Source organism: Convolutriloba macropyga, chromosome 3, assembly GCF_964194025.1.
Source record: "Convolutriloba macropyga chromosome 3, txConMacr16.3, whole genome shotgun sequence".
Classification (NCBI taxonomy): domain Eukaryota; kingdom Metazoa; phylum Xenacoelomorpha; order Acoela; family Convolutidae; genus Convolutriloba; species Convolutriloba macropyga.
The window spans coordinates 73,965,931-74,038,019 of NC_134470.1; the positions used below are offsets into that span (position 1 = coordinate 73,965,931).

At 36.9% G+C, this 72,089-nt stretch overlaps 1 protein-coding gene across 1 annotated transcript; it reads left to right on the plus strand.

Annotated features, from left to right (window-relative positions):
• Window positions 1–8,719: 8,719 nt before the first annotated feature.
• Window positions 8,720–44,170, plus strand: LOC142336457 (polyadenylate-binding protein 1-like). The gene is made up of 7 exons (XM_075385304.1): window positions 8,720–8,896; window positions 8,960–9,181; window positions 24,592–24,788; window positions 27,957–28,072; window positions 33,860–34,746; window positions 41,403–41,614; window positions 43,040–44,170. The coding sequence occupies exons 2-7, from the start codon at window positions 8,965–8,967 to the stop codon at window positions 43,487–43,489; spliced, it is 2,079 nt and encodes a 692-aa protein (XP_075241419.1). The 5' UTR covers window positions 8,720–8,896; window positions 8,960–8,964; the 3' UTR covers window positions 43,490–44,170.
• Window positions 44,171–72,089: the final 27,919 nt, after the last annotated feature.

A 72,089-nucleotide genomic window follows, 5' to 3' on the forward strand; every position in this document is an offset into this window, starting at 1 on the left:
CTTATACTTTAATTTACCTGACACAAGGTACGTCAGAAATACTTAAAAAACTATAATGTTTAAATCTTAGTAAACAACAAGACCGCAAATACAACTCACAACAGAAAAAATTCGTCATACCTTTTGATGTATCAGAATTCACTTAAGCAGTTAAAGAATTTCTCACCATGTTTAACTTTGAACACACAAAGTTAACACAAACACAGTTTGAAAAATTAGCACAACTCCTCACACAATTTCAAAAATGTTCAGCAACTTCCAAATTCGATGTTTGAAAAATTAAGGTAGAACTAAATCTCCCTCTTAAAGCAGCAGCTTTCTTTAAAAAGCAAAGAGCTGCTCGTATTTCATTCCAATTACAAGATAGAGCACAACATTTACTCGACATTTTAACACACTTTGTTATCATAGCACCCGCAACTACAGACTCTCTAACCACTGGAAATACATTCAGTAACCCAGTAATCATTCTTAAAAAAGGAGAATACTTAAAAACTGTCCTAGACGCCCGTCAAATAAACACAATGATTGACGAAACAAAATGTAGTTGGCCCACAGAACCAACCCAGATTATTTTAACACGGTTTAAGGGACAAATTTTCTCTATAGCTGATATGAACAGTGCATACAACCAAATTCCACTTGATAAACCATCACAAAGACTCACAAATTGTGTGATTGCTGGACAACAATACTGTTTTAAACGCTTGTTCTATGGTATTTCTATTGATCCAGCAGCCTTCTCATCGTTCATGAGCAGTATATTCAAACCACTAAATAGAAAAAAAACAAAATAATCACTTATCTGGATGACGAACTCATCCAAGATACAACAACAGACACAATGTTGCAAACACTTACAAAATATCACACTATTTTAGAAAAGGAAAACCTCAAAGCTGCTCCAGATAAATCTTTATTTTTCTTAGACTCAGTTAAATTATTAGGACACCAAATACGAAATAATCACATATACCCACTCAAATCAAAAATAAACGGATTTTTAATTTTTAAAACTACAACCACCCAAAATTAAAAACAAACTAAATTTATGTCGGATTTCTTACCTTTACTCCAATATATATATATATATATATATATATATATATATATATATATATATAACCTACAAGTCATTTTTTGACCTTTTTATCTCCAACTCAGAGATACAACAGAATTTAAATGGACTCCTCAATTACAAATTACAACAAACAATTGATAGAATCAAAAAAGGGAGCTAGTGTCGGCAAACTCTCGTCTATTTTCAACCACAGAACCTGGATTATCCATCATTCTCCGCGAATATTCAGCCATTTTATATGCACTTTCAGAATATGAATTCCTTATTCAAGGATCCAAACACACACTAATATTATACACTGACCATAAACCAATTTTATTCTTATTCACACAAAAAATTAAACCAAATCATAGAGTATACAAATTTCAATTAAAATTATTGAAATTCCAAACTTACACATAGTTTGGTCGGAAGGAAAAAATATTTCACTAGCAGATCTACTAAGTCTCTCAATCACGACAACAACACAAGACGAACACCGTCTTCGCACAGTAGAAATACCAGATTCGATTACATTCTTTATGACGCACAATCAAAATACACAACGTACGACAATGTCACTACGCTGCATCAAAAGAATATATTAACTTAGTGTCTACAGACACGCATGTAGAATCACCACACTCTCCAATCTACTTACAGATTAAAGATAATAATTTCAAGTTACAACTAGAAAAAGATCTTTATCTCCCAGTCTTATCTTACGAATTTAAAACCAAAGCACAGCCCTTAGAGAATATCCACCAGCAAAAACTAAAACAGTTCAAAAATAACTCTTCACTCCCAGAAAACTATCCTATTATACAAAACACAGATGTCACACTAAACACAAATAAAACAAAACATTTCATACGACACAACCACGACGCAAATTACGTCGAATTAATAAATAGTACTAAATTTTCACTCCCAGCAATGGACGACTTTATACCAGAATCCCCAAAGCTCTATAATTACTTTTACGAAGATCAAACTGATATAAAAGATACGCTTCTCTATGAAACACAACAACAAGTCCCAGTTCTCAGACAACTTTTACATTGGAAACAGTATAAAAATTTCCCCCCAATCCCTTCACTAACTATACGAGCGAATAATGGATTGTTACAGTATTATCGACGTTTTCAAAATTTATGCATTAACGAAGACAATAATCTCCTGTATTACTTTCAAGAAAAAACATCACCAAAAAATTGTCTACAACTTTCTCTTCTCCTAGTCATCTTTTATAAAACACACTCATGATCTTTCAGGACACCCTTTTCGTAAAAAAACGCACGCAACGATCACGGAAAATTACTATTCTTCCGACATTGATATATAGATAGCAATACTTACACAAGATTGCTTGAATTGCCAAACTAGCAAATCCATGCCAAAACTCTTAATGGCACCACAACATCAACTCCTCGAGATTTCACCATACTTCAATCACCGTATTTCAGTGGATACAAAAAGCCCAATCTCATCGTCTTCTGATGGGAACTCTTATGTCTTTGTTATTGTAGACGCATTTACACATTATGTTGCACTCCATCCTTCACCCAAAAATGATGCCAGTAATGCACTCATAATTTTATTTTACCACTGGATTGTTGAATTCGGATTTCCAGATCTTTTGGTAACAGATAACGGAAATGAGTACATTAACGGGGAATTCACATATTTCTGCCGTACATATAATGTACAATTCAAATCACTTACGCCATATGCAACGTGATCAAATGGACTCGTTGAAAACAGTAATCGCTAACTAAACACATTTCTTCGTACAGTATTAGACTCACAATATGACACGTGCTCACACAAAGTAAAAGTCTATCCATTTGCATTCAATTCACAAGTAAGGAACAATATGAACCTTTCACCATATGAACTTGTATTTGGTCAAAAACCAAAGAAACCCATAATGTTCAACCTATCTTCCACTACAGATAGCTTAGGAGACTGTAAACCTACGGCAAATGCAACTTGCAATTTATTTCCGAATCATAAACATACTGACCACTTAGGTCATCAGCAACAAATTATAGATACAGAAAGGAATCTTTGCGCATTGGTTTCTTAATCGTGAAAAGATACACTCGGAAGTTTATAACGAAGTTCACAATTATTTAATTCAAAATAAACTTTAACGCAGTTTTATAAATCGCCACTTTGGAACGCGGCAAGCACTTAAAATAACTTGGGTCTTCGTTGTAAATAAAATCACACAAATCGGAGTATCAAAAAAGATCCAACCGCAAAAAATTGGACCTTATAAATTAATGGATACTCCTACATTGGTAACATATAAACTAGAAGACTTCTCTGGTAAACAAATTACCCGTCATAGAAGTAATAGAGTACCATATTATCCCAAGGAACTCTTCGTTCAAGAGCAAATGGAGAAATTTTTCTCGGATAATTCACTCTTAAAACTCCATCCAAAAAAGTTATCATTTACCAAGTCGAAATCTGTCTCCTTAAGTCTAGACAATCTAAGGATACCATCCACAGATGACCTCCCCTCCCCCCAACTACCTTTTAACCCGTCTGAAATACCCGAAAACACTTCGGACAACTACACTACTAGAAACAGTCGTCATCGACGACAACCAATAAATGACTATAGGGTCTTTATACCACAGTCAAAAATTTCGGCTTCACGAACAACGCACACTTAAAACCATTTACACTTCACTTATAGAACACACGTTAGATCACTCTCCTCGCTTTAAATAGCTGAACACAATTTAGCATAACACGCTAAAAAGCTACTAAATATAATTCAGTTAAAAATAGAGTTCCTTCGTTCTCTTATACGAGAGGGATAATTCAGATAGTTCTTTCACCGCTCTCCCCCTTAATACAATTACTTTCACTGGGAAAGTTAATAAAACCCCTTAGCCCAGTAAACAAAACACACGGAATATATCTTCACCTGCTACCCTAGCAGAACCCCAAAAACCCCTTCCATCAGGAAATGAAAAAAAAGGGAATTACCGGCAATTCCCCACGATAATAACAAAAAGGAAATTAACTGAAAATTAAGTCAATAACCGACCCACAGCTCTGTCTGGGAACAATTCTCTAATCTCATTTATTTGCCAAGATATGACTCGATAATTTTTTTGTACCCGACTAAAAAGTCGTGTTCAGGCAAAATCGTTTTTTTATATCAATTTTCAGTCCACCGCACTTGAAATTTAGTTGCTTCTCTCTTCTCTCTTCTTTTTCAACAATATTCAAATACTCTTCTTCTAAACTTCTCTTTTCCACTCTTCCAATTCTTAATTTAGAAAAATCTCTCACTTTCTAAGTTCTAATTTTCAACTTTCATTTCTTCGCTCTCTAACAAAAAAGAACTGTCTCACAGTGCAGTTCTTTATCCTCTCTAACCTCTAGCTTCTTTGACCTTGCTGACAGCTCACAGAAAGCTCCCAAAAATCTGCTCACGGAAGCAACAAGGGCAGCAACACTCAAATGACAACTTTCAGTCTCACAGTACTGAAAGAATCCTCTTCGACAAAACTTTACTAGGTGTGCACATAACTTATCATTACAGACTAGAAGTATTGTTTGAAAGAACACCCTACGCTGATACATTTAGATATATTCAAAATTTTAAACCTAGACAGGTCCGTTTTCAAGATATTTATTACAAAATTGATCACATCCTATATTCACACACTTGTAGTGAATAGGTTTTTTACATTAGAGACATTATTAACGAAGATATCGCTCTTTTCTATGTTCCAATTTTTCAACCACAATCAACGCCTAAACTCTCTGAAATTCTCTACACAGATATTGTCTCAACCGGTAATCTTGACGCTATCCCAGCCTCATATGATATCAAATACATTAAAGAACTCCAAAATTGGATGAACAATACCAACAAATTGTCAAACAGCAACAACCCAACTAATGAAATTACGTATCCACACGTTATCTTTTCATTTGAACGAAACGAGTATACAATTGCTGAACTTTTAAGTTTTCTCTGCTGATTTTTTAGATCTCATCTATCTCCATAATGTCATCCCACCAGAATTACCCTGCGGAGCAATCCGAGTAAGTGTAAAATCTTTTAGTATTTCAATAATTGTTCAAATCTTTTAATAATTGTTATCCCCACCTCCACTGACTATAAAATTTATTATTGCAATAATTGCCGCACTCTGGGCCAGAAATTATTGTCACAATTGCGTCCTCTAGTCAACAATCGAACAATAACTCAAGTGCTTCCCCCTGTCTCAGAATCACCTGGTTGCTCATACAGCGGAGCAACTAAACAATCAACACCCAAAAAGTTATCATTTAAACTCTTTAAAAAAACCACAAACAAAGAAACCGAGGAACACCCATACTCAGTCATTACTACTGCCAAATCTGCAGATAGACCTCGCCCTACTTGACACCCCCCCATTTATCCCCAAAATCGGTAATCCCATATCTCCCCAACAAAATCAAACGCAAATACACCAAATACGCCAGCACAACAACAACAACACCATAAATAACTGCACAAACTTTATTGTCATAATCTGGTTTTCTTCCAAATGCGACACTCCACCACCCACACTTACACCAGCTCCTCCACAAGCACCACAATCTGAATTTCCTAATTATTCAAACACTCCACTGTTCTCCACCCAGCCAATAAATTTTGCAAACATCGATAAAACTAGAAGCTCATAATTGCCACAGCCAATTGTCTCAAATATTCACGATACCACACATGATATTAGCTTACTTTCTGACACTTCTAATTATGATCCAATTAGTTCTAAATTTTCTTCACCAACTGCAACACAAATTGCGAATAATCTTTTTAAACCGCCACAAGGACGAATAACTAATCTTGAACGCTTGTTATCACAAGCCTACTGGAACAACTCAATTAATAAAGTCAATTCATCACCCAACTCTACCGTTAAAATTAGGACCTAAATTAATTGTCCCCCCAACCGCCTTCCATGGAGACCATAACAATGGAGAACAATTACATAATTGGGCTAAACAAAAAATTCCTAAGTCTTACAAAAAAAAAACACCCGTTCAAAAGCAAAGACCTCACGAATTGTTAAAACAATCAAAAATCACATTCTCTGTTGAAATAGTTGTTGAACAAGAAAAACTTATCTTTCACCCCCAAACTGCAGCACCAAGAGTTAAAACTAATCCATCACCTTTCATTTGTCATGAAATACACTACAAATTTGATAGATACACAAAAACCCCGCAGGATATTTTGTCTTCTATAATCCACACTATGGACTTTCCTACACATGTCCCCTACAAATTTAATTCTCATATTACTTGATTTATTCTTTGATGTCCACTTCTAATAAAACAACCAATAAAAGTTTATCAACATAACAATTCCACACCTAAAACAGGCATACAAGATCTTGCGGTTACACACTACGATTGTTCCCCAAAGCATATCACAAATATGCAGTATTATAAACTCAATAAAATTGGAGAATGTAAAATTAAGCCGGCCGATTTCAAAATCCTCCCCAGTCAAGTACAAATTTTCTCACAAACACGAACAGTACAAGCACGCGCTTACGCCATACCTGCTAAACTCAGCGACAAGAAAAGTTTTTGTCACCAAATTGCACTCAAAACAGTTTTTCAGTTTGATCACGATAATTGGTATGTTATTAATATGGAACGACCTTTTTTTCCAAAGAAATTGAAACTCGTCGAGAACTTGCACGCGTTGGTCTAATAAGTAAAAACCACTATCGCCCTCAAATCATACAGTTCGTCGCACTAGACGACCCCCGCTGGCAAGCTAATATAGGAGAAAAACAAGGCCGTTTTCGTTTAGACCGTTGTAGACCTTTTTTTCCAACACGGAATTATGGTTTATAACCCACGTGATCATAATCGAATGCCTATTACCTCAGATAATCCCTGCGCTAACTGTACCGGTAAAGACCCAGAACACGAATATCTTGCCATCCACACACTAGGATGGTCACTTCAATTAACTAACATCACTCTCACTTTTGATGTTGCCTCAGAACACATGTACTATGGCAAAATTCGCATTAAGTGTGATCTAGAAAGAGATCACTGTCCTCCAAATCACGCTATTAAAGTCACAGTGATTTGGGAACCCGAAAACCCGTGCCGTATTTTTGATGTTGGACGATCACATGCACGTATGGTTAAATTTCAACAAAGATACTTCATTGAAACACTTGATTCTGAAATTTGATTTCGCTCGACCCATATTCGCAAACGCTGGTAAATGGTACCCCTAAACAACTTGTACATACAAGATAACAGACTAATGCCTCTGTAGGAACTTGGTTCTCTTTTGCTCTCTTTGCCTTTGTACAGTGGTTTTTTAAATGATAGCTACCGAATTCGGGGTACATTATGCTCCGCAAAACAGAGGTTAAGTAAATGGAATACGTATCTTTGCATTGTCTGAAAACCTAATTTAATACTAGTGTTGGTTATTCCATCTGGTCCCGCTGCTTTACCAGCTTTTAACTTCGAAGCTTCCTCGGTAATTTCTTCCAGTGCTATTGGATCTTTCAAATTTCCGGTACATTTCCAGTTTGAAAAACAATAATCGTGGTTTCCTAAGGTTTGCTCGTCTAAAAGCTCATCTGATATTTCGCCCTCAGCTTTAAATAGACCTCCGAAATATGATTCCCGATTTGGAATTTTAATTGCGGATAGTTTTGCTAAAACTTTCCTTGACTTCAGAATTTTCCAAAAGTCTCGCCTTTCTGATTGCGCTTTTCTGATTATGAAACTTTCGCGATCTATTTCATGCATCATTTTGTGTTTTCTGCAAAGTTTCTTGAAGGCTCTTTTCTTTTTAAAATAATCAGAATCCGCTTCATGTCTGTCTATATCCAGCTTTCAACTGCTCATGCAGTAGGTACAGTTCTTTTTCGAACCATTTCGGTGATTTTCTTTCAGTCCGAACGGTTGCTGCTGATTCATGAATGGCCTTGGCAAATTCGTCATACGATGTGTCCATTGCGTTGCTATCGTGCGGATTTTGAACGCTTTTCATTCGTTCGTTCAATTTTTCAACATCGAGTTTACGCATTTGCTTCTCTCTGCTTTCCGCTATATCATGTCTGCGTTTTAGATCAAAGCAGCAAGAAACCGGCTTGTGCTTTGTTAGGAATGAATTGTTGATCTTTATCTCGTTAAAGTGTTCTAAGAGTTCCTTGCTCACGAAAAATAAATCGATAACACTTTCACCGCACTGAAATTCATATGTTACTGCTTCATTGTCGTTAACACAATGAAGATCTCAATTAATTAAAAATTCGCAGAGTAAGTTGGCTCTTTCCGTTGAGTCGAGGCTGCAATTGGTTGACAAATGTCGAGGTTTTCAGGTTGACAAATGTGAGATCTTCACATGACTTTTTTATAGTTTAATTTCAATTTTTCGAATGAGCAAAAAGATTTGAAAATGGTTATCCAATTAATCGATTGAATTTTAGAGATCGATAACAATTCTTATGAAGTTTGAGAGCGGATTGACAGGTCATTCAAAATCTCATAAGAATTTATAAATTTAAGGCATTCATTTTTGCGCCTATAAAGTTATTGCTTTCAATTGTTCTGTGTAATTTATTTGAAAAATTGACTGTTCAAATGTGTGAAAACTTTTCACTGCATGTGCTTTTGCATCCCTTATAAATTGTAAGGGATACGTATCACAACTTTTGTTATAAAAGTCAAAAAATTTTAAGGATATCCTTTTAAAAACTCCAAAAAAACTAGAAAATCTATTAAAAATCCAAAAAAATAGTGTTCATAAGTGGTGACGCAAACAAAGAGCTGGTAAGTATCATATTATAATGTTAGCAAATGTTTGAGTTATTTAATGTGAATTATTTACTGTAGAAGAAATGTCAAACCCTACCGGTGGAAATCCTCCTTTGTCCTCCGCAAGCCTGCCAATTGCGTCGCTGTATGTTGGCGATCTAGTTCATGATGTCACTGAGGCCATGCTATTCGAGAAGTTCTCTCATGTTGGACCTGTTCTTTCCATTCGAGTATGCCGAGACGTCGTGACACGACGATCACTTGGTTATGCGTATGTCAATTTCCAAAACCCAACAGATGGTGAGCTAAATTAAGTTAAATCTCTATAGATACCTGGGCGCAACGCCTTAGTGGTTACAAAACTTAGCGGTTACAAAACTAACACCAAACAATCTGGAGCCGAAGGAAAATTTAACCATCGAATTGGTGAAAGATAGAACAAGCGAAGAGTGACAACTCTTAGAACTAGGGCATATCGTTTCACATCGTTTTGTCGTACGCTAATTATTCTGTGCGAAAACTGGGATCTTTTCAGTTTGTGCCCCCCAGCTAAGTGGGTGCATATTATTTGCACCCCCCCCCCTCATAGGCACGTGCCATAGTTTTACAAGAATTACATTGTAATTACACGTGCTCTAAACCTGGGGGTACAAACGGAAAAGATCGATAACTGAATGGAGATCTTCAGTTTGATATAGGGTTAACTGGTGATCCACCGTTGTTTCTCTAATTTAAATGTAAAAAAATTGGCGTAGTGGAAGACTGTTTCTGATGATATTTTCTTTTAAACCCAATAGAGTTATGGGAATCAACGGCGGCTATTTTCCGGCAATCTGTCGGGTATGTTTTAAGTTTCAGCTCTACGGTTAATGTAAGGAAAAGCGGTTTTAATCAACCTCGCTAGTTGACAAAAGTTAACGCACGAAATGAAGTTATACATGGTAAACTGCCTGTTTTAAATCTATTATTGTAAACAGAACAAAGTCTTTTCTTAAGCGATGCGTAATCACCAGAAGCTTAACATGTCTAAATTTGGATAAACTGACAATCGTACGTACAGAAATATAAGTTGGCTAGTTAACTGTAAGTAGCAGTATGTTACGTCCCATTTCAAATCTGTAACTTGCTCATGGCTTATAATTTTAAGTAAGATTTTGCATTGTGAACTCAAACTTTATTTTCAAATTGAATAGATTTCACGTGGGACTCAACATTTTAATAGTCGCACTAATTTTAATAGTCGCACAGCGATAGCCGGGGCTATTATTGGCCTTCTCTTGGTTTTTTACAATTCAAAGAATTTGAATTATTGGGGCGCTGTCATTTTTGAAGTCAAATTGGAGTAGTGATTTTGGTCACGCCGAAACAGGAAGTGGGGCGAAATAGCGATTGGTTTTGCGGCATGAAAGTTTTTCGCTCTAATTGTAAAGTAGAGTGAGAATACGGTGTTTGAACAAAAATTCGCTTTCTCGGTAGTGGTTTGTTGTTCACTTGCGACAATTTCACTTTGATTTTTTTTACTGTTTTTTCGATTTTTTGGATCGGATTTTTTAAATGGTTTTCCCAGGTCACTCATGCAATTTCAACTGAATTGCGTGCGTGACGTCATTTTTCACTCTTGATGTAGCGAGTTTTTTGTTCATTCGTTTGATTAAATTTGTCACACGTGACCTACATCACTCACAAAAATGACTTCCTGACTTTAAAATAGACTGTTTACTTCATTTGAACGAGATAAGGTCAAGTGAGTGTGTGGCACTCTAATTGAAGGTTATTTGAGAGCAGCTAATAGAAGCAGCAATAAGTTATTCATATTCATAATCAAAAGATAACATCTCAGCAATTAATGAAAATTCTCGTTTTTAATAGCCGCACAGCGATAGCTGTGGCTATTATTGGCCTTCTCTTGGTTTTTTTTCGTCGTCATGACTTTTGTTACGACCATATGACGTCACAGCCAGTTTTTGTTCATTCGTTCATGCAATTTCGACTGAATTCTATGTGTGACGTCATTTTTCGCTCTTAGTGGAGCGAGTTTTGTTCATGCGCGTGATTAAATTTTTGGTCACACTTGACTTACCTCACTCTCAAAAATGACTTCCTCACTTTGAAATTGACTTTTATTTACTTTAATTCAAAGAGATAAGGTCAATGGGTGTGTGTCACTCTAAATGAAGGTTATTTGAGAGCAGCTAATAGAGGCAGCAATAACTTATACAGATTTTAAATCAAAATATAACAGATCAGCCTTCACTGTCTTTTTACTGTTTTTTTAGACTGCCGATCTACGAATCTATTGTGGCTATTTTCTGGCAATCTGCCAGCTATGTTTCGTTTTTTATCTTTTTGAGATTGCAGATCTACGAAGCTATTGCGGCTATTTGCTGGCAATCTGCCAGCTATGTTTAGATTTTCTGTGTAAGTAAGATTGTCAGTTTGTCAAAAATTACATCAATTACATCAAATTACATTTGCAGGTTCAAAAGGCCAGTTTTCATTGAAATAATTGAAAATTTTTTCTGCTTTTGACTGTTCTGGGATATTGTTAGTGGTCGTATTGGTAGTCACTTATCGAACACTGAGGTTATAAAAAAGTTGGATATATTCTGTCCCCCAAGCTTGATGGGCTTTTCTTTATGCCCGCTTGCGCGCGTGCTATTTTTACGTAGTAACGTGTTATATTACAACATATAATTAATTGCTCTCAAACGAAGTTTTTAGTAATCATATTAGTTCTGTTGGTCTTCTTTTATGCGAATTTTTTGTTTGACTGATTTTTCGTCTGACGTTGACTTCGTCCTTAAAAACGGGATAAAGAGGTAGCGGACATTAAGTTTCTTAAGTTTCATTAGAGGCCCTTAACCGCGTTTAGTAGTCCTTCAAGTGCTTAGTGTGGTGAAGTTACTGGGAAGGCCGTAGTTTAAGGTTGAAAGGTCATTTTTTCAAGATTTTCAGCACAATTCATGTTTTTTCGCCGTTTTTCGAATTTTGTTTGATCAGTCTCAAATTGAGGGTGGTTAAAGATAAAGGTCTCTTGCAAAACATAAGTACTTTTTACGACCATTCTAAGAGCTATGTAATGGTAATGCAAACGAAAACACGCAAATTTATACATTTTCAATTTTAGCTTTTTGAAAATTTTTAGTCATTTTGAGTTTTTTTTAGCAATAGGTGTCAAGGAACCTCCTCCTCCAGACTTTGAAAACAGGTTACTTCATAATTTGACTTTGTTCTTTTTCCCAAACCCAGGAACCGCGTTTAGTAGTCCTTCAAGTGCTTAGTGTGGTGAAGTTACTGGGAAGGCCGTAGTTTAAGGTTGAAAGGTCATTTTTTCAAGATTTTCAGCACAATTCATGTTTTTTCGCCGTTTTTCGAATTTTGTTTGATCAGTCTCAAATTGAGGGTGGTTAAAGATAAAGGTCTCTTGCAAAACATAAGTACTTTTTACGACCATTCTAAGAGCTATGTATTGGTAATGCAAACGAAAACACGCAAATTTATACATTTTCAATTTTAGCTTTTTGAAAATTTTTAGTCATTTTGAGTTTTTTTTAGCAATAGGTGTCAAGGAACCTCCTCCTCCAGACTTTGAAAACAGGTTACTTCATAATTTGACTTTGTTCTTTTTCCCAAACCCAGGAGCAGGAAAGCCACCTAAAAGGTTTGATTATAAGTTACTAAAAATTTTTTATATGCCATGGAATAATTCTCAACTTTTAATATCACGAATTTTAGCAATTTTTTGATGAAATTTGTAATTTTTTCAAGGTTTTTGGAAATTTAAGGTTTCAGCCTCAAGAGGCAACAAACCTCCTCTAAGGTTTGATAATAGTTTAGTGCATAGTTTTTTGTTGTAATGGAATGTTTTGCAAGATTTTATTATTACGAATTTAAGCATTTTTTTGAATATGCATTTTTCATTTTTTGACTTTCAGGTTTATTCAGCCTCAGAGTTTCAGAAAATCTCCGAGTTTGATAATATGTTTTTGGAGAGTATTTAATGACTATGGATTAGCTTCCAATTTTTAATATCAAAAGGTTTGATAATAAGCTGCTGCATAGTCTAGAGCTAATGGAATGGTTATCAATATTTCAATGACTCGAGTTTTATCAAATTTTTTAATTTTTAAGTTTATGGAAATTTATGAGCTAGTGAAACTCTTGGAGGCTTGAAATAGGATACTGGGTAGTATCGTATCTCGAGACAATGAAGTGGGTCTGAGGATATTAATATCCTGATTTTTTCAAGATTTTAAAATTTGCAATTGTTTTTGAAATTTTTATCCTAAAATATTTTGAAATATTTTTATCCTGTTCTGAGTTTAACGATCATTACTGGCAATTATATTAATCCTATTAGTCTTTTTATGCAATTTTTTGCTTGACCGATTCACAGAAACTCTTTGGAGACTTAAACCTATCGAAAAAATTTTGTAATCAGATCTCAATTCGCTCCAATACCTTATCCAGTTTTATTGGCCAGGGTGGGGTTTTGTTTTTCGAGGTGTAGTGTGCAGACAGTTTAATAGAATGTATGTCGAGAAAAGAGGCTTGGATTCGCAACTTAGGGAAAATTGCCATATTGTGCTTATCTGGTTGATAGCAACGATCAGTTAAAATTAAATACTGTTTAGAGTAACGTCTGGTTGAGGTTTTTGAGAATATAACTTCGAGTCAATTATTAATCGCTATCAAACGAAATTTGTAATTATATTAGTCATGTTGTTTTTAGGCGATTTTTCGATTGTCGATTTTTGTCTGACGCATCTGGCTTTTTGTCCTCAAAAACGGAATAAACAGGTAGCGCCCAGCGGGCATTATCTTCTCTTAGAGCTTAGAGCCTTTCAGTTCACTAGTCTTCAAGTATGCGATTCACAAACTGTTTTGGAGACTTATTGGTTTGAAGGGCGGTTCTTTGAAGTTGACTCCCCACCACGCCCCTCCATATCAGCCCCCATCCCTACCCCTGCACATTATTGACGCCGCAAGGGCCTCGGCAGCCAAAGACCTCTCCCATCGTTGACCCCACCCACTATCAGCTCCCCTCCCCGGTGACCCCCCGCTGCGCTCACATGCGCCAATTAGAGTAAAGCTAGACTCACTAAACCGTGGATAGCTACTGACAAGCCAACTGCTCACCGGTCATTTGAGAGTAATTCGCCCGATGTTAGTCGGCTGTTTCTAAGCTCTATTTTGGGAGCAATTCACCGGACGCTAGTCGATTGTTCTGTCGACACTTCCTTATTTTAAGTCAAATTGGAGAAGAGATATTCTGGTCACGCCGAAAAAGGAATTGTAGCAAAAAATCGAGTGCTCTTGCGGCGTGAAATTTCTTCACCTTTGTAAAGTAGTGAGAGAGAAGGAACAAAAATTGTATATCCCCATAGTGATTTTGTTTAGTTGCGACAATTTGACTGTTTTTTTATCGGGTTTTGTTAATTCCAAATCAGTTCTTCTGTGGTTTTTCCTTCTGTGGTTTAGTCATTTTTTTTCTGTTTTTTTTGTTCAATCAGTGAAAGTCATTCCAACTCTAGTTCAGGACTTGTCATATTTTCTTGTCAAGATTTTTGTAACGACCATATGACGTCACGATCCTTTCAAGTCTGCTTTCTGTTCCTTCATTCACCCTTATTCGAGCAAATTTTATTCATTCCCGTGACTAAGTTTGACTTGACTACATGACTTGACAAGAAGACTACTTGACTTACATCACTCTCAAAAATGACTAATTTGACGTACCTTACTCTGAAGGACTTACTTGACGTATCTTTTCAAAATGACTTCACTGTCAAAATTTTATTGGATATCTGGATAAGCTAATAGAAGCAGCAGCAAAGTTATGTGGATAAGCTAATCAAATCAGTAAGAAGTGCAGATTCTTAAGCCAAACAACATCTCAACAATAAATCAGATCGCAAATTTGCTCCCATATTTGCTCCCATGTGGCATGTATAATTTCTGCAATCAAAGTTACTATTATAAAAAAGCGCTAACACAATTGCTGTACGCCTCTAAATGTAACTCGTTAAATAGTAACCACTAGAAATTAAAAATCACCCGATAAGTTTTACCCTTATAAGTACTTTTACCTTTGTCTTTGTCTATGCAATCAAAAGAAATGTTCTATCATCTGAACATGTCATTAACCCCTTATCCGAATTTGAATTGAACCCCAAGTTACACAACAAAGAATTTGTAACGAATCAGTTTGAACAGGGTTCACGTGGGACTCAACATAATTAAGTAAAAGTAAAACTCGCAAACCTTCTGGATATTCTGTATGAGACCGTCATTTTGTGAAAATTTGATCAATTATTTTTCTGATGATTATGCATTGATTGATATATAAATCCTACAGAAGGACCAGATTCATGTTGACTTAAATTGATTATAAAAAAGCAGTTTACCTTTTGCATTTTGTGCGTCTACTTTTGTAAACGAGTGTGTATTAACTGAACAGCAGACGCAAATGTTAGACTTTTGATACAATTGTCAGGTATGTTACTGCAGCGGGCAATTGAAATTCGAAAAGGACAGTTTTCAGAATAATATTTAAATATTTTCGCTTTTGCTTCGACTTTTGTGGGACGTTGTGTTGTTAAGTGGGCGTGTTGGTAGTCACTGACTGAAAACCGGAGGTTATACAAAACTTCCCTAGCATTAAATTTGGTAAAAAGGAAATTTTTCAACTTTGGCTTTTTTGAGTAACGTCTTGAAGTGGTATGGGTGAAGCGAGTCAATTCCGGAGTGTCCCGGCTTTTTTTCAAGATCTGTTCACACATTTTTTTTCCATCAAAGTGGAGAAGTGGTATTCTGGTTATGCCGAAACGAAGTGGAGCAAGATATCGAGTGCTCTTGTGGCGTGTAATTGTTGCACACTTGTAAAGTAATGGAAGAACCAAAGTGCTTGAACTAAAATTGGATATCTTCCTAGTGATTTTTTGTATACCTGCGGCAATTTGACTTAAATTTTTAATCAGTTTTTTTTCAATACTTTCTGAATCAGTTCTTTCAGTCATTTGTCGTGTTTTTTTTCAGTCAGTGAAAGTCATTAGAATTCCAGTTCAGGACTTTTTCATGAAGATTTGATTCGACTATACGATGTCACGATTGCTTCAAATCCGCTGTTTAATTATCCAATTTCGACTTAATTGTGGGCGGGACATCATTTTTCACTTTCAGTGGAGCGAATTTTATTCTTGTGTAAGTTTTGACTTGCCTTACCTGACTTGGCTTACCTCACTCCTAGAAATGACTTACTTGACGTACCTCACTCTGAAAATGACTTACTTGACGTATCTTTCTCAAAAATTAGTTCTGTAAAAATTAATCTCTTTTAGGTGTGTAGTTTCTTAAGACAAACATAAGTTCCTGTAAATTATTGGAAGAAATTTCTTTTGATGTGCTTTTTTCGAAACAAGTCTACTAGGCTATCACGGCTATTTTCTGCCAATCTGCTAGTTATTTACTGCTTTTGGACTTAAAAGGTTCACAAGGGATCTAAACTTGACTGGTAGGACGTGTGAAATATGAAACGAGACAATGCACCTGGTACCTTACCCGCTTGTGATGTAGAAGCAATAACTACAACCGCTCAAATTGAAGAGAAATGCCTCCGCCAATTGGCAAAATTTTAAATCACTGTCATTTGACTTTTTGACAATTGGCGGAGCGATATCCCCCTCCTCAGTTTGAACAGCTATAGTTACTGCTTCTACATTCAGCAGATAAGCTACCAGGTAACTTACCGCTTAAAATCTGATAACATGCAGCAAATTTCTCTCGGTTGTCAAGCAATCAATTCTGTACAATTAATGTTGGTGCGTTGTCTCAAACAGGTTATGTACAAAAAGTAGTTCCGAAGTATTTCGTGTGTAATTGAAGAAGTTGCGGGTTTTTCTCTTTTTATGAATTGGCAGTAAAAATATAACGAGAATTTGCCCCGCCTTGGGTTTTGTTGTTCAAAACTCATATTCAGCCCCGTCGGATTTATATGTCGCAGGTGAAAGCCTGCAGTCTCTAGAGGGCATTGCTATGGCTATGTATGGAGTAGCCGCCCTCCCCTTGCTCAGGCTTGTCCAGAATACCAGAATACGCACGTGTCGCAAAAATGGTACACATGACAGCACCGTTGGAGGACTTACTCTTGTTCTTCAAACAACTAACTGAACTTGGTAGCTATTTTGGCTACACCGTGAACGCCCCGAAGTGTCAATTAATTGTAAAAGAGGCTTCAAAGATCAATGCTCACAGGTTGTTTGAGGGGACGGCAGTTGAAAGCGTTGACGGCTACCGCACTCTCGGATCTGTAATAGACAATGTGAAAGCCTATGAGACCTTTAAGGCAACCACAGCTGGAATGTATGCCAATTTGTTCAAAAAATTAAGGACAAGTAGCAAAAACATTCCCTCCAAGCTCTTACGCATGCTTCACAAGAGGCGTGCAACAAAAATTAAATTTCTTGTCCAGGACAACGCCAAAATCTCGGAGTATCTTCAGATGCAGAAACCAACATCCAAAGCACGTCCTACTGTCGTTCTTTGAGTCAATCTTTCGCTACGAGGGCAGACTTAACATCAAGGAGCCAATAGTTTACGAAACGGAGTATGCCTCTTCACTGACCGCATGAGCTCTTCCTAAAGATGAGGACCGAGCAAATGCTCATGTCACCCAAGAACGCACAACCAACGAACCGCACGCCTGAATATTTGAGCGCTCAAAGATCTCATTGGAAGCCTTGCAGACCGAGCAACGCCACGTACTAGAAGTGGCTTTGGAAAAAGGAGCCTCGAACTGGCTCACAGCTCTACCGCACAAACGTTACGATTTTACACTAACAAGTCCGAATTTAGAGACGGGCTTTGCTTTAGATATCACATTGAGGCCAAAATTACGCCCATTAATTGTCCATGTGGTGAAAAGTTCACCCTAACACATGCTCTCCATTGTGCGAAGGGTGGGTATACACACATGAGAGACAACGAGATCCGATACACCTTTGCTAAGATCATGCATGACGTTTGCTATGATGTCGAAAATGAGCATACGTCAGTTGCTTCAAGGCAAGTCCTTTATACACAAAACTACTGGCACTGATGAAAACGAGCGACTAGACATTGAAGCGAATGGCCTATGGGGGTCCAGGTTCAGTCGTTATTTCTTCGACGTGAAAATCTCTAACCCAATTGACAGGTCATGCCTGGAAAAACTCAGTAGAATGGTACTAATATGAGTCATTGAAGTGCCTGAAGTATGAGAAACGAATACTTGATGTCGAGAAGAGTAATTTCGTTTTTTACTGTTTTGGGATCAGGACCGTCCGCATCGCGCACGATAAAACACCTAGCTAGCAAAATTGCTGAAAAGAAAGACGAATCATACTCGGATGCAATAACTTACATACGCACGAATAATTTTTCTGCTTTGCCCTATCATATGCCTGAGGGTGAAGTGGTTCCAAACGGCCGACTGACACTGAGTTCCTGCGGTAACATAGTGCGGAAGGGGAGACCAGATTCATATTAAATTAGCTTTATAAATTAGCTATATAGAAATTGGATTCTCTTGAAGCAGCTCTAAAAGAGTTAGTGCCTTGTCTTTAAAATATATGCTATAATGCAGTGTTTAAGTTTATATTTCTCATGACACAGCTCTAAAAGAGCTATAGTGACTTGTCTTTCAAATTATATACGATGCGCTGATATCTCATAGTGGGGGATCACTTCTCATCCATTTTATTGTCCTGCGGGGCTTAAGAGCAAACCCACTTAAAAGAAAGAAAATATTTTATGAATTGGTCGAAATTATGAATTGGTCGAAATTGACAAGGTAGTGACTTATGAAATTTTTAGATAGTATGCAATTCTTTTGGTTCCATAAATGTTAAAGGTAAAAATATGAAGGCTATGACGTTTGTAGTCATGTTTTGTTATAATCCACTTCGTTATATTATCGAATGACTTTTTAATTGCTCTCAAACGAAGTTTGTAGCAAATTATATTAGTCCTGTCGGTCTTTTGTGCGATTTTTTGCTTGACCGGTTTTTCGTCTTACGCTCTTCGCTTTCACTCTTTCGCTGAAGATTTTACTATCTTTGAATTTCTGCGAGATTTTGTAAAAATTTTCGATTGTTTCGAAACTTTTTGATTATTTTTGTAGTTTTATGAGTTTAACGATCATTACTGGCCAACGAAGCTTTTCAAGTCTTGCAGTTGGGTTGCTTGACTAACTCCAGAGGAAGAGAATAGTTTTGAAGTTTTTCACTGAGAAATCGGGAAGCTTCTCTTGCAATTTTTGAAAATCAGTTTTTTACTTACTAACAAGGCTAGAAAACTAAAGTTTGCAGAGTCGAATCTAGGGGGCAGGCGTGGCCCAAATCAGGTGTTGGTTCAGTGAGTCAGGTGTTTGTTGCAAACAATTGTTTGCGCATCTCTTTTGCGGTTGCTGACTCATCATTAGTTATGATGTCTCGCTTGACTTTTTGACAAAAAGTAATAAAAATGACAGAATCAGTGTTATGTCTTAACGTAATCTCAGCAATGTTTTCTAAGCCGAGCCGTTCCGGCTCGGATAAAATTTTAAGGGAGCAGAACTGTCATGTCCTTCTATAACACGTGGGGACTGTCTTCAGGGGCAAGCCCCTCCGCCAGTCCCGATTTTGCCTTATATTGAAAAAATCAGAAGTTCGCAAAAATTTCGATATTTTAAAAAAATCGTTTTTTCTTTGATTTTTGGCCAAAAAATAGCAGCCAGTAGTAATTTTCGCCCGAGAAGCACGTTTTTGGCATCAAAAATCACTTTTTTGAAACTTTGAATTTTTTCGGACTTACGCGTTTTTTGGTCAAATTTTCGAAAAATTGGGTCAAAAATTCAAAAAGTAAATTTCAATTTTTTCAAAAAACTTTAATGTATTCCCGTTTTTTATTACTCGCGTGCATTATTAACTACTTGGATGACCGACAGGACTTTACAGAACATCAATAGCTCAATTAGGTTAGCACTAAACCCTTTAAGAAAAGTGCCCTTTTGCCCCCCAACCGCCAAAAAAATTTTGATCAAAAATGAGGTTTAGAGTGCTCCTACACAAAAACTACACTTCTGTGACCCCCATTATTTATCGACGACAGACAAGTTTTATCATAGAAGTCACAAGTCAAAAGTCAACCATTTGTGAGAAAATTCAAAAAAATGCAAAAAAATGCCAAAGATTGTGATTTTTTGAAAATTTTTGACTTCTGTGACTTCTGACTTCATTGCGCGGTATAACACCCCTACCTGTGCTTGATCAAAGTTTCTTCTGAAAAAAAGTGAAAAAATTTCAAAAAAGTTCGTGCGGGGATGACTTTTCCCAAAAAGTCGCGATTTTACCCCCCCCCCCCCCCCCCCCCAACTGGCAAAAAGTGATCTCACCGATTCAGGCCCGCATGCAAATTTTTAGCAATTTCTAACGGGTAGGTTAAAAGATCGTGCGAAAAATTTTGCTTTGGGTCCCGTGATAATGGGATTTACTATGGCCAGGGGCCCCTACCCCTGCCACCACGAATGTATTGATTTTCATGCGAAAAACGCGACCACCAAGTTAATGCTAGCCTCACAAAGCCGTGGCTATTTACTGACAAAGCGAACCGCTCGTCAGTCGTTTGAGAGCAATTCGCTCGACGTTAGACGGTTATGTCTCATTTTTGTTTCTATTTAACGAGTAACATTTAGGCGTGCGTACCGCGCTTTTGTATAAAAATGCACAGAAATTATAATTGCCACATTACGTTGAATCTTTACAAAAAATAGCCTATAAATCCTATCCCAATGTGAAGTTGAAGGCTCTCGAAGTTTCACTACAAAAAGAAGTAGAAAACTGTAGAATGGTACTAGTATCATCAGTCGTTGAAGTGCATGAAGTATGAGAAACTAATACTTGACGTCAAGAAGAGTAATTTCGTGCCGCTCGTTTTTTTCCTGCATGGGGGATCAGGACCGGCCGCATCGAGCACTATGAAACAACTAGCTAGCAAAATTGCTGAAAAAAAGCCGAATCATACTCGGATGATACTCGAATCATACTCGAATAACTTACTTACGCAAGAGAATAATTTTTTTGCTTTGCGCTATCATATGCCTCAGAGGTTGCAGTGGTTCCAAACGGCCGACCGACACTGATAGTTCTTGCGGTAACGTAGTGCGGGAGGGGAGACCAGATTCATAACAAATTAGCTTTATAAATTAGCTATTTCAAAATTTAATTCTCTTGACGCAGCTCAAAGTGTTCTTGTCTTTAAAATATATGCTATAATGCAGTGTTTAAGTTAATCTTTCTCATGACGCAGCTCTAAAAGAGCTATAGTGCCTTGTCTTTCAAATTATATACGATGATGTGATGTCTCATAGTGGGGTATCACGTCTCATCCATTTGATTGTCCTACGGGGCTTAAGAGCAAACCCCCTTTGATTAAAAAAGATGAAATTTGAATTGGTCCAAATTGACAATGTAATGAACTATGAAATTTTAAGATAATTTAAGCATTCTGTTGTTTCCATAAACGTTGTCAAAGGTAAAAATATAAAGGATATGACGTTTGTAGTCATGTATTGGTATCAGCGACTTCGTTACATTATCGAATGACTGTTTAGTTGCTCTCAAACGAAGTTTTTAGAAACTATTTTAGTCCTGTCAGTCTTTTATGCGATTTTTTGCATGACCGATTTTTCGTCTTACGCTCTTCACTTTTGTCCTCAAAAACAGGATAAGCAGGTAGCGCGCAGTTGGCATTAAATGCTTTCAGAGCCTTTCAGCTCTGTTTCAGCTAAAACTTTTCGAGTGTTATACTTATTGTGTGAATTGGCTTTAATTTTTGCAAGATTTTGTAAAAATTTGCGATTGTTTTTAAAATTTTGAATGTTTTCGTCGTTTTATGAGTTTATGATTTATGAACGATCATTGCTGGCCAACAAAGCTTTTCAAGTCTTGCAGCTGGGATACTTGACGTAACTCCAGAGACAGAGAATAGGTTTGAACATTTTCACTGCGAAACTGAAGCTTCTCTTTTAAATTTTGCAATATTTTTCAAATTTTTAAATTAGCAGTTTTTGATTTATTTACTAACAATGCTAGAAAAGTAAAAGTTGCAGAGTCGAATCAAGCTAATGCTAGCCTCACTAAATCGTGGCTAGCTACTGACGAAGCGAACCGCTCGTCGGTCGTTTGAGAGATATTCACCCGACGTTAGATGGTTATTTTTCATTTCTACTTTCTATTTAACGAGGCGTACAGCAATTGTTAGCGCTTTTGTATAAAAATAACTTTAAATGCACAGAAATTATAGATACCACATTACGTTGAATGTCTTGAAATGTAGCCTATAAATCATATCCCAAATAAATTATCCCAATGTGAAGTTGAACGCTCTCGAAGTTTCACTACAAAAAGAAGTAGCGAATCAATTTTTTACAACTCTGTAACGGGTCAACGAAATGCAAACTCAATCATTTATGAATGGAGTTAATCAACAAGTGCAGGTTCATTTCCTTGGAGGTTTATTTCCTAATTAAATAATGCGTTTTTTTTCGTGGGGGTTTTTTTCCTAGACCGGTTTTGAAGATAAATTCATTTTGTAAAGGACGGTGCTAAGACCCCCCACCACGAGCACTGAGACCAAGCCCCCCCCCCCCCCCCCCGCCTCAACTCACCCCACCCCTCAACATTCAACCAAGAGTCCTTGTTCGACCCCCCCTCCCCTCAAGGCTCACCACACGCCCGCCTCTATTGAGCTAAAGCTAGCGTCCTTAAGCTGCAGCTGCTGACAAAGAAAAGCGCTGCCGTTCGAGAGTAATTCGCCCTCCGTTAGTTGGTTATGATAATTGCTCTCAAAAGAAGTCTGTAACAATTATATTGATTAATTGCTCTTGAACGAAGTTCATAGCAATTATTGTAAACGTGTCCGTCCTTTTTTTGCATGCAAAATTTTGGCTTGACGGTTTTGACTTTTCGAGTGACTTTTACGCCTTTGACTTGCGTTTCGCGTGATCTAAAATTCTCTCAATCACAATTTCAAGCAGCTGAACTCAATTGGCGGCAATTTAATACTAAAAGTCAAATGAATAGTGCGCCGAAACTGGTGCCATTTTTCACTTTAAATCTTAATAGTGGTATATCTTACCTCTAATGTGGTTATTTGAAGCCCACTATTGAACTTAGTCCCCTCTAGACCCCCCACGACTGAAGTTGGTTGCAATTGATTAGAGCTCACACTAGTCGTTCGAGAGCAATTCTTTCGACGTTTAGTCAGTTATGTTTGTGGTCTTTTCGGTTTTTTGCTTGACCGAAGGCAAGCGCTGCCCAATCGTTTGAGAGTAATTGGCCCGACATTAGTTGGTTATGGTAATTGCTCTTAAAGAAAATTTTTAGCTGTTATATTAGTTGTAGTCTTTTTATAGCTGCGAAGCTGTAAGGTGAGTTGAGCTATATTGCGGTGCTCTTGGTTTTTTTACAATTCAAAGAATTTGAATTGTATTGGGGCGCTGTTTTTTCTTGTTCACACATTTTCATGATTTTTGAAGTCAAATTGGAGTAGTGATTTTCGCCACGCCGAAACAGGAAGTGGAGCGAAGAAGCGAGTGGTTTTGCATGAAATTTTTTCGCTCTAAATTTAAAGTAAAGTGAGAAAACGGAGAAAACTGGCTAGTGGTTTCTTGTTCATATGCGGCATTTGCACTGATTTTTACTGTATTTTCGTTTTTTTGAATAGGATTTTTTTCCAAAGCGTTTTCCCAATCCATTCATAATTCATTCTATGCCTAGTTTTTTTTGTTGGAACCAAATTTCCATTTCTCGCTAGTGGTTTTTTTCTTCACATGCGGCATTTTGACATTGATTTTCTGTTTTTTTTGTGATCTGATTTATTTAGAAATGGTTTTCCTAATTCACTCATATTCCGCTCTAGGTCTAGTCTTTTGTTTAGTCAATGAAAATTCTTTGAATTGTACGACTATGTTTTTTTTTGTTTCGTCGTCTGACGCTCTTTTTCGTTTTACGTTTGTTGACACAGCAAAGCTGAAAGTCAATATTTCTGAATAACTTCTTCCTCTCACTAACGGCGTTTGCGCGCGTGACGTCATTTGTCACTCGCTTTAGCAAAAGTTTTTTGCGTGATTAGATTTTGATCACAAGTGACTTACCTCACTCAATAAAATGAATTTTGCACTTTACAAGTTGAGTTTAATTTGAATTTGTTCAAGGTCAAAGGAACACATATGTGCAGTCAAGGTCTCTGATAAGAGGCTTCTGCGAGATGAATTAAGCTTTATTAATCTATCGCTGAATGTTTTTTACCTAGCTTTTTGAGCGGCGTCGATTTTTTTCAATTTAGATCTGTCTTTGTTTCTATCTCTATTATACGGCACGCAGGTCTATTCTTTCGCAGCTATTCCGGCAATCTATATTTATGCGATTTTTTGCTTGACCGATTTTTCGTTTGACTGATTTGACGCCTCAATCACCCCACCCCTCCCGCACTCCCTAAATCGCCCCCTCCCCGCCTGAAGTAAGGTACAATTGACCCCCGACTGTTCGAGAGCTCGACAGACAGGCCGTTGTTTTTGAGCGCAATCTGAATCTATCAGCTTTCTTTTTAATGTTTAATGTGGAACTATCTAAAGCGGTCAAGATTTTGAAGAAATTTCGATAATAAGATAAAAACAATGCGATTTATTTTAGCGGAAAAGGCTATTGATCTAATGAATTTCGAGCCCATCAAAGGGGAGAAGCCAATGAGGATAATGTGGACGCAGAGAGATCCCAGTCTCAGGAAATCTGGAGTTGGCAACATTTTCATCAAGAACTTGGACAAAAGCATCGACAACAAAGCTCTGTGCGAAACCTTTGGAGCTTTCGGCAAGATTCTTTCTTGCAAGGTAAAAAGACACCAGCCTTAACCTGAGAGGACACCGCCAAAAATATTTACAGTTTAAATAGTGAACTAACTGTTCAGCTTTATTTAGTAAGAAACTAGATGAATGCTTAAGATGAACTAATCGCTTATTAATTTGAATGCATATGTTAAGCACCATAAGGACTTATGTTTGCTAGTGTTGTAGTTTTTGGAGCTGGACTTTCATTAATTGCTCATGAGTGAGAAGCAATTATTTTAAACGTGTGTGTATTTTTATGCAAGTTTTTTGCTTGACCGCTTTGTGTTTTCTTCTAGAATAATCTGTGACTTCTCAAGTGACTTCTTCACGCACTTCTTAATTGCTCTCACTTCGAAATAGTTTGTTGTTCAAACGAAACAGATTGTTAGAAACTCGATATCAAGGCCTTGATAGCCCAGTGGTTAATTCCGTCGGGGACAGGGGGTCGGGGTTCGAATCGTACCGTCGGCAGATGTTTCGCACCCATAATGAAAAATTTATCGAGGCTACAGCACCTGAATTAAATTGCGCGGCGTGTCATTCGGTAGCATTTTTTCCGACGTTAGTCGGTTTCTGTTTTTGATAGCCGTCGTCAGCCTCTCAACCGCTATTATTTGGTGCTCTCCTTTATTTTTTTTACAATTGAAAGTTTGAATTGTATTGAAGCGCTTCCTTTTTTATTTTAATTTCTTCAAAAGTTTGAAGCAAGTATTGTCAACGTCTAATTTATGCGATTTTATCGCTTGACCGATTTTTTGTCTGACCCATTTGACTTTTCGTTCTTAAGAACGGGATAGACAGGTACCGCCCGGCGGGCATTAAGTTTCATAAGAGGCACATAGCTGGGTTTAGTAGTCTTTTAAGTGCTTAGTGTGGTGAAGCTACTGGGAAGGCTGTAGTTTGAGGTTAAACTGTCATTTTTAGGGAGTTGAGCCCAAAATGTTGCAATTTTTCATTGTTTTCCGTCATTTTTCAAGTTTTTTTGTTGGGCCAGTGTAAAATTGAGGCCGGTTAAAGTTCTTGAAGGTATTTTGCAAGACACGAAGACTTTTTATGACCATTTTAAGAGCTAAATGTTTTGGTACTCCAAACAATCAACACGAAAATTTATAGTTTTCACAATTTCGGGTTATTTTTGTCATTTTGTTTTTCAGCCATAGGTGTCAAGGAGCCTCCTCTAGGGTTCGGTAATAGGTTACTGCATAGTTTGTAGTGGTAACGGAATGGTTTTCAACACTTTAATGTAAAGGATTTTAGCATTTTTTGCCAAAACTTGCAATTTTCAGTTTTTCTACACTGTCATTTAATTTTTTCCACCTCCATGGGCCAGAAAACCTCCTTTAGCATTTAATAATAATTTACGTTTTGCATTTTCAGGTTTTCTATATGATTTAATTGCTAACAAGGCTAGAAAACTAGAAGTTGCAGATTCGAATCACATGGACAATATTCCTAGCTCTTCGACGTGTTGATTTGACCCCCCACTCTCCCCAGTCTAGCCTTCGCAACCCTACCCCCATCGCTTGAACCCCCACCCCACCCCACAAACCGTTCGCCCCTAATGCTAGCATCCATAAGCACCAGCTAGCTACTACAGAATCCAACTGCCCGTAGATCGTTTTCAGAGAAATTCGCTCGACGTGAGTCGGCTATGTTCTAACGCTGCATAGTTGCACTTTTCGAAAGCCTCCAAAGGCAAGCAGTGTATGACTTTTTGACACATTGTCTTCTTGAAATCTGTGATTTTTTGGATTTGAGTTTATTTTTTGGTCAATTAGTCACATTAAATGATAGGTCTCAATGGCTCTATTAAGGCATGTTTAACTTAATTTAGTGAAATAGGCTGAATTTAATGATTTTAACGACATTGACATCAACTGTTATCGAAAAAAATTGGCGATATTTTGATTCTGATATTTTGTTGTTTTTTTCACTAAGTCACATTATGGACAGCTCTACTAATTAGTCCCTTTTTCTCTATCATATCACGCAGTTTTAACTACATAAACCTTCTGCTTTCAAAAAAATGTTCCTTCGGATTTTGCCTCTGTTGTTTTGTTCTTTCCTTTAATCTCATTAATGATGGGTCACATTAGATTTCAAAGCTGTAGATTCTAACGACTTTTGGATTGACGGTTTTAATTGTCCCTGTCAGTAGGTGTCGTTTGTTCTCCAATTATGAATGTTTAATCTATTTGATGTTCAGGTTTATTGCTTTAATTAAAAGTGCTTCCACTTCACTTGTTTTCGACTTGATTGTTGCCTGGTTTTGTTGAGCGGTCCACTAATTGGTTAAAATAAAGTTTGACATATTCTTTTCTATTTATAAATAGTGCAATAGATGTCGAAGAATCGAGTCCTAGTTGAGTGTGTTATTGACTTTGCTACCAGTTATTTTCAATGACATTCGTAAGAATAGTCGTTTCTGCTGTCCTGATATTTTTTTCTGCAGTGTTTTGTAAAAAGTTGACGTTAGGTGTCTAAACTTCCATTTGTAAGTCTTTGATGTCGACGTTGTCGGGAATAAGAAATTTGTTGTTCTGCGCCAATTTGTTGTGTTCTGTTTAATAGACGCAAAGTGACAGCTGGGGCTTTTATTGGCCTTTTCTTGTTTATTACAATTCAAAGAATTTGAATTGTATTGGGGTGCTGTCTTTCAAGAATTGTTCACACATTTTCATGATTTTTGAAGTCAAATTGGAGTAGTGATTTTGGTCACGCCGAAACAGGAAGTGGAGCGAAAAAGCGAGTGGTTTTGCGGCTTGAAATTTTTTCACGCAGTGTTAGTGGAGCCAGTTTCATGATGTCACAATTTTCACACTCGACTCATGACGCACCTGACTCACTGTTTCAACTGAACGGATTTTTAAGTTTTGCAAAGCAATGTAGTGAATCTGGACAGGATTTAAAAAGCAAAATCAAAAACGGGATACAGTCCGGTAATATGTTATCAAAGTTCATTAGAGCGGTTGCTAGCTGATATTAGTATTAGGCTGAGTCTGGTAAGGCTGTTTTTATCTCTTCTGTTTCAATCCCGGTGTGCGTTAAGCGAGTGAACGGCGGCTATTTGACGGCCATGTTTTAGTTACGGCAGTGAAAGCGCATTTGGCTTAGATAGGGGTACTGTCAATCATGTTTTAAAATTTAAATGTAAGTAAATGTAATGTTTAGATTGCTTTGGATGAGAAGGGCAAGTCACTTGGATATGGCTTTGTGCACTACGAGAAACAAGAATCGGCGGATGCATTAATGCAATTGAATGGAAAGTTGCTGAACGACAAGCAAGTGTAAGTAATAAAAAAGTGACCACTGTTGATCTCATCTTCGGCTGCACGCGATATTGTCTTCTCTATTTAACTGTTCTCAACCGAAGTATATTATTACTCAGCAATTATATTAGTCCTTTGGTCTTCTTTATGCGATTTTATTTTGAGGGATTATTTTGTCTGAGCCTTTTGACTTTGTCCTCAAATAAGGGATAAATCAGTTAAGCCCGGCGGGCACTTAGGGCGCTGAGCCTTTCGGCTCACGAGACTCTTAGTATGCGATTGACCGAAAGTGTTTAATTGCTCTCAAACGAAGTTTGTAGCAATTATATTAGTCCTGTCGGTCTTTTTTTTATGCGATTTTTCGCTTGACCAATTTTTCGTCTGACGCTTTTGACTTTTCGTCCTCAAAAACGGGATAAACAGGTAGCGCCCAGCGGGCATTAAGTGCTCTTAGAGCCTTTTAGCTCTGTTTCAGCTCAAACAGTTTTGGAGTCTTATACTTATGGTGTGAACAGCGGTTCTTAGAGGTTGAAGACCCCCCCCCCCCCCCCCCACCCCCCACTGCTGACCCCCCACTATTGCCCCCCCCCACCGCCCTGTTGCCCCCCCCACCCCCCACCCGACTGTCGCCACCCCCATCGGCACCCCCGTGCACCCTCCCCCCCCCCCCCCCCCACCCGTGGCTAGCTACTGACGAACAACCGCTAGCTAAAAACGCAAATTTATACTAATTTTCACAATTTTCAAGATTTTTGAAAATTTTTGTCAGTTTTTTAAGTTTTTTCAGCCCTAGGTGTCAAGGAAATCCACTCTAGGATTTGATAATAGGTTATTGAATAGTTTCTAGTGGTAATAGAATGGTTTCAACATTTCAACACTGCGAATTTTTTGCATTTTTTTGATAAATTTTGCAAATTTTTTCAATGTTTTTGAAAGTTTTTGTCGTTTTTTAGGTTTATCCAGCCTCAAGAGCCAAGGAACTTCCTCGAGGGTTTAATAATAGGTTACTGTGTAGTTTCTAGAAGTAATGGCATCATTTTCAAGATTTAAACATCACGAATTTTAGCATTTTTTTGACAAAAATTGCTATATTTTTAAAATTTTTTGACATATATTTTCATTTTTCAAGATTTTTTCAGCCTCAGGGTTCAGAAAACCTCCTGAAGGGTTTGATAATACGTTGCGGCATAGTTTCTAGTGGTAATAGAATGTTTTTCAACATTTGAATATCACGATTTTTTGCAATTGTTGGATAAAACTTGAATTTTCAAATTTTTCAAAATTTGTCATTATCTAAGTTCTTCCAGCCCCAAGAAACCTCGTATAGGCTTTGATAATAGGTTACTGAACAATTTTTATTGCGATAGAATAGTTTTGAACTTTTAATATCACAAATTTTATCGATTTTTTAATAAAACTTACGATTTTTTCAATTTTTTTTTTGAAATTTTTGTCATTTTATTTGCAGTTTTGAGTCCTTTTTTGAGTTTAACGATTAATACTGGCCAACGAAGCTTTTTAAGGCTTGCAGATGGGTTACATGACAAAAATCCAGAGGCAAAAAAATGTTCTTTGAACATTTTCGTCACTGCGAAATGTTGAAAGTTTTCTTCTGAATTTTGCACTTTCAGTTTTTTATATGATTTAGTTACTAACAAGGCTAGAATCTCATGGAAAAAATTTCTAGCTCTCTCTCTTTCTCTCTGTGTGTGTGTGTGTGTTGGTTGGCGTTTCTTTCCTTCTCTTTCTCGCTCACGTTTTACCTCGCACTCTCTCTCTCTCTCTCTCTCTCTCTCTCTCTCCTTAACTCTTTTGTTGACTTCAGCGGCTGTTATGTGGCGTGATAATATCGTCTATTACCCTAGCCTCACGCCTCTTCAATCAAGCAAAAGCTAACCTCACTAAACAGTGGCTAGGTGCTGACAACCGCCCGCCTGTCGTTTGAGAGCAATTCGCCCGACGTTAGTCGGTTATGTTTTGGAGACTTGGTGTGGTGTAAATTCATGGTGTGAACGGCGCTTGTTTGAGTCTGACCCCAACATCAGGGCACCACCACCAATCCGCACATCATTGCATCGGTAGCAGCGCGCTCAACCAGTGGTGATTTTAAGCACGCTGCGGTAGCAAAAGGAGCGAAAGAGGGAGTCGGTTTGAAGCTTGATTTTCAAAGAATTTTTCAAATGGATAGAGAAATTGATAATGATTAATTGCTCTCGTATAGATGCTATTATTGTAAACGAGTGTGTCTTTTCTATGCAAAATTTGCGCTTGAACGTATTGACTTTTCGAGTGACTTTTACGCCTTGACTTTTTGCGTTTCGCGTGAGAAACAAATGTTCTAATTGCGTCTTAATAGCCGCACAGCGATAGCTGGGGCTATTATTGGCATTCTCTTGTTTTTTTTATTTCGTCGTCATGATTTTTGTTACGACCATATGACGTCATAGCAACTTTTTGTTCATTCGTTCATGCAATTTCAACTGAATTGCACGTGTGACGTCATTTTTCGATCTTAGTGGAGCGAGTTTTTTGTTCATGCGCGTGATTAAATTTTTGGTCACACTTGACTTACCTCACTCTCAAAAATGACTTCAATTTGAAATTGACTTTAATTCAAAGAGATAAGGTCAAATGGGCGTGTGTCACTCTAAGTGAAGGTTATTAGAGAGCAGCTAATAGAGGCAGCAATAACTTATACAGATTTTTAATCAAAATATAACAGATCAACCTTCAATGAAACGACGAATTTTTTTGGTCTGTCTTTTTTACTGTTTTTTTTAGACTGCCGATCTACGAATCTATTGCGGCTATTTTCTGGCAATCTGCCAGCTATGTTTGCAATTGCGTGAATTCATTGACGGCCTGTTAATGGTTTTTAATTGCTCTCAAACAAAAGTTTGTAGCAATTATATTAGTCCTTTTGGTCTTATGTGATTTTTCGCTTGACCAGTTTTCCGTCTGACGCATTTGACTTTTCGTCCTCAAAAAACGGGATAAACAGGTAGCGCGCAGCGGGCATTAAGTGCTCTTAGATCCTTTCAGCTCACTAGTCTTGAAGTATGCGATTCACAGATTCTGTTTTGGAGACTTATACTTATGGCGACCAGGGTGGTTTTGTTGACCCCCCCCCCACTGTTTCCACCCCCATCAGCCCCCCCCCCGCTGCGCTCACTTACGCCCCTTATATAAAGCTAAAGCTAGCCTCGCTAAACGGTGCCTAGCTACTGACGATGCCAACCGCTCGCCGGTCGTTTGAGAGCAATTCGCCCGACGTTAGTCGGTCATGTTTATGATTTTGACAATTTTATGAAGTTATCGAGTTTGAGTTTGAGTGAATATTTAGTGAATTCAAATTAGTGAATATTTCCTTTTTGCCCTTATTTGTTTATGATACTTAGTGCCGTTAAAGACTGATATAGGTGGCTGCTTTTGAGGTATAAACGAATCTAGCGAATGGTTTGAGGTCTCGCAGGTTGCCAATAGAGATTAATTACTTCAATCTAATTTTTTTCAGTGCAAAGCTTGAGCTTTGTGATTTTGTCGTCGAGTTTTGAGTTTTTCGAGTTGTCAGTGTTCAATTTGTTGTTTGATCTGTTAATATCGGTGTTGGCTGGTCCCTGTTGATAAAGATGCCTAAATAAATCGAATTAACTGTTTGTTCGTAGCTATTGCTTTCTGTGTCTTATGCGGTTTGTCTTTAAAAATGTTTGAATTTTTTATTTCTGCTAGTATTTGTTGTTTTTTCCCTGTAGTCCTGTTGCTTAATCGCCAACTTCTATTGGACTGAAATTGCGGTATTTGTCATTGATTTCTACAAGGTTGTTTTATGTGGAATCATTCCACGGGTGCGTAGAGTCAAAACTTCTGTAAAATGATGTCATTTGTAATGATTCTATAAACACAAATCTGGGCGAAGGGAGTTTTCTGTTTAATTCTTTTTTTTGAGCATATAGGTTCATGCGCTTTGTTTATTGTCTTATTTTGACGTTGTTGTGAAAATGTTAATTTTTCCCTCATTAGTTACTTCAATGCTAATGCTTTGGATTGTAATTCAGTACTTGTTCTGTGTTCGTTGAATATAAGTTTGTTTCGCCTTAACTTTTTGATGATATTTTGCATGAAATTTTCAAGGCAAGCTGCAGTCTTCACTCATTCTGCTCAAAGTGCTTTTAAACAGCAGCTGCTCAATAAAGCAATTTAGAATGAAGGGATTCATATAAACCAAAATCAAAAATAGAAAAGGAAGAAAACGCAAATTTAGAGATGCCCGCTAGTTGAAGCTTTTTTTGAGTCTGAGAGCATCAAATAAAAGGTTTTTCAGTACTCTAAGAAAACAGTGCATTGCTCCAATTGCACTCAAATGATTTTGCCACTGTCCCTTAAGAGCAGTACTCCGAGGAGTACAAAATCGATAGAAGAAATTGCATCATAATCAAAATTCAAGTTATCAAAGATAAATTATCAAGAAAATCCAAATTAAAAAAATAAATTGAGTTGTGATTTTTAAATCTGTTTGTTCAGATAGTTGCCTTTTTACGTAGTATATTTTAATATACTGCAGTGATCATGGGCGAATTAAATAAAATGCAGCTGTATTTTTCAGTCCTGATTGGCCTTTTCTGTAGAAGTTGTCTAGACATGTTGTTCAAATGAAGCATCCAGATTCTGTTCAAGAGGAGGAGTCCTCAAGAAAAATGAGGTTTCATATGGTAAAAAGCAGAATCTACACAATTTTGTTCATATGAATACATCGTCTTGTCACAGTCTTAATTGATTGGATGTTGATCCTTTTCATTCTTCGTTAATAAAAGTGGAATTTGAAGTCGCCTCCTTGTTTTGAGTGCTAAATTGGACTTGTTGGTTTGAAAAATTCTTGGCTTAGCATAGCAGATTTTTAACTCCCTCAGAAGTTATGAAAAATGAGTCTTGCTCTTGAAGTGATTCCCTTTCGACTATTGAGATGTAGAGAACTAATTGATTATCCTTGATTATTGCCGGGTTTGCTTGAACTTCGCTTTGCCTCGTCTCAACTCTGCCCCTTAAACTTATCGACTGCCTCGCTTTAACTGCCCGGTAAACTTATCAACATTTTTACCTAGTTATGATCTCCAATGCTTACTGGTTTTGATACTATGACCTGTACCCTATCATTAAGAAACAGGAGTATAGTGTGTCGAACTAAAAAATGAAAGCAAAATAGTTCGCACTTTCCCGCACCCCCGTATTCTTTGCCCCAAGTTAAAAATTATGTATTTTTATGCAGCACGGCATTTTTAAGAAATGAGCACGTGCTCTTGGGGGCGTAAAATATATCTGCCCACTAAACTGGGAGGTGGACATGATAGATCCAATTTTTTGTACAAGTATATTTGTTTTCACTTCTGTCTGGAATTTGGATTTAGACTGAATGGAATTTGGATTTGATTCAGCAAATTTACGCAAAATATGTTCAAGGTCATTTAGCGAATTCAACAGAAACGTGATAAAGCGCGGGCACTAGGACGTCCTCCATTTAAGAGACTGAGTTCACCATATTCATCGAATTTAATGAAACTGCGGACTTGATTAGAACACTTCAACCATTGAAATAATAATTCACCCCCCCCCCCCAGGTTTAAAAATACCCCAAGGACAGTGTTTAAAATTTGATTTTGAAGTAAGCCATGGAGTTGGAAATCTTTAAATTCGACTTCTACACTACCAAAAAAACTACGTACAGCACATTTGAATCTGTTTTTGACTCAACGGTATATTTGAAGTCTAGTGAGGTAATTGAGCCCACTTGCTGAATTTGATTAAATATAGGTTTGTGGGGCCCTTCATTCCAAAGAAAGAGCGGGACAGAGCCACAGAGGGAAAGCGCAAGTTTACTAACTTGTACATAAAGCATATTCGCGACGATGTTACAGATGATCAGTTGAAGGAACTTTTTTCAAAGTTCGGAAGCATTTCAAGTGTTTATCTACAGAAGGACGTCGAAGGGCGAAGCAAGAAATTTGGATTCGTCAGCTTCGAAGATCCCGACGCAGCTAATGCCGCCATGACAGAAATGCAGGGAAAAGAAGACATTCCTGAAGTACAGGAGGGGAAGAAACTGTACATTGCGCCGGCCAAGAAGAAAGCTGAACGAGCTCAAGAGTTGCGCGAGAAGTTCGAAAGAATTAAACAGGAGAGGGCGAACCGATACCAGGGCGTCAATTTGTACATCAAAAACTTGGATGACGACATTGACGATGTTGAGTTACGCAAAGCGTTTGAGCAGTTTGGAACTGTCACCTCAGCTAAAGTCATGATGACAGAGAATGATATCTCAAAAGGGTTTGGATTTGTCTGCTTCAGTTCTCCTGAGGAAGCGACTAAAGCAGTTACTGAAATGAATGGGCGCATTGTAAAATCGAAACCTCTCTATGTTGCATTGGCTCAGCGTCGCGATGAGAGGCAAGCGCAATTAAACCAGATGTACAACCAGCGTCAAATGCCCGGAATTAGAGTTGGACCAGCCCATCAGTTGCCAGTTTTTCCAGCAGGAGCAGCTGCAGCGCAAGCGGGAGCATATTTTATGCCACCGGGAGCTTCAGGTTTGGGAGCAGCGAGACCTAATTTCTTCCCGAGTGCAGCAATGGCCGCACCCGCTGGAGTTCGAGGTGGACCAACTCCTCGGTGGCCTGCGTCGGCAGCAGCTATGAGACCAGGTACGTGATTAATTGCTCTCGTAGAGAAGCAATTATTGTAAACGTGTGTCATGCAAAATTTTCGCTTGACCGTTTTGACTTTTACGCCCTTGACTTTTTGCGTTTCGCGTGATCTAAAATTCTCTCTCAATCTCAATTTCAAGCAGCTGAACTCAATAGGCGGTAATTTAATACAAAAAGTCAAATGAAAAGTGCGCCGAAACCGGTGCTATTTTTCTCTTTAAATATTAATAATGGTATATGATAACCTCTAATGTGGTTATTTGAAGCCCACTATTGAACTTCTTAGTCCCATTTAGGCTCCCTCCCCCCGACTGAAGCAGGCTGTAATTGATTAGAGCTCACACTAGTCGTTCGAGAGCAAATCTGCCGACGTTTAGTCTGTTATGTTTAAATTTGCTGAAATGGACGTTCTGTCCGTGAAAATGTAATGAAAAATAAAAACAACCCTTCAGACGAGGAAGCAGTTTAGGAAAGAGTGCTGGATTTTATTTTCTCAAACGAAGTTCGTAGCGATTATATTAGTCCTGTGGTCTTTTTAACGCTATTTTTTGCGTGACGGCCAATTTTTCGTTGGACACTTTTGACTTTATTTTAACTTTCCGTCCTCAAAACGGGTTAAACAGGTAGCGCCCGGAGGGAATTAGTTTGTCTTATAGCTTACTAGTCTCAAAGTATGCGATGCTGTTCGCTGAAAGTGTTTTGAAGAGACAAATTTATGGTGTGAAGGGTGGTTCTTAGAAAATGACCCCCCGCGTGCGTATCTAGTCACTCAAGCCAGGACATTTGACTTGAGCGACTTCTTCACGCTTGAATTCTTCATTTTGAGAGGACTATGTTTCTCTATTTCAAATAAAGTTTTCGCTAATATAAAATTGATTGTGAGCGAATGAGAGTCAATTGCTTTGTAGCTTAGTTGTTCAGATATGAGACTCTTATCCTGGACCTGCGGATTTCGTACACCCGTGTTGTTTGTTTTGCTTAAATAAAATATTTAAGCTGCACCCCTATTAATTAAATTGCCCGCCTGTAGTGCGAGAGAAATTACTCCGACGTTCGTGGGTTTGTTTAATAGTCGCCGTCGTCCTCAAGGAGAGCGCCGTTGTCACTCTCCTTTTAAATTTTTTTAATTGCTCTTAAACATAGTTCATAACAATTATTGTAAACGTGTGTGTCTTTTTACGACTCGAAGAGGAGTATTGAGATTCTACAGGTTTTTTTGCTTTAGCAGAAAGCAATTTTGTCATGACTTGAATTTTGACTTCTTTCTATTCGAGCTTTTACCTCCGTTTTTGATTGTTGACTTCTGTTTTCGAACATTGGATTTTAACAATAGCTTAGTTTGTAGTGCATAGCAATTGGTAACAGTCTGTAATTCAAGGTGAAGAGGTCAACTTGAGAAAATTTGATCCCATTTAACTACCTACCCCCCACCAAAAAAACCCCACCCCCCACGTAACTACCCCCCCCCCCCCCCCCTCGCAATCACAATAAAATTCTCTCGCAATCACATTTTCAAGCAGCTGAACTCAATTGCAATTTAATACTAAAAGTCAAATGAAAAGTGCGCCGAAACTGGTGTCATTTTTTACTTCAAATCTTAATAGTGGTATATGTTAACCTCTAATGTGGTTATTTGAAGCCCATTATAGAATTTGTTAGTCCCATTTAGGCTCCTCCCTCCCCCGAATGAAGCAGGCTGCAATTGATTAGAGCTCAATCGTTCAAGAGCAATTCTTCCGACGTTTAGTCGGTTATGTTTAAATGAACTTCGAATTGTAATGGGGTGCTCTTTTATTTGCTCTCGAACAAGTTTGAGGAAGTTATTATAAACGTCTGTTTTATGCAAAATAATGTGTTTGACAGTTTTGTTCAGTCCACTATTCGAGTGAGTTTTTTACGCTTGATTTCTTGTTTTGCTTTATCTAAATTGCTTTAATGATCTAAAGTGAAATGTGACAACTATTTTAAGCGTGCGCTCATTGATGCCATTTTTTGCCTGACCAATAATTTCGTCTGACCCTTTTTGATAATCGTTTGAATTAATTTCGACCGACGGTAGTCGGTTATGTCTAAGAATTTACGTCTGATGTCAGAAAAGCGATTAAGATAAGCTATCACAAGGCTGACAACCGAGTGGTGAATGTTTCTGTCTAGTACGTTGGAGGTCGCGGGTTCCTACAGCTACTGGGTCAAATTTTTTGGTACCCCTGTAAATTATATACACTACAGATCCCTTCTGATTAACTGCTCTCAAACGAAGTTTGTAGCAATTATTTTAGTCCTGTCAGTCTTTTTAATGCGATTTTTCGCTTGACCGATTTTTCGTCTGACGCTTTTGACTTTTCGTCCTCAAAAACAGGATAAACAGGTAGCGCCCAGATGGCATCAAGTGCTTTTAGAGCATTTCAGCTCAAACTGTTTTGCAGACTTATACTTACGGTACACCCACACTGTTGACACCCCCCCCCCCCACCACCGCGCTGTTACCCCCCACCGCACTGTTACCCACCCAGCCCCCCAACTGTTGCCCACCCACCGCCACCCAAACTCATCAGCACTCGGTGCACCCCCGAAATTTTTACTACTTTGCACAACTTTTAATTTTTTTGGGGAAATTTTTGGTATTGATTTTTTAGCCCTAGGCGTCAAGGAACCTCCACTAGGTTTTAATAATAGGTTACTGCGTAGTTTCTATTGGTAATGGAATGGTTTCAACTTTTTAACATTCCAATTTTTAGCATTTTTTGGACAAAACGTGCAATTTTCTTTTGACATTTTTCCTTCTGCAGGTCTTTCGAGACCCAGGAGCCAGAAAACCCCCTAAGGGTTTTGATAAGAATTTACTGACAAATTTTTATTGACAATGGAATTGTTTTTGAATCTTTTAAATGTCACAAATGTTAGCAATTTTTTGACAATAGGTTTGACAATAGGTTACTGTATAGTTTCTAGGTGTAATGGAATGTCTTGCAAGATTTAAACATCACGTTTTTTTGCTTCTTTTTGACAATTTTAGCCTTTTTTTATTTTGACATAGTAATTCAGGTTTTTTGAGCCTCAAGGGTCAGAAAACCGCCGTTAGGGTTTGATAATAAGTTACTGGAAAATTTTTGTTGGTCATAAATTAATTTTCAACTTTTTAATATCTTAAGTTTTTGCAATTTTTTAATAAGACTTGCTATTATTTTAAGTTCTTGAAATTTTGTCATTTTTTAGGTTTCCAGAGCCACGGAACCTCCTAGGGTTTGATAATGTTACTGCAATATGTCCTGCACCAGGGGCCCTGGGACCTCCAAGCTTTGATAGTAAGCTGCTGCATCTTGAATTTTAGCAAGATTTTAAAATTTGCAATTGTTTCTAAAATGTTTCTATTTTTTGTCCGTTTCTGAGTTTAACGACCATTACTGGCCATCGAAGTTTTCCAGTCTCGGAGATGGGTTACTTGACAGAACTTTTGAGACGAAAAATGGTTTTGAAATTTTTTATTTCGAAGTTGAAAACTTCTGTTTTTAATTTTGCTTCAGTTTTTTTATGATTTATTTACGAACAAGGCTAGAAAACTTGACGTTGCAGAGTCTAATCACATCATGGAAAATATTCCTAGCTCTCTCTCTCTCTGTGTTTTTTGGTTAAATAGTTAAAATACTTAAAGCTTGAAATAGGGATATTGGATAGTCTCTTGAAACAATGAACTGGTTTTGAAGATTTTATTATCTTGAATTTTGGCAAACCGTTTATAGCTACTGACGAAGCCAACCGCTAGACGCTCTTGAGAGCAATTCGTCCGACGTTAGTCGGTTATGCTCAATTTTTTTCAAGCTTCGTGATTTTTGTGATTTTGAGTTCTTTCAGCTCCAGGTGTCAAGGAAACTAAGATTTTATTATAGGTTACTGCATAGTTTCTAGTATTAGTGGAATGGTTTCAATATTTTAACATCACGAAGTGGCATTTTTTGACAAAACGTGCATTTTTTCAATATTTACGTCTCTGCAGACACAGGGGCCAAAAAACGTCCTTAAGAGGTCGATAATAAGTTACTGGTAAAATTTAATTTGCCATGGAATAGCTTTTAATTTTTTAAGATGACAAATTTGAGCATTTTTTTTTCATCAAACTTGCATTTTAAGTTTTTAATTTTTTTGCGGTTTTTTATGTTTCTCCAGCCTCAAGAGCCTATGAACGTCCAGAGTTTGACAATAAGTTTCTGTGTAGTTTCTAAATGTAACGGAATTTTTTTCTAGATTTCAACACACGAATTTTAGCATTTTTTTTTTACAAAACTTGCATTTCATTTTTTTAGACATTTGTCATTATTCAGGTTTTTCAGCCCAACAGAAAATCTATGTTAGGGTTTGATAATTAGTAACTGGAAAATGTTTTTTGGCCATGGATTAGTTTTCAACTTTTATTATCACTAATTTTAGCAGTTTTTTATGCAACTTGAATTTTGATTTTTGTCATTTCTTAGGTTTCTCGACTCAAGTGCAACATAACGTCCTCTACGGTTTGATGATAGGTAACTGCATAGCGTCTAGATGTAATAATGGAATGTTTTTATACTGATGAAGTCAACAGCTCGCCGGTCGTTTGAGAGAAATTCGCCCGACGTTAGTCGGTTATGTTTTTGTTTCCTATATAAATTCTACAAGTTTAAGCTATGAAAAAGTTCGGCTTGGCAATGGTGCCTTCAATTGGCATGGTAGAAAATAGATAAATCAAAATCTTATGAAAAGTTTTTCTTGGTTTCAAAATATGCTTTGCAGAAAACGTTCATCTTACCAATGACCTTTTTTTCAATCGCCGGGGCTGTTCTTAAGTTGGTCGTAATTGCTTTAAACTTTTGCACTCAAAAAGTTTGCACTCAGAGACCTGATACCAACAAAGCACCCAAATCTGTGAAGTGAATAAATAGTAGTGCAAAGTTAATGGGTAAAATCTACAACAGTCGGCAATGCTCCAACAACTAGATAATTGGCTATTTAGGCGGGCTCCTTTTTACCATTGATTGCAGCCTTCGACTTAACGGCCTAATGTACCATACCCATTTTTTTTAAAAGTTGTTTTTGTTTTATCTTAGTTCACAGCTTGTTCAGCAAGTTCAACTTTCTGCACTTCTAAGGAACTTTGTCTTTTGTCGTGAGCACTCATTCTGCACTCTAGGGGACTTTACAAACATCAAATACTACATTTTGAGTTCAAATTAGTTCTCTAATAACGCGTCATTACACCTTTAGCTTTTTTAACCTCTAGCAGACTGCTTGTGTAGTTTTCATACAGGTTTCAAACAACCTCTGCGTCAATTGTTCCAAATTTCAGACACTTTCTAAGTTTCACAAAAAACTTTTTGCAATTGCTGCTTTTAAATTACTCATAATTTATCAATAGGATTCAGATCTGGACTGTATGCTGATCATTGTTTCCCAAAAAACTTTTTGCAATTGCTGCTTAAAATTACTCATAATTTATCAATAGGATTCAGATCTGGACTGTATGCTGATCATTTCAGAACCTCCCACTCGTTTTCTTGGAAAAAAAATACCGATTATCTTCGATTTATGCACAGAAGCATTATCTTTGTGAAACATGTCATGGTAATGCGTTTTTTACTCGTAGTTTTTCAAAATTTCCAAATAAGCGGCAGCGTTTAGCTTGTTCGGACACTTAAGAACCGTTTTCCGCCCATTTGGTTGTATTTCATCCCAAAACATAAGTTATCGTTTGTCTGAACTCATCTCGTTCCGGTCCGTCAAAAATTCGAACAATTCTGTCGCTGGAGATGCGCACCCTTGTTTCATCAGTAAATCTTCGTGGTAAAAACTTCGGTAACTGACTTTTTGAGAATTTTGGGTGTCCTCTGCTCAATTTTGGTGGTTTTTGACAATTTTGGGCCTCAAAGTTGTAAGTAACGTTTGTATGCATGCTGTGCACTGGATCTTGATTTCAAGTTGAGTGGCTTTTGTTTTTTCGTTTTTGAAAATTGTAGCGTAACAACTCAGCGAACGGTGAAAGAACAAAGCGGTTTACCATACCATCTTTTCAGTATAGGCGGAGAAAGTGAGAATGAAATTTCTCTTGAAACTTCTAAATTTCACACCTTTTTTTCACGCCTTAGCGAAAATAATGCTTATGAAGTACGAATCATGCTTTAAAAGCAGAAATCTTGCTGTACGTAGCTTTTTGATACCACTTTGTATGTTGAATCTGATTAAACTGCGGACAAATTTGAGATTTTTTCAGCACTTGGAGAAAAAAATCCCAACAGAGGTCAAAGGGGTCAAGGTCAACGGCGGAGATTCTCCGGCAATCTGCTGGCTATGTTTAATTGCTCTCGAAAGAAGTTTAAAGCAATTAATGTAAACGTGTGTGTCTTATGCATATTTTACGCTTGACGCTGTTCTAGAATATTTGACTTTTTCAAACTTAGTTCTTTCTTCATTTAGTGATCTAAGTTGTTCTCGTTCTGAAACGAATTCATCCGGCGTTAGTCGGTTCGTTTTGTTTGCTGTATTAAAAATAACATCAGGTGACAAAAAGAGGAGTGGTGTTAAAGGATTCATTAGGCTTCTAAGAAGTTGATCTGCTGGAAACGCTCGACAAACTTCAATGGCTCCTCTATCATAACTCAATCTCTAATTTATTGTTGTGGCTTTAGGACCCCAACCTGGAGCCTTGGGCATACCAGGACAAGGTATGTACAGACCGAATCCACCTCGGGCTAGTGTGCAGCAGCCGAATATGCCACGACAGCCCAATGCTAATCTACCACAAGCAGCAGCTGCTCGAATGCCGATGGCCACTATGATGCGAATGCCTAATACGCACCAACAGGCTTTCGCTCATATGCAAGCAGCGGCGGCAGCTCAGGTAATAGATCCTTAAATATACAGAAAACCAAACAACGAGAGTTCAATGGTGGTACTGTTCTCAAACGAAGTTTGAAATTATATTGGTCCTGCTGGTTATAGCTGCGAAGCTGTAAGCTGAGCGTAGCTATATTGCGGTGCTCTTGGTTTTTACAATTCAAAGAATTTGAATTGTATTGGGGCGCTGTCTTTTTTTTTAAGATCTGTTCACACATTATCATGATTTTTGAAGTCAAATTGGAGTAGTGATTTTGGTCACGCCGAAACAGTAAATGGAGCGAAAAAGCGAGTGGTTTTGCGGCGTGAATTTTTTTTGCTCTAATTTTAAAGTGAGAAAACGGTGTTTGAACAAAAATTCGGTTTCTCGGTAGTGGTTTTTTTGTTCACATGCGGCAATTTCACTCTGATTTTTACTGTTTTTTCGATTTTTTGGATCGGATTTTTTTCTAAATGGTTTTCCCAATCCATTCACAGCTCATTCTAGGCCTAGTTTTTTGTTTGAATTAAATTTTCATTTCTCGCTAGTGGTTTTTTTGTTCACATGCGGCATTTTGACATTGATTTTCTGTTTATTTCTTATGTTTTTGTTCTGATTTTTTTTAAATGGTTTTCTCAATTCACTCATAGTCCATTCTAGGTCTAGTTTTTCCGTTTAGTCAATGAAAATTCTTTGAATTGTACGTCAGGACTTGTCCTGCTATGTTTTTTTGTTTCGTCGTCTGACGCTCTTTTTTCGTTTTACATTTGTTCACACAGCAAAGCTGAAAAAGTCAAATTTTTTATGAATGACTTCTTCCTCTCACTAACGGCATTTGCGCGCGTGACGTCATTTCTCACTCGCTTTAGCAAAAGTTTTTAGGTTATTTGCGTGATTAGATTTTGATCATACTTGACTTACCTCACTCAATAAAATGACTTTTGCACTTTAAAACTTAAGTTTAATTTGAATTTGTTTAAGGTCAAAGGAACTCATATGTGCAGTAAAGGTCCCTAATAAGAGGCTTCTGTGGAATGAATTTTAACAAGCTTTATTAATTTATCGCTGAATGTTTTTTACGTAGCTTTTTGAGCGGAGTCCATTTTTTTTTTCAATTTAGATCTGTATCTGTTTCTATCTCTATTATATGGCACGCAGGTCTATTCTTTCGCAGCTATTCCGGCAATCTGCCGACTATGTTTTTTTGCGCGATTTAACAACCGACCTTCGGATCTTTTTCATAGTCTGACCATTTTTCGTCCTCTAAAACGGGATAAACAGGAAGAGCCCAGAGGGCGTTAAGTTCTCTTGGAGCCCTAGGGCTATCGAGTCTTAAGTATGCGATTCACTAAAACTCGAGAGACAAATTCTGGGAGGTTCGTGGGAGTGTGACTCCCCTTCCTTCCACTTAACCCCCCACTCCCTCATTCAGCAATGTTTTTATTTTAGGCTTCAATGCAGCCACAGCCTCAAAGGCAGTTGAAGTATCCTCAAGCAACCCCAAATCCTCGTGTGGCAGCTCCAGCTGGAGCGCAAGTGCCCACTGGGGCCCCGAACGCAGGAATGATGCCGAATGGCACAGGGGCTAAGCCACCAGGACAAAAGAAGGTGACAATTGATGCGCAGCAGCTGGCAACTTGTACCCCTCAACAGCAGAAGCAGACTCTAGGGGAGTATTTGTATCCGATCATATCGGATATGCAGGGCGTGGAACTTGCGGGACGGATAACAGGCATGCTGCTCGAGTTGGACAACTCCGACTTGATGGACATGTTGGGTGCGCACGACGAGGGCGGCGAGGAGCTTAAGAAGAAAGTGGATGAGGCAGTGGCCGTAATAAAGGCACATGCAGCACGAGAGGCCGTTACTTCTGTCACTCGACAGGCTATGGAGGCTTAACAACTTGCCTCGCCTACATCCAGGAACCATCACCCACCTCAACTTCAAAATCAACAGCTCAGATGAATTCAACTCTAAACGGAATTATCAAGGCGCGCTGTTTAAGTATCATACAGCTCTCAAAACTGTTGCGTGAAAGCCACAAAATAAAAAAAAATCAGTTTTGTTATTCGCGAACGCAAAATCAGTTAACCTAATCAGCTGGAAAAACAGACGAATTTGGTGCTCGGTAAACTGAAAACCATTGAACTTTAGAACTCTTCACGTTATATATATTATCCAGTCATTCATATTACTTTTAACCGCCCTTCTGATTTTGATCAGCTTTTGCTGTTTGCTCGGGAGCACTAATCCTTTAGTTCGCTCTCTACGTGTCCTCTATAAAGCTAATCAGGGTCGAATGGAGGTAGAAAGAGATATTTGTGTATACTTTATTTCGTTTTTGTTATGTGCTATGTAGCCTGGGATCTAATTTCATGAGGATTTTCTCGGCTTACTTGAGCTGCTAACTTTTAAAGTTTTGGTTTCTTTTGTTATCGAGATTTCTGAAGGAGCTGCCAGCTGTTGTTAATTTGATTTGTAACTAAGCATCCTAAATCAACGGTCATTCGATGTACTCATAACCGTTATGCATTTAATCTTGTTCGCTTGCTAAAATAAAAAAAAACTGTATTATCTTGATATGTTTTCTCGAAGAGCTAGACTATAAAAGAGCTAGTTTATAGCAGCGAAGTGTTTAATTGCTCTTGAACGACGTTTATCGCAATTATTGCAAACATGTTAGTCTTTTGCCAATTTTTCGCCTGACCATTTTGCGCTCTTCTAGAACATTCTATGACTTCTCGAGTGACCTGTTCACGCTTTCGTGCTTCCTTTTTGAGTGATCTCTATTGCTCTCCCACCGAAGTAAAGCTTGTTGCTAAAATTGATTGCAGCATAGCAAAAAGAAGTGCCTGATAGGCGAGTGGGCAGTGGCTCTGGTGAGGGAGCGGGAGGTCAGTGGTTGGAATCCCATCAGGGTCTATTTTTGCGCACAAAAATTCGGGGCAAATCTTCCGGCATTAGTCGGTTTGTTATTGATTGCCCCCAAAGTTTAAAGCAATCACCTTAGTCCTGTAGTCTTTTATTGCGGTTGGCTTGACGATTTTTCGTTCATCCGATCACGATTTGAACCCCCTCGCTCGTCCAGTTCTCCCAAACCGCCACCCATCGCTTGATCCCTCTACGCTGCCCCCTGATTCTAGCATCCCTACACACCAGCTGGCTACTACCGAAGCCAGACGGTTGTTTGAGAGCAATTCGTCGGACGTTAGTCGGTTTGATTTGGTAAATGTAAAGTAACGATAGGCATAACTGCGCAAACAAAGTCGGAGGACCTAAATTGTTTTGGTCCTTTTGATCTGCTAATTTTCGCTTGACAGGATTTGACTTCCGTCCTGAGAAAGGTACAAAGTGATGAAAGGCTAGAGAATTTATTTGCTTTGAATTAAATTGAGAAGTGGCATATAATTTGCTCTCAAACGAAGCTTCGAACTTATTAGCTGTGCGAAAAATTTTTTGCTAAGCGAGCGAAATTCCTTGATCACGTGCGGCTTTTTCGATGCAGTTCTTTTAGTTCAATTTTTTTCGGGTAAAGTGGTTTTAAAAAGCAAGTAATTGTACGTTTGGGAGCTTTTTTGACCACCTGAGTCGTTAAAAATTTTCATGCAATCTGGAGCTAAAGTAAGTTTGCAAGTTAGGCGTTTTTGTATTCAATTTAAATGCTCTCAAACTAAATTCGTAGTTGTTATATCAGTCCGGTTGGTCTTTTTATGATATTTTTCGCTTGAACGATTGTTCGTCTGACACATTTGACTTTTCGTCCTTAAAAACGAGATACACAGGTAGCGCCCGGAGGGCATCAAGTTTCATTAGAGGACATTGGCGAAGTGCTTAGTGTAGTGAAACTACTAAAAAGGCCGTAGTTTCATGTTAAAAGACCATGGTTAGTTTTTGAGCCCAAAATTTTGCATTTTTTTGTTTTTTTTTTGTCATTTTTTGGACCAGTCTAACAGGCTGTTTAGAGCTGATAGCTGTCACAGAACCCATAGGTGTCAAAGAACCTCCTGTAGTGTTTGAGAATATGTTACTGCAATGGTTCTAGTGTTAATGGAAAGTTTTTCAAAATGTTATCAAGAATTTTAGCTTTTTGACAAAACTGCAGTTTTTTCAATTTTGTAATTGTCATTAAAATTTTCCCAGGCCCAGGGGTAAAAAAACTAAAGGGTTGGTTGTACACTATTTGGATTAGACAGTCACTTGCGATGCGCGTTAGCTTACTCCTTTCAAAAGTGTGATTCGCGCAGAGATCCAAACTTAATCTGCTTTCGCTTACTTGCAGTGCGAGATACAAAGAGAGAAAAACTAAATTTGAATTAAGAAAATGAAAGTTTGAACTCAAGTGCTTGTAAGCAAATCAGAAGTATGTGATCACGCAGTGGGAAACCAAGAAACGAAATACTGAAATACTCGAGATAAGAAAAGAACAAATTGTGAAAGGATAATGAAGGGTAAATAACCTGAACTAAATAAAAATATCATATAAAATTTTGCTGCATCGAATGATTAAATGAAATATGAGATATCCACGGGTATCACATACCCCTTGTTGTGACAAAAAGAGAATTGTGATTTTAGCAATTGTTCTTGTAGATAATAATAGTAACAATATTTACAACATAAAACTTGTCAATTAATACTTTTCAATTTTTATTACAACAAAATTTAACTGTTTTTTGATATTTGCAGGTGTGAAGTTTTTTTAAACTTGTCATTTAGGTTTCCTCCTTTACGCGTTTTTGCACTTTTTTGAAATAATATATTTCATTTTTTTCAAGTTTTTTTCTAGATATTGGAATTTATTAAAACTTATTCAGGCACCAGTGGCTCAGTGATCTCCCCTTGATTTTATAATAGTTTGCATGGTTTCTAAAGTTAATGGAATGGTTACCAGTATCCTAAAGACGCCAGTTTCAGCAATATTTTGATAAATTTTTTTTTAATGTACGGAAAAATTAATATCCAACTCTAAATTTCTTCATCTTCTTAAGCCAGTGAAATTACTTAAGGCATGAAATAGGGCTACTGGATGGCGTCTTGAGACAATGAAATGGTTCTCAAGATATGTCACAAATTTTAGCAAGACTGCGTTAATAATTTGTAATTGTTGTAAATCTTATTTAATTTTTTGTCCTTTACTTAGTTTAACGATCATTAGTGCCCAACGAAACTTGTTATGGTTGCAGATAGGTTACATGACAGTACTCTAGAGAAAAAAATTGGTTCTGATGATATTTTTTCTGCGAAATCGGGAAACTTTTATGTTAAGCATTTTACAGTTTTCTATATGAAAAGTGAAATGCTAGAAATTCTAACAAGTCTAGTATACTAAAACTACTTTTAAGGCTAAGCCTTATGAGTGGAATCTCATCATGGAAATTTTGCTAGCTCTCTCTGTCTCTCTCTTTTTAGCATTTTTGTATTCCTTTTAATTGCTCTCAAACGAAGTTGGTAGCAGTTTAGTTAGTCCTGCTGGTCTTTTTATGAATTTTTTTGTTTTAAAGATTTTTTGTCTGACACATTTGACTTATTGTCCTTAAAAACGGGATTGACAGGTAGCGCCCTGTAGGAATCAAGTTTCATTAGAAGCCCATAGTCGCGTTAAGTATTCCTTCAAATGCTTAAGTGTTGTGAAGCTACTGGGAAGGACTTAGTTTAAATTTAAAAGACCGATTTTAAGAGGTCTTGAGCCCAAAATGTTGCAGTTTTTTGGGTTTTTTGTAATTTACTGGACCAGTCTAAAATTGAGTCTGGTCAGAGCTGATAGGTGTCACAGAAGCCCTAGGTGTCAAAGAACCTCCTGTAGGGCTTGATTAAATGTTACTGCATAGTTTCTAGCGACAATAGAAAGTTTTTCAATATTTTATCACGAAATTTAGGTTTTTGACAAAAATGTGCAGTTTTTTCAATTTTGTCATTGTCATCAAAGTTTTCCCAGCCCCAGGGGCCAAAAAACCTAATAGGTTTGTAATTAATTACAGAAAATTTCTTTTGGTCATAGAATAGTTTTCAAATTGTATTAAAACAAAATTTAACTGTTTTTTGATATTTGCAGTTTTCAAGTTTTTTTTAATTTTGTCATTTAGGTTTCCTCCTTTACACGTTTTTGCACTTTTATGAAAAATTATATTTGATATTTTTCAAGTTTTTTTAAGACTTTAGAATTTATTAAAACTTATTCTGGCACCAGGGGCTCAGTGATCTCCATAAGGTTTTATAAAAGTTTGCATGGTTTCTAAAAAAATGGAATGGTTACCAATATCCTAAAAACGCCAGTTTTAGCAATATTTTGATAAAATTTAATTTTTAATTTTCGGAAAAATTTTTATCCAGTTCTAAATTTCTTCATGCAATCTTGAGCTAATGTAATTTTGCAAGTTAGGCGTTTTTGTATTCATTTTAAATGCTCTCAAACTAAATTCGTAGTTGCTATGTCAGTCCGGTTGGTCTTTATATGATATTTTTCGCTTGAACGATTGTTCGCCTGACAAATTTGACTTTTCGTCCCTAAAAACGAGATACACAGGTAGCGCCCGGAGGGCATCAATTTTCATTAGAGGACAATGACTTTTGTCATTAAAGACGGGATCTACAGGTAGCGCCCGGCGGGCATCAATTTTCAATAGAAGCTCATAGCCGCGTTTAGTATTCCTTCAAATGCTTAGTTGTGAAGCTACTGGGAAGGACTTAGTTTAAATTTAAAAGACCAATTTTAAGAGATCTTGAGCCCAAAATGTTGCAATTTTTTTGGGTTTTTTGTAATTTACTGGACCAGTCTAAAATTGAGTCTGGTCAGAGCTGATAGGTGTAACAGAAGCCCTAGGTGTCAAAGAACCTCCCCTAGGGCTTGGTTAAATGTTACTGCATAGTTTCTAGCGATAATAGAAAGTTTTTCAATATCAGTTTTTTTCAATTTTGTCATTGTCATCAAAGTTTTCCCAGCCCCAGGGGCCAAAAAACCTAAAAGGTTTGTAATTAATTACAGAAAATTTCTTTTGGTCATAGAATAGTTTTCAAATTTTATTAAAACAAAATTTAACTGTTTTTTGATATTTGCAGTTTTCAAGTTTTTTTTAAACTTGTCATTTAGGTTTCCTCCTTTACACGTTTTTGCACTTTTTTGAAAAAATATATTTGATATTTTTGAAGTTTTTTTTAAGACTTTAGAATTTATTAAAACTTTTTCTGGCACCAGGGGCTCAGTGATCCCCATAAGGTTTAATAAAAGTTTGCATGGTTTCTAAAAAAATGGAATGGTTACCAATATCCTAAAAACGCCAATTTTAGCAATATTTTGATAAAATTTAATTTTTTAATTTTCGGAAAAATTAATATCCAGTTCTAAATTTCTTCAAGCAATCTTGAGCTAATGTAGTTTTGCAAGTTAGGCGTTTTTTATTCATTTTAAATGCTCTCAAACTAAATTCGTAGTTGCTATATCAGTCCGGTTGATCTTTTTATGATATTTTTCGCTTGAACGATTGTTCGCGTGACACATTTGACTTTTCGTCCCTAAAAACGAGATACACAGGTAGCGCCCGGAGGGCATCAATTTTCATTAGAGGAAAATGACTTTTGTCATTAAAAACGGGATTCACAGGTAGTGCCCGGCGGGCATCAATTTTCATTAGAAGCTCATAGCCGCGTTTAGTATTCCTTCAAATGCTTAGTGTTGTGAAGCTACTGGGAAGGACTTAGTTTAAATTTAAAAGACCGATTTTAAGAGGTCTTGAGCCCAAAATGTTGCAGTTTTTTGGGTTTTTTTGTCATTTATTGGACCAGTCTAAAATTGAAGCTGGTCAGAGCTGATAGGTGTCATAGAGGCCTTAGGTGTCAAAGAACCTCCTCTAGGGCTTGATTAAATGTTACTGCATACTTTCTAGTGATAATGGAAAGTTTTTCAGTTTTTTATCACGAATTTTAGCTGTTTGACAACACCTGCACTTTTTTCAATTTTGTCATTGTCATTAAAGTTTTCCCAGGCCCAGGGGTTCAAAAAACCTAAAGGGTTTGTCGTACATTATTTGGATTCTGCTTTCGCTCACTTGCAGTGCGAGATACAAAGAGAGAAAAACTAAATTTGAATTAAGAAAATGAAAGTTTGAACTCAAGTGCTTGTAAGCAAATCAGAAATATGTGATCACGCAGCGGAAAACCAAGAAAAGAAATACTGAAATACTCGAGACAAGTAATGCACAAATTGTGAAAGGATAATGAAGCGCAAATAACCTGAACTAAAAAAATACATCATATAAAATTTTACTGCATCGAATGATTAAATGAAATATGAGATATCCACGGGTATCACATGCCCCTTGTTGCGACAAAAAGAAAACAGTGATTATAGCAAATTTTCTTGTAGATAATAATAGTAACAATAATTACAAATTGATACTTGGTCCCCGGTCAAAAAAAGCAACAATATATGTACTGGTTATTATAACTAATAGTAAAATAAAAATTAAAATTTTGAACTTAACAGTTTGTGCAGTTTTGGATGAATGGATAGTTTCCTCGAGTTGTTGAATTGCAATGTTTTGAACGGTTTCTACCACCGATGTGGGTTGAGGCTGGAGATTCTCAATACCTCGGGCGCTTCGGTGGGGCTGTTATAGCTGAGTCCGAAGATGAATTGTTGTCCAAACCGTAGTGTCAAGGGCTACGGCGGTTCCTATCCAAAGATCTTTCATCTTGTGTAGTGGAAGTTGCTAGAGCGGACGATGATGCAGGCTGTGGAAGAAGTGCCATTTCGCTGATCGAAGTGGCATTCTTTTATTGTCGTTGATTTCGAATAGCGGGGAAGTTTGGTATTTTTGGATGCGCCCTCGCATCGCGCGTGAGATGTTGGATCTCGAAGATGAAACCCCACTACCCGGTTCACGCCTGCGGTGTTTCATCGTTTTATCACCCTTGATTTTTCGGGTGTATGGCTTGATGTGGCTTTGGATGTGTTCCTCCACAAACTTCTCGCCTATTTGTGGTCCCCGTCGATCAGCATAGACCTTCATTGGGGTTTGTCTTACTTGCAGGGTTCAAATTTTGCTATGTCACTATTTCGCACAGTGACGATAAGTTTCCCAGGCTCTTTTATCGTCGATGTTGTAGGGCTCAGTTTAAAAATATTTAAACCTGGAGCCAGAACGCCGTATTGAGCCTCTATATTCATCTTTGAGCGTCGCTTGCCGTGTATCTTTCTGGCCAATTTGAGCTGAGCAGCTCGTTCTGTGTGCGGGAGTGGCCGGCATGCACCTAATCAAAGAAAGCAAGACTCGCCGTCCGTGCTCTCTCTTTCTCTTTTATTCCTAATTCTACCTCTATGTCGCTCCTATAGCCATTTATCCACTTCTCGTCCTGTAGAATTTCCTCTGGCGTGACTTTGTCTTGATCTAAAAAGTGGTTTAGAATATTTTCATATGAAATTTTAGATAAATTAGGCTTAGTGGAGAATACGCTAAGCGGATATTAGGTTTTGGGCCAAAGTGTGCTTCGAAGGACGAGATGTTTGTTGTTTTCTGCTTACATATCCGCAATTGGTGAATGAAGATCTTTAATGCATACTTTATATGAAATGCGTTATTAAGCGATTTTTCTTCTTTGATACATGCAAGTCTACTCTTAATCGTTTGAATTAGTCTTTCTACCAGGCCAATAGCACGATGATCGTTTACCGGAGCTTTAATAAATTCAATATTATTTTTATTGCAGAAGTTCATTTTTGATTGCCAACCAAACATTTTGCTTGATCCAGACGAATAGATAAGGGAATTCCGTGATTTTCAAGGTACATTTCCAAAAACTTTCGGTCGATTAGAGTTGTCAAAAATACATGCTGCGGGGTATTTAGAAAAACGATCAAAAGCAGCTAAGAAATATACGTCGTTACCCTTTTCATCAAAAATTGGGCCTGCAAAATCAATTTGAAGTTCTTGATTTGGTTCAACACACGGCACATGAGGTCGAAACTGTTTAGCAGGAAATACAGACTTAAGGTTCTTACCAATTGCTGTGCAAGATCCGCACTCCGTCGCTTTAACTATGAGTTCGCTCGCGATTCATGTATGGTCTCCAGCAGTGCGTGGCCATGCAAATCATTCCCCAGGTACCTGGTTGGCTTTCGTGGATGTCATCAATTAAGGCTTCGCGGAGAACGTTTGGTATAGCGACTTTCTCATCAATACACACGCAGCCGGAACGGACGTGGAGGCTTCTCCAATACGAATGAATGTACGAGATGAGTTCTTTTAGTCGGCTTTCGTTGTTGGTGAGTATGCAATCAAGCACCTCTTTTAAAGCAGCGTCTTTGCCGGTTAAGGATGCAATTAGGGACTTACTGAATATTTTATTTAAAGTATGATCGAATGTTGGGATCTGTGAGCTAGGCGTTAGGGGAGCACTGACATTAGATGACAGGGCTGGGATGTTGAAGTTGTGATTCGGGTAGAACTTGCGGCGCGAGTATCACTTGGGGAATTAGACCGATGATTTGCGGAATGAGATGTAGTTGGAGGCTTAGAGGGTTGATTCGCAGTGCCTGAGGAGTCAGTGAAGCAAAATCTAGTGATGCGCTTCTTAGAAGGCTCATTGTGTTCATTTTTGTTGATATAGTTAATGCCTAAGGTGCGTTTGAAATGAAAAGCATTTTTTATAGGAGAAGTAGGCAACTGATTTCCAAAATGATTTAAGGCAAAAAGCTCTGGTTCCTTTTCTGGGTTGTGACTTTTGGAAAAATTTGTGGAATTTCTCCTAATTGGCGGGAAATTAAACTTAGTGAATTGATTTTCGCATGTTGCGAGAGACATTTCATTCCAATTTTGGCAAGATTGTTTACAATGAGTTGTATTTCGCTTAGCGAGTGAAGTGCTCATTGGTAATTGCAACGCGAGATATGCATATTTTAAGTTGTTGAAAGTACTGCTAGTATTTGCAATTTGATTTGGCGGCGCGGGGGATAAGTGAGAATCATGTTTATGTACGCGGGTAGCGTGTGTGCTAATTAAAATTATCGCATTATTTGTAGCCTCAAATTTAGGTGTGATTTGATGTGCGGGATCACGTGCTTGTACTAATTTGTTTAAGGGAATTGCAGATTCAGTAGGTTTTAAACTGAGTGAATTAACTGACGCATAGTTAAGTTTTAATTTTGCCACAATAAATTCCTTATCATAGGCAGAAATTTTTTTAGCTTTTTGATTTGAATGCCGGGAAATGTGATCCACTAGTCCAATTTTCGCCCAGGGCAGATGTTCAATATCAAATTGAATTGTGAGTAGCCTATCGATCCAGCGAGTTAAACGGCTGTTGTATGATTTATTGGATCGATTTTCTTTCAATAAAGAAAGAAGAGCTCTGTGCTCCGTAATTACTGTAAAATGTTTGCCATAAAGATAATTTTTAAAACAATCAAAAGATCAAACTATCCCAAGAAGTGCGAGTTCCGTGACACTATAGCGTTCTTCACATGAGTTTAAGAATCGGGATGTAAACGCAATTGGTATCCACTCATCAACTGTTAAATGTTCAAGCGCTGCCCCGAGACCGGAATGGGAGGCGTCACATTTTACGCGCGCCTCAAGTTGCGGGCTATAGTGGCTATTTTCCGTGGCATTTGCAATGCGGTTCTTTACTTCAATAAAGGATTTTTTTGCGCCTCAGTCCAGATAAATTGTGATTAACAAAGGCAGGAGTGGATGGCTAATTTGAGCTGAACTTGGTATAAATTTACTGATGTAGTGTACTGAACCCAGAAAACAACGGAGTTTCTTTAAAGTCTTTGGAGCCTCAAGAGTCAAAATAGCGGAGATCTTGCTCTCGATAGGTGAGATACCTAATTGTTAAATTTGGTAACAGAGCCAATCAGTTTCTAGTTTAAAGAAATGACATTTTGAAAGGTTGATCCGAAAATTTCCCGTAATCTAAACGTTTAAGACAATTCAAAACGTACTGTTTATGTTCTTCCTCCGATGCTTTAATTACAATCAGAATATCGTCGCGAAAACAATAAGTATTTTTCGAACCAATGAGAGTATAATCCATAATTTTCGAACTTCTGCCGGCATATCCGTTAGGCCAAAAAGTCGAGTTTGAAATCTGAACGTGCCTGTCATGTCGCTTATTATATTAAAATTACAATGATTTGCTGTGTTGGGATCGAGATTTAATTGACTATACGCGTACTTCAAGTCCAATGTAGAAAAATATGTGTTCTGCGATGCGGGAGCACTGATTTGTTAAAAAATAGACTCAATAAGCGTATCAAAATTAGGCATTTGATATTTGTTTTTATGGATAGCTTTAATTAATATTTAGGAATCCAGTGCAAGTTTAATTGTTTGATCTTTCTTTACGGTGGCCACAATGGGAGATATAAAATACTTGTCAGTGCAACTAGAAAGTTTTATTATGTGTTTTTCGTCTAAAAATTTTTTGAGTTCTTATCTTGAAGATTAATAGGTATGTGTCTACCATTTTTGTGTCTAGGTTAGAAATGTTTTTAAAAGCTAAATTTAGCCACATGATTTTTTGATCTTCCCATACGCGAGATCAGATTAGGAAAGTTTTTTCCAATATGTTCTTTGAATTGTGACGATGAAGAAATGTTGTTGACTTGATTACCTTGAGATGAAGAAGATCGTCTTACAGCTAGGCCCAGATTGTCAAACAGATCATTAACGATTAGAGATTTTAGACCGTCCGCAACGACGGTGAAAATTGCCGAGTTTGATGTCCAGACGTTGCTTGTAATGGTGGTCTGCATTTTTACTTCTATATGAATCGGCTCGTTTCAGAAAGTTCTAAGTTGTGGACTGACCTTCTTGTGGATCCAGTCAGCGTGTGGGATGCTTTTCAATACTTGCGATGCGAGTGATCGATTGAGAATACTGCACGCGCTCCTGGAGTCCACGAGAAGAGTAGTTGGAATGTTACCGATTTTCATAGGCATATTGAGGGGTTCGATCTTTGCTATGTTATTCTGGATTAGTGCAACCGTATTATCTTAACCGCTGCTGTAGTCAGTTTCATAGAGTTTGGTCGACCGAAGAAAATTTACTGAATCTTCCGGGTGCGGTTCTTCATCCACTGTATTCCTGGCTCTCTTCTTGGAGTTTTGAGGATACACGGTCTTTTGTTTTTGGCAGACTTTAGCGATGTGATTCAATAATCCGCAATTATTACAGGTTTTGCCCTTCGCCATGCACTTATCGCGATGATTGGTTAACCAGTTCCCACCACAATTTGAGCAATATAGCGGAAGTCGACTGTTCGGATTCTTGAAATTGTTCGAGAATGACTAATTTGATGATCGGGGGTTGTTGGGAAACTGAATCGCATTCACGCTGGCCCGGATGAGTGTCTTGTTATGCTGTTGGATTTAATGCAGATTTCGCATCCCGAGTTCCATATTGACGGCCAACTCTAATGCCTGACGCGGCTCTACTGTTTGTTACAGAAGTTTCTTTTGAATCTCCGGATCAATCAAGTTGGTGATGAATATATCACGTATTAGGGTTTCCACTTTATTTTCAAAGTCGCAATTTTTGGCTAGTTCTTTTTAGCTTACCATAGAAATGTTCGACAGTTTCACCTCGAAGCTATTTTGTTATAAGAAAAACGAGGCGATCGAAAGTGATGTTTTGAGGACGAATGAATGCGGCTTCCTCAATGTGGACAATGTATCGATCTTTATATGTGAGTTTTTACAGTTCAAAATCCAACGTGTTTCCACCCCAATGCTCAAGTAGAGAAGTGAGACCGTTTTTTGATCCGCAAGTGGCCATGGCTGGTCTCCACGCATTACGCCGATTTCGATTAGTCGTTGACACTTGTTTTGCAAATTCATTTTTTGCTGAGCGTTGCGGGCATTTCTTTCTCTTTCAGATTGTGCCGATGAACCCAATATTGTTTCCTCAAATATGGGTTCCATCGGGAGATCCACCATCTCAGGTTTTGGTTCAAGTAAAGTGTCGAGGATTGTATTCTCCTTTGCGGGCAGTGCCAATTTGTATTGCACTCCCCATTTTGCAGCGAAGAGGAGGATCGGGTGTCGGTTTGTCCCAAAAAGCGTCTATCCGGAGCGGTGTACGCTTGTTTGCTGACTGCGCAATGTCGTACACTATCTGGATTAGGCAGTCGCTTGCGATACTCGTTAGCTTACTTCTTTCAAAAGTGTGATTCGCGGAGCAAGATCCGAACTTAATCTGCTTTCGCCTACTTGCGGCGCGAGATACAAAAAGAGAAAAGAACAACTGAAATTGAATTAAGAAAATGAAAGTATGAACTCAAGTGCTTGTAGGCAAATCAGAAAGATGTGATCATAAGTGTCTGATCACGAAGCGGGAAACCAAGAAAGGAAATACTGAAATACTCGAGATAAGAAATGAACAAAATTGGGAAATGATAAGGAAGGTCAAATGAACTGAACTAAATAAATACATCATCTAAGTTTTTACTGCATCGAATGATTAAATGAAATATGAGATATCCATGGGTATCATAGAGTTTGAAATGAATTACTGAAAACTTCTTTTGGTCGTAGAATAGTTTTCAGCTTTTTGTTATGTTAGGTTTCAAATTTTTGTTGAAATTTGCAGTTTTCAAGTTTTTTAAAATTTAGTTCATCTTTAGGTTTCCTCCTCTACGAAATTTAGTTTTTTATAAAAAGAGAATATTTGCAATTTTTTCGAGTTTTTTCAAAACTTTTCAATTTTTTCAAGTTTATTCTAGTACCAGGGGCCCATGAATCTCTCCCAAGTTTCTATAAAAGTTTGCTGCACGATTTCTAAATTTAATGGAATGGTTACAATAATCTAACAACGCGAGTTTTCGAAATTTTTTGATAAAATTGGTTTTTTTTAGATTTTCGAAAAAAATTTATTATCCAATTTTATGTTTATTGATCTTTATGAGCCAGTGAAAATACTTAAGGCTTGAAGTAGGGCTACTGGATAGTGTATTGAGACAAGGAAATGGTTATCAAGATATTAAAATCACAAATTTTAGCAAGATTGCGTTAATGTTTCGCAATTGTTGTAAAACTTGTTGTTTTATTTTGTCCTTTACTTAGTTTAACGACCATCACTGGCCAACGAAACTTTTTAAGCCTTGCATATGGGTCACATGACAACACTCCAGAGAAAAAAGCGGTTCTAATTATTTTTCGATTCTCATCATGGAAGGTTTTCCTAGCTCCCTCTGTCTATCTCTCTCTATTCAGCGTTTTTGTATTCCGTTTAATTGCTCTCAAACGCAGTTTGTAGCATTTTTATTAGTCCTCTTGTACTTTTTGTGATATTTTTTGCTTGACCGATTTTGTCTGACAGATTTGACTTTTGGTCCTTAAAAACGGAAGACACAGGTAGCGCCCGGCGGGCAACAATTTTATTTAGAAGCCCACTTTAGAAGCCGCTTTTAGTGTTCCTTCAAGTGCTTAGTGTAGTGAAGCTACTGAAAAGGACGTCGTTTAAGGTTAAAAGACCATTTTTAGGAGGTTTTGAGAAAGACGGGATCTACAGGTAGCGCCCGGCGGGCATCAATTTTCATTAGAAGCCCATAGTCGCGTTAAGTATTCCTTCAAATGCTTAGTGTTGTGAAGCTACTGGGAAGGACTTAGTTTAACATTAAAAGACCGGTTTTAAGAGGTCTTGAGCCCAAAATGTTGCAATTTTTTGGGTTTTTTGTAATTTACTGGATCAATCTAAAATTAAGGCTGGTTAGAGCTGATAGGTGTCACAGAATCCCTGGGTGTCAATGAACCTCCGCTGGGGTTTGATAATGTGTTACTGCATAATTTTTAGTGGTAATCGGGAGTTTTTCAATATTTTATCACAATTTTTAGTTTTTTGACAACAATTTCAGTTTTTTGTAACCTTGTCATTGTCATTACAGTTTTCTCGGCCCCATGGGCCAAAAAAAACTGAAGGGTTTGTAATGAATTACTGAAAATTTCCTTTGGTCAAAGAATAGTTTTCAACTTTTTTATCACAAATTCTATTTTTTTTAGATTTCCAGTTTTCAAGTTTTTTAAACTTAGGCCTGCTTCAGGTTTCCTACACTGCGTTTATTATCATTTTTTAAAAAAATATATATATTTGCAATTTTTTTCAATTTTTTTCAAGATTGTTGATATAATTAATTTTTTTTCTAGCCCCAGGGGCCCAGAGATCTCCCCCAAGATTTTATAATAGTTCGGTGCATGGTTTGTAAAGTAATGGAATAGTTACCAATATCCTAAAAACGCGAGTTTTAGCAATTTTTCGATAAATTTAAATGTTTTTAATTTAAAGTTTTAGCTTTTTTTAAATAAAATATGCAATTTTTGAAATTTGTTGTCATTTTTTAGGTTTCTCTAGCCTCAAGAGCAACGGAACTTCCTCTAGGGTTTGATAATATGTTACTGCATAGTTTATAGATGAAATGGAATGTTCTTCAAGGTTTCAGTTTTAAGACCTTCATAATTTTTTTAAGATAATTGCAGTTTTTCATGTTTTTGAATTTTTTCCGGCAGCAGAGGCCCTAGGACCTCCAAGGTTTGATAGAAAGCTGCTGCATAGTTTCTAGAGTAAATGGTTATCAAAAGAATGGTTATCTTTATCCTAATAACGCGAGTTTTGGTAATTTTCTGATAAAAATAACATATTCAATTTTTTGGAAAAATTATCACGTTTCAAGTTTATGGATCTTTGTGAACCGGTGAAATTAATTAAGGCTTGAATTAGGGATATTGGATAGTCTTTTGAGACAATGCAATGGTTTTGATGATTTTTGTGTCGCAAATTTTAGCGAGATTTTGTTAAAAACTTGCAATTGTTTTAAAAATTTTGAAATTTTTTGTCTTTTTTTGAGTTTAACGATTATTACTGGCCAATGAAATTTTTTAAGTCCTGCAGATGGTTACATGACAGAACTCCAGAGACAAAAAATGGCTTTGATCATTGTTTTCACTAAGAAATTATGAAGCTTTTGTAAATTTTGCATTTTTTTCCTTTATGGTATAATTACTAACAAGGCTAGAAAAAAAAGACGCAGAGTTGTATCTCATGATGGAGAATTTTCCTAGCCCTTTCTGTCTCTCTCTCTCTCTCTCTCTCTCTCTCTCTCTTTGTAAGTTGCGGTTTCTTTCCTTCTCTTTTTCGTTCACGATTGATTTTAGAAAATCACTGTTAATTGCTCCGAAAGGAAGTTTGTAGCAATTAAAATAGTCCTGTTTGTCTTTTTGTCATGCTAGTTTTCGCTTGACCGTTTTTTCAACTGACACATTTGACTTTTCATCCTTTAAACCGGGATGAAAAGGTAGCAACCGGCGGGCATTAGGTTTCACAAAAGAATTTGAGCCGCATTAAGTTGTCCTTCAATTGCTTAGTTTGGTGAAGCTACTTGGAAGGACGTAGTTTAAGGTTGAAACGTCATTTTTAGGATCTTTTCAACCAGAAAGTTTGCAATTTATTGGTTTTTTTTGTCTTTTGCTGGACTAATCTAAAACTGAGGCTGGTTGAAACTGATAGGCGTCACAAAACCCTAATTGTCTCAAAAACTTCTATAGGGTTTGATGATATGTAACTGCCTAGTTTTTCGTGGTAATGGTTTTTCAACATTTCAACATCATATTTTGACAAAATGAGCATTTTTAAAAATTTTTTCTTGTTTTTGACAATGAAATGCTTCAGGCATGGGGCAAGAAAATCTCCTTAAAATTTTTCCAACAATTTACCAAAAAATTCTATTGGCCATGGGTTAAGTTTCTACTTTTTAATAGCACAAATTTTGGTTGATTTTGATAAAATTTAAAACTTTAATTTTTTTGAAATTTGCTGTCATTTCTTTTTGTTTTCTCCAGTCTCAAGAGCCAAAAATCTCCTCTAGGGTTTTGATGAAAAGTTACTTCCTTGTTCATAGGTGTAATGGAATGTTTTTCAAGATTTTATTATAACGCATTTTAGCATTTTTTGACAAAAATTTTTATTCTCATTATTCAGGTTTTTTCAGACTCACGGGCCCCGAAAACCTTTTTTAGGGTTTGATAATAAGTTAATGGTAAAACTGCTTGGCCATGGAATAGTTTTCAGATTTTTAATATCACAAATTTTAACTAAACTTTGATAAAACCTGTGAATTAATATTTCAAAATTTTTGTTATTTTTAAGATTTCTCAGCCTCAAGAGTGAAGGAACTTCCTCTGGGGTTTGATAATAGGTCACTGCATAAGTTCTAGGTATAACGGAACGGTTTTCAAGGTTTATTTTCACGCGTTTGAGCAATTTCGAAAAAAATTGCAATTTTATGTTTTTTCATTGTTTTTGTTTTTTTCTGGCAACAAGTACCTCCTCGAATGTTTGATATTAAGCTGCTACATAGTTACTAGAGTTGGTGGAAGAATAGTTATCAATATCAAATTTTAAATTTGCGGAAATGAGTCAGTGAAATTGCTAAGATTGAAATAGGCATACTGGAATATCTCCTGAGACAGTTAAATGGTTCTGAAGATATAAACGTCACAAATTTTAGCAAGACTGTGTTAAAATTTTGCAATTGATATAAAAATTTTTGAATTTTTTGTCCTTTTCTGAGTTTAACGATCATTACCGGCCAACGAAACTTTCTAAGTCTTGCAGATGGGTTAAATGACAGAACTCCAGAGGCAAAAAATGGTTTTGATTATCATTTTTTGCTGCGAAGTTTGGAACCTTTTCTTTGAAATTTTGCACTTCGCTGTTTTTTTATATGATGTAAGTACTAACAGCGCTAGGAAACGGGAAGATTCAAGGTCGAATCTCATCATTGAAAAATGTCCTAGCTCTATCTGTATCTCTGTTGCTTGGATTTTCTTTCCCTCTCTTTCTCGTTCACATTTTATCTCTCACACTATCTCACACTCTCTCTCCTTAACTCTTTTGTTGATGCTGCACTTTTGCTGTTATGTGGCGTGATGTGATCAGCTATTAACCTCATTACGCTTAATTACAGTAGAATCGATTTAACTTTTTTCATCATAAAAAAACAACTAGCACTTTTTCACTTTTTAGGAAATCATTGTTAATTGCTCTCAAAGGAAGTTTGTAGCAATTATATTTGTCCTCATGGCCTTCTTTCATGTGAATTTTCACGTGACTATTTTTCATCAGACCCATTTGACATTACGTGCTCAAAAAACGATGAAGAGGTAGCAACCAGCTGGTATTAAGTTATTTTAGAGCCTTTGAGCACACTAGTCTCCAAGTACGCAAATCCAAGTTTATGGATCTTTGTGAACCGGTGAAATTAATTAAGGCTTGAATTAGGGATATTGGATAGTCTTTTGAGACAATGCAATGGTTTTGATGATTTTAATGTCACAAATTTTAGCGAGATTTTGTTAAAAAGTTGCAATTGTTTTAAAAATGTTGAAATTTTTTGTCCTTTTTTGAGTTTATTGATTATTACTGGCCAACGAAACTTTTTAAGTCCTGCAGATGGTTACATGACAGAACTCCAGAGACAAAAAATGGCTTTGATCATTGTTTTCACTAAGAAATTATGAAGCTTTTGTAAATTTTGCATTTTTTTCCTATATGGTATAATTACTAACAAGGCTGGAAAAAAAAGACGCAGAGTAGGATCTCATGATGGAGAATTTTCCTAGCCCTTTCTGTCTCTCTCTCTCTCTCTCTCTCTTTGTAAGTTGCGGTTTCTTTCCTTCTCTTTTTCGTTCACGATTGTATTTAAAAAATCACTGTTAATTGCTCTTAAAGGAAGTTTGTAGCAATTAAAGTAGTCCTGTTTGTCTTTTTGTCATGCTAGTTTTCGCTTGACCGATTTTTCAACTGACACATTTGACTTTTCATCCTTTAAACCGGGATGAAAAGGTAGCAACCGGCGGGCATTAAGATTCACAAAAGAAATTGAGCCGCATTAAGTTGTCCTTCAATTGCTTAGCTTGGTGAAGCTACTTGGAAGGACGTAGTTTAAGGTTGAAACGTCATTTTTAGGATCTTTTCAACCAGAAAGTTTGCAATTTATTGGGTTTTTTTTTGTCTTTTGCTGGACCAATCTAAAACTGAGGCTGGTTGAAACTGATAGGCGTCACAAAACCCTAATTGTCTCAGAAACTTCTATAGGGTTTGATGATATGTTACTGCATAGTTTTTCGTGGTAATGGTTTTTCAACATTTCAACATCATATTTTGACAAAATGAGCATTTTTTAAAATTTTTTCTTGTTTTTTACAATGAAATTCTTCAGTCAAGGGGCCAGAAAATCTCGTTAAAATTTTTCCAACAATTTACCAAAAAATTCTATCGGCCATGGGTTAAGTTTCTAAGAAATTTCTTTGAAATTTTGCACTTCGCTGTTTTTTTATATGATGTAAGTACTAACAGCGCTAGGAAACGAGAAGATTCAAGGTCGAATCTCATCATTGAAAAATGTCCTAGCTCTATCTGTATCTCTGTTGCTTGGATTTTCTTTCCCTCTCTTTCTCGTTCACATTTTATCTCTCACACTATCTCACACTCTCTCTCCTTAACTCTTTAGTTGATGCTGCACTTTTGCTGTTATGTGGCGTGATGTTATCAGCTATTAACCTCATTACGCTTAATTACAGTAGAATCGATTTAACTTTTTTCATCATAAAAAAACAACTAGCACTTTTTCACTTTTTAGGAAATCATTGTTAATTGCTCTCAAAGGAAGTTTGTAGCAATTATATTTGTCCTCATGGCCTTCTTTCATGTGAATTTTCACGTGACTATTTTTCATCAGACCCATTTGACATTACGTGCTCAAAAAACGATGAAGAGGTAGCAACCAGCTGGTATTAAGTTATTTTAGAGCCTTTGAGCACACTAGTCTCCAAGTACGCAAATCCAAGTTTATGGATCTTTGTGAACCGGTGAAATTAAGTAAGGCTTGAATTAGGGATATTGGATAGTCTTTTGAGACAATGCAATGGTTTTGATGATTTTTATGTCACAAATTTTAGCGAGATTTTGTTAAAAAGTTGCAATTGTTTTAAAAATGTTGAAATTTTTTGTCCTTTTTTGAGTTTATTGATTATTACTGGCCAACGAAACTTTTTAAATCCTGCAGATGGTTACATGACAGAACTCCAGAGACAAAAAATGGCTTTGATCATTGTTTTCACTAAGAAATTATGAAGCTTTTGTAAATTTTGCATTTTTTTCCTATATGGTATAATTACTAACAAGGCTAGAAAAAAAAGACGCAGAGTAGGATCTCATGGTGGAGAATTTTCCTAGCCCTTTCTGTCTCTCTCTCTCTCTCTCTCTTTGTAAGTTGCGGTTTCTTTCCTTCTCTTTTTCGTTCACGATTGAATTTAAAAAATCACTGTTAATTGCTCTGAAAGGAAGTTTGTAGCAATTAAAGTAGTCCTGTTTGTCTTTTTGTCATGCTAGTTTTCGCTTGACCGATTTTTCAACTGACACATTTGACTTTTCATCCTTTCAACCGGGATGAAAAGGCAGCAACTGGCGGGCATTAAGATTCACAAAAGAAATTGAGCCGCATTAAGTTGTCCTTCAATTGCTTAGCTTGGTGAAGCTACTTGGAAGGACGTAGTTTAAGGTTGAAACGTCATTTCTAGGATCTTTTCAACCAGAAAGTTTGCAATTTATTGGGTTTTTTTGTCTTTTGCTGGACCAATCTAAAACTGAGGCTGGTTGAAACTGATAGGCGTCACAAAACCCTAATTGTCTCAGAAACTTCTATAGGGTTTGATGATATGTTACTGCATAGTTTTTCGTGGTAATGGTTTTTCAACATTTCAACATCATATTTTGACAAAATGAGCATTTTTTAAAATTTTTTCTTGTTTTTGACAATGAAATTCTTCAGTCAAGGGGCCAGAAAATCTCGTTAAAATTTTTCCAACAATTTACCAAAAAATTCTATCGGCCATGGGTTAAGTTTCTAAGAAATTTCTTTGAAATTTTGCACTTCGCTGTTTTTTTATATGATGTAAGTACTAACAGCGCTAGGAAACGAGAAGATTCAAGGTCGAATCTCATCATTGAAAAATGTCCTAGCTCTATCTGTATCTCTGTTGCTTGGATTTTCTTTCCCCCTCTTTCTCGTTCACATTTTATCTCTCACACTATCTCACACTCTCTCTCTTTAACTCTTTTGTTGATGCTGCACTTTTGCTGTTATGTGGCGTGATGTGATCAGCTATTAACCTCATTACGCTTAATTACAGTAGAATTGATTTAACTTTTTTCATCATAAAAAAACAACTAGCACTTTTTCACTTTTTAGGAAATCATTGTTAATTGCTCTCAAAGGAAGTTTGTAGCAATTATATTTGTCCTCATGGCCTTCTTTCATGTGAATTTTCACGTGACCATTTTTCATCAGACCCATTTGACATTACGTGCTCAAAAAACGATGAAGAGGTAGCAACCAGCTGGTATTAAGTTATTTCAGAGCCTTTCAGCACACTAGTCTCCAAGTACGCAAATCGCAGAAACTGTTTTGGAGACTTTTTATGTGAAGTTTGGTTCTTAGAGGTTGACCCCCATGAACCCCCACCACTGCGCTGACCTCACACCCTTTCAATTAAACTAAAGCTATACTCAGAAAACCGTAGCTATGCAACCGCTTGCTGTTCGTTCGAGAGTGAAATGCTCCAACGTTGGTAGGTTATCTTTGTAGAAATGCTATTTAAACTGAAACTAGCAAATCCTTGTATTGTGGTTAATTGCATTCCAGAGATGTTTTGACTGATTGTTTTTGCGCTCTTGCTCCAGAACATTTGACTTTTTGAGTGACTTCACGCTTGAGTTTTTCATTTTGAGTGGACTATATATGTTGCACTATTTCAAATAAAAATTGTGTAACATAAAATTGATTGTGAGCGAATGAGAGTGAAAGGCATTGTAGCACTGAGTTCTGAGGTCATACCAGTTTATTTAACGAGAAAATCGATCACCAACAAACTGATAACCAACCGTCTATAGTCTTCATTAATTCTTTGGGAGAAATTAAAAAATGTGTAGAAGAGAAACCAATTAAAGTGAGATGTCCAATTACTCATTTTAATCAAAATCACTAGCATTAAGATGTTTGTATATGATTTGAAATTTCTGGCACATAACTTGTATAAAATCAGAAGAATGGGTAATTCATAATTGTTGCTTTAAAGCCAGTAATTTTTTTAAAAAAATCTAAACACTGCAAATCAATTTTGCCAACAGTTTTTTGTTTCTTTCGGCCAATGATTCTACAGAGCCAATCCGCCCATCACTTTGAGAGTTTGAAGCAAAAATTTAAGGTTTTTAATTTTTAGAATTCTCGAATAGAGTCTAACTTATATCTTGCTAAGAAGTTGAGCTCCTAACTTGAAAAAGTGAATAGTTTTTTTTGAACATCTCTGAAAATATACTGTTGTTGAGTACAAAATTACTGGCTATGATTCGGCTAGTATGCAGCTAGAACTTTTAAAAGACATTTTGAAAAGCCTATTTGCGATGAAAATTATTTCTCTACTCGCCACTTCATCTCTGTCTTGTTATTAGCAAAAAATTATAGTACTAATTTAGTTAGCAATTCTGGAATTTTTTCGATGTTAGACGGCTATGTTCTAAGCAATTTACCGCAAACGAAAATAGTCCTTATTTTAATTGCAGGGACCTTATCAACGGTAATTTTTGTTGCTTTTGTAAGCAGATTTTTTAAACGTTTAATTGATGTCAATTGAACTTCTCATCAATTAAATTAGACCTGTTGGTCGTTTTTAATAAGATTTTTTTGTCAGTCCCTTACTACTTTTTGTGCAGAAAATTCCGATAAACAGGTAGCGCCGCGTAGTCATAAATTTCTCCTAGAGTCTTTCAGCTAAGTAGTATCAAAGTCTGTGATCAACGGAAACTGCTTTAGAGACTTATACTTACGGTGTGAAGGGCTGTTCTTAACGGCTGACTCCCACCGGTAATCCCCCACCACTGCGCTCACTTCGCAACCCTTCATTTAAGATGAAGCTACTCTCAGTAATCCGCGCTAGCTACTGGCAAAACCAACCGCTCGGTGGTCGTTCGAGAGCAATATGCTCCGACGCTGGTCTGTTATATTTGTGAAGTTTCTCCTAATACTGAATCTGCCAGATCCTTGTTAACTTATTAATTGCTCTCGATTGAAATTTCGATTGACCGTTTCTGCGCTCTTGCTCCAGAACATTTGACTTCCTGGCTATTTCATGATTTGACATTTTTGGCAAAACGCCTTGTATGAAATCAAATGGACGGATAATTCTTAACTTGTTGCTTTAAATCCAGTTTTTGAAATCCAGAAAATCTAATCACTGTAATTCAATTTTGCCAACAACCTTTTGATTTTTTTGATGTTTTTTTAAATCCACAGAGTCAGTCCGCCCATCGCTTTGAGAAATTTGAGGTTACTATTCTCGATTTTAGCTGTTGTCCTCCTGAGAAACAGCGCTCCTAATTAGAAAAGTAACTTATGTTGTCTAATGGTATTTTAATTCGGCTAATATGCGGCTAGAAGTTTTAATAGTCATTTTGAAAAGCCTAGTTGCGATTAAAAAATTCTCTGAACATCACTTCATCTCTCCAAATGGTTAGTAGTGAAAAATCATGGTACATACTTTGAGAGCAATTCTGCAATTCGGCAGACGCTGTTCGGTTATATTTGTAAAATTTCTCTTAATACTGAATCTGTCAAATCCTCCTATACTTAATAATTGCTCTCGAGCGAAGTTTCGACTGAGCGTAATTGCGCTCCTGCTCCAGAACATTTGACTTCCTGGCCAACACACGATTTGAAATATTTGGCAAATTTCTTTTTATGAAATCAAGGGAATTGGTAATTCATAATTGTTGCTTCAAAGCCAGTATTTTTTAAAAGAAAATCTAATCACTGCAGCTCAATTTTGCCAGTATTTTTTAAATTCTTTTGTGTTTTAATGATTCTAAGGAGACAATCCTCCCATGGTTTTGACAAATTGGTAGCAGAAATTTTATGTTAATTTTCTTGAGTCTAAGTGTTGTATTCCTGAGAAACTGCGCTCCAAATTAGAAAAATAACTTATAGTGTCTATTGATATTTTATTTCGGCTAGTATGCGGGTAGAAGTCTTAAAAGGCATTTTGAAAAGCTTAGTTGCAACAAAAACAATTCTCTGAAGGCCACTTCTTCTCATTGACATGTTAGTAATGAAAATTCAGGGTACACAAATGGAGAGAAATTTTGCAATTCGCCAGACTTTTGTCGGCTATGTTCTATACAGTTTACCGCAAACAAAAATAATACTTATTTTAAAGGCAGGGACCTTATGAACAAAAATTTTTGTTGCTTCTGCAAGCATAATTTTTAAACCTTTATTTGCTCTTGAACGAACTTCTCAGAAACTCTAGTCCTGTTGGCTTTTTTCAATAAGATTTTTTGTGGGACCCATTCGGATTTTTGTGCTAAAAATGTGATAAACAGGTAGCGCGTAGTAGGAGGTATGTTCTCTTAGAGCCTTTTACCTCATTAGTCTCAAAGTGTGCGATCAACAGAATCTGCTTTTGAGACTTATACTTACGGTGTTCTTAGAGTTTGACCCCTGGAGTACCCACCAACATTGTGCTCACGTCACGCCATTAATTTAGGATGAAATTATTCTCAGTAAACCGCGCTAATGAAAAAACCAACCGCTCACTTTTCGTTTGAGAGCAATTTGCTTCGACGCTAGAGGGTTATATTTATTAAATTTTTCTTAGTAATGAACCTGCCAAATCCTTCTATAATTAATAATTGCTCTCGAGAGAAGTTTCGAATGAGCGTGTTTGCGCTCTTGCTCCAGAACATTTGACTTCTTGGCCAATACACGATTTGACATATTTGGCAAATTTCCTTTTATGAAAACATGGGAATTGTTAATTCATAATTGTTGCTTCCAAGCCAGTATTTTTTAAAAGAAAATCTAATCACTGTAGTTCAATTTTGTCAATTGGTTTTTTATTTATTTTTGCGTTTTGATGATTCTAGAGAGACAATCCTCCCATGGTTTTGAGAAATTGTAGCAGAAGTTTTATGTTAATTTTCTTGATTCTAAGTGTTGTGTTCCTGGGAAACTGCTCTCCAAATTAGAAAAATATTTTATATTGTCTAATGATGATTTAATTCGGCTAGTATCCGGCTAGGAGTTTTAAGTGACATTTGGAAAGACTAGTTGCAATGAAAATGATTCTCTGAACGCCATTTCGTCTCTCCGACCTGTTAGTAGTGAAAATTTGTGTTACACAGTTTGAGACCAACTCTGTAATTTGCCAAACGCTGGTCGGCTATGTTCTATACAGTTTGCCGCAAACAAAAATAATCCTTATTTTAATTGCAGGGACCTTATGAACAATAATTTTTGTTGCCTCTGAAAGCATAAATTTTAAACCTTTATTTGCTCTTGAACGAACTTCTCAGAAACTCTAGTCCTGTTGGCTTTTTTCAATAAGATTTTTTGTGGGACCCATTCGGATTTTTGTGCTAAAAATGTGATAAACAGGTAGCGCGTAGTAGGAGGTAAGTTCTCTTAGATCCTTTTACCTCATTAGTCTCAAAGTGTGCGATCAACAGAATCTGCTTTTGAGACTTATACTTACGGTGTTCTTAGAGTTTGACCCCTGGAGTACCCACCAACATTGTGCTCACGTCACGCCATTAATTTAGGATGAAATTATTCTCAGTAAACCGCGCTAATGAAAAAACCAACCGCTCACTTTTCGTTTGAGAGCAATTTGCTTCGACGCTAGAGGGTTATATTTATTTAATTTTTCTTAATAATGAACCTGCCAAATCCTTCTATAATTGATAATTGCTCTCGAGAGAAGTTTCAAATGAGCGTGTTTGCGCTCTTGCTCCAGAACATTTGACTTCTTGGCCAATACACGATTTGATATATTTGGCAAATTTCCCTTTATTAAAACATGGGAATTGGTAATTCATAATTGTTGCTTCCAAGCCAGTATTTTTTAAAAGAAAATCTAATCACTGTAGTTCAATTTTGTCAATTGGTTTTTTATTTTTTTTTTGCGTTTTGATGATTCTAAAGAGACAATCCTTCCATGGTTTTGAGAAATTGTAGCAGAAGTTCTATGTTAATTTTCTTGATTCTAAGTGTTGTGTTCATGGGAAACTGCTCTCCAAATTAGAAAAATATTTTATATTGTCTAATGATGATTTAATTCGGCTAGTATCCGGCTAGGAGTTTTAAGTGACATTTGGAAAGACTAGTTGCAATGAAAATGATTCTCTGAACGCCATTTCATCTCTCCGACCTGTTAGTAGTGAAAATTTGTGTTACACAGTTTGAGACCAACTCTGTAATTTGCCAAACGCTGGTCGGCTATGTTCTACACAGTTTGCCGCAAACAAAATTAATCCTTATTTTAATTGCAGGGACCTTATGAACAATAATTTTTGTTGCCTCTGAAAGCAGAAATTTCAAACGTTTGATTGCTCTCGAACGAACTTCTCAGAAACTATATTAGTCCTGTTGGTCTTTTTCAATAGGATCATTGGTCGGACCCATTCGACTGTTCGTGCTAAAAATGTGATAAAGAGGTAATGCCCAGTGGGCATTAGGTTCTCCAAGAGTTTTTCAGCTCTCCAGTCTCATAGTTTGCGATCCACAGAAACTGCTTTGGAGACTTATACTTACGGTGTGAAGGGCGGTTCTTAGAGGTTGACCACTGTCCGTTTATTTAAGATAAAATTATTCTCAGTAAACGATGCTAGTTAATGACAAAATCAACCGCTCCCTTGTCTTTTGAGAGCAATTTGCTCCGACGTTAGTCGGTTATATTTGTGAAATTTCTCTTATTACTGAAACTGCCAAATCCTTGTTTACTTATTAATTGCCCTCTGGCGAAGATTAGATTGACCGTATTTGGGCTCTTGCTCTAGAACATTTGGATTCTTGGCCATTAGGTTATTTGACATTTTTGACAAATTGCTTTGTATGAAATCAAAGGAATGGGTTTTTCATAATTGTTGCCTTAAAGCCAGTTTTCTTAAAAAGACTATCTAATCACTGTAGATTAATTTTGCCAACAATTTTTTTATTCTTTTGCGTTTTAATAATTCTACAGAGAAAATCCGCCCATGGTTTTGAGAAATTGTAGGAAAAAATTTATGTTAAGTTTTTTGAGTCTAATTGTTGTATTCCTTAGAAACTGCGCTCCAACTTAGAAAAATAGCTTATACTGTCAAATGATTTTTTAATTCGGCTAGTATCCGGCAAGAAGTTTTAAAAGGCATTTTGAAAAGCCTAGTTGCAACGAAGACAATTCTCTGAATGCCACTTCTTCTCTTTGACATGTTGGAATTGAAAATTCATGGTACACAGTTTGAGAGCATTTCTGCAATTCGCCAGACGTTAGTCGGCTATGTTCCATACAGTTTACAGCAAACAAAAATTATTCTTATTTTAAAGGCAAGGGCCTTATGAACAAAAATTTTTGTTGCTTCTGAAAGCAGAAAATTTGAACGTTTAATTGCTCTCGAACGAACTTTTCAGAAACTATATTAGTCCTGTTGCTCTTTTTCAATAGGATTTTTTGTCGGACCCATTCGACTGTTCGTGCTAAAATTGTGATAAAGAGGAAATGCCCAGTGGGCATTATGTTCTCCAAGAGTTTTTCAGCTCATCAGTCTCATAGTTTGCGATTCACAGAAACTGCTTTGGAGACTTATACTTACAGTGTGAAAGGCGGTTATTAGAGGTTGACCACTGGTGTACCCCTCACCACTGCGCTCTCCTCATGTCCCTATATTTAAGAAAAAATTATTCTCAGTAAACCGTGCTAGTTAATGACAAAATCAACCGCTCAATGGTCGTTTGAGAGCAATTTGCTCCGACGTTAGTCGGTTTTATTTGTGAAATTTCTATTATTACTGAAACTGCCAGATCCTTGTTTACTTATTAATTGCTCTCTAGTGAAGATTAGATTGACCATATTAGGGCTCTTGCTCTAGAACATTTGAATTCTCGGCCATTACGTTATTTGACAATTTTGGCAAATTGCCTTGTATGAAATCAAAGGAATGGGTATTTCATGATTTTTCCTTTAATGCCAGTTTTTTTTAATAAGAATTTCTAATCACTGTAGATTAACTTTGCCAACAATTTTTTGATTCTTTTGCGTTTTAATAATTCTACAGAGAAAATCCGCCCATGGTTTTGAGAAATTGTAGGAGAAAATTTATGTTAAATTTTTTGAGTCTAATTGTTGTATTCTTTAGAAACTGCGCTCCAACTTAGAAAAATAGCTTATACTGTCCAATGATTTTTTAATTCGGCTAGTATCCGGCAAGAAGTTTTAAAAGGCATTTTGAAAAGCCTAGTTGCAACGAAGACAATTCTCTGAATGCCACTTCTTCTCTTTGACATGTTGGAAGTGAAAATTCATGGTACACAGTTTGAGAGCATTTCTGCAATTCGCCAGACGTTATTCGGCTATGTTCCATACAGTTTACCGCAAACAAAAATTATTCTTATTTTAAAGGCAGGGGCCTTACGAACAAAAATTTTTGTTGCTTCTGAAAGCAGAAATTTTGAACGTTTAATTGCTCTGGAACGAACTTTTCAGAAACTATATTAGTCCTGTTGCTCTTTTTCAATAGGATTTTTTGTCGGACCCATTCGACTGTTCGTGCTAAAATTGTGATAAAGAGGAAATGCCCAGTGGGCATTATGTTCTCCAAGAGTTTTTCAGCTCATCAGTCTCATAGTTTGCGATTCACAGAAACTGCTCTGGAGACTTATACTTACAGTGTGAAAGGCGGTTATTAGAGGTTGACCACTGGTGTACCCCCCACCACTGCGCTCTCCTCATGTCCCTATTTTTAAGAAAAAAATATTCTCAGTAAACCCTGCTAGTTAATGACAAAATCAACCGCTCAATGGTCGTTTGAGAGCAATTTGCTCCGACGTTAGTCGGTTTTATTTGTGAAATTTCTATTATTACTGAAACTGCCAGATCCTTGTTTACTTATTAATTGCTCTCTAGTGAAGATTAGATTGACCATATTAGGGCTCTTGCTCTAGAACATTTGAATTCTCGGCCATTACGTTATTTGACAATTTTGGCAAATTGCCTTGTATTAAATCAAAGGAATGGGTATTTCATGATTTTTCCTTAATGCCAGTCTTTTTTAATAAGAATTTCTAATCACTGTAGATTAACTTTGCCAACAATTTTTTGATTCTTTTGCGTTTTAATAATTCTACAGAGAAAATCCGCCCATGGTTTTGAGAAATTGTAGGAGAAAATTTATGTTAAATTTTTTGAGTCTAATTGTTGTATTCTTTAGAAACTGCGCTCCAACTTAGAAAAATAGCTTATACTGTCCAATGATTTTTTAATTCGGCTAGTATCCGGCAAGAAGTTTTAAAAGGCATTTTGAAAAGCCTAGTTGCAACGAAGACAATTCTCTGAATGCCACTTCTTCTCTTTGACATGTTGGAAGTGAAAATTCATGGTACACAGTTTGAGAGCATTTCTGCAATTCGCCAGACGTTATTC

Excerpts from the sequence above, each read along its gene's own strand:
- LOC142336457 (XM_075385304.1), top strand. The coding sequence starts at position 8,965 with ATGTCAAACCCTACCGGTGGAAATCCTCCTTTGTCCTCCGCAAGCCTG. Across the intron at positions 9,182-24,591 it reads TTTCCAAAACCCAACAGATG|CGGAAAAGGCTATTGATCTA; the intron begins GTGAGCTAAATT and ends GATTTATTTTAG. Across the intron at positions 34,747-41,402 it reads GGCAGCAGCTATGAGACCAG|GACCCCAACCTGGAGCCTTG; the intron begins GTACGTGATTAA and ends TTGTGGCTTTAG.